General features: G+C 57.8%; 2 protein-coding genes across 9 annotated transcripts; one reads left to right on the top strand and one right to left on the bottom strand.

The window, feature by feature from the left end:
• The first annotated feature begins 1,407 nt into the window (after positions 1–1,407).
• FBXO25 (F-box protein 25) lies at positions 1,408–28,615 on the top strand. 8 transcript variants are annotated; one of them, XM_079779025.1, is made up of 13 exons: positions 1,431–1,496; positions 1,963–2,114; positions 6,502–6,666; positions 6,762–6,899; positions 10,342–10,445; positions 11,782–11,831; positions 14,532–14,678; positions 20,204–20,297; positions 21,536–21,720; positions 23,231–23,410; positions 25,271–25,414; positions 26,795–26,821; positions 27,441–28,615. In XM_079779025.1, exons 4-13 carry the CDS (start codon positions 6,766–6,768, stop codon positions 27,528–27,530), a joined length of 1,155 nt encoding a protein of 384 aa, XP_079635151.1. In that variant the 5' UTR covers positions 1,431–1,496; positions 1,963–2,114; positions 6,502–6,666; positions 6,762–6,765; the 3' UTR covers positions 27,531–28,615. The 8 variants fall into 8 exon arrangements, with proteins under 8 accessions (XP_079635154.1, XP_079635156.1, XP_079635153.1 ...); XM_079779024.1 differs by lacking the exon at positions 1,963–2,114 and having other exon boundaries at positions 1,411–1,496; XM_079779026.1 differs by lacking the exons at positions 1,431–1,496; positions 1,963–2,114 and adding an exon at positions 4,069–4,088.
• A 1,507-nt stretch (positions 28,616–30,122) lies between these two features.
• On the bottom strand, positions 30,123–48,113 carry TDRP (testis development related protein). The gene is made up of 3 exons (XM_079779032.1): positions 47,794–48,113; positions 32,774–32,871; positions 30,123–32,042 (listed from the first exon to the last, which is right to left on the bottom strand). Exons 1-3 carry the CDS (start codon positions 47,896–47,898, stop codon positions 31,700–31,702), a joined length of 546 nt encoding a protein of 181 aa, XP_079635158.1. The 5' UTR covers positions 47,899–48,113; the 3' UTR covers positions 30,123–31,699.
• Positions 48,114–55,775: the final 7,662 nt, after the last annotated feature.

Genomic DNA, 55,775 nt, shown 5'->3' with positions numbered 1-55,775 from the left:
GGAGCCAAACCAGCTCGGGCTGAGATTGTCCTTTTTAACCCCTTCCCTCCACCCGCATCTCTGAGCCCCGCCGGCCGGGCCGGAGGGCTGCTTTCACCCCGCTTCTCGGAGTTGATACAAGAGGCTCTCTCAGCCTCGGAAGCACAATCCCGAGTGTGCAGGAGCATGAGGTCCCCTCAGAACCCCTGAGCACAGCCGCCTCCCTCCCCACAGACATGGCCACGCCTGCAGTCGGTGCGGACCGGTCCGATCCAGCGGAAAAATACCACACGCTTGAACGAGAAAAAGATAGCTTTGTCCCACACTGGGTAAAAGAGTAAGAAATGCCAACAATGAGAAAACCCAACCCAGTCCCCTCACCGAGAATGCTGTGAACTCCTGGGGTGCAGGATATGAGTGAGCCAGTGACACAGTTCATCGACCTGTGAACCAGGAGGTCAGGGTTCAATTCCTGGTCAGGGCACATGCCCAGGTTTCGGGCTAGATCCCCAATAGGGGGTGTGCAGGAGGCAGCCGATCAATGATTCTCTCATCATTGATGTTTCTCTCTCCCTTCCTCTCTGAAATCAATAACAACATATTTAAAAAATGCTTCCTGCAGTATGTTCCAATTATAAAAACACATTTGATAAAGAAAAGTACTACGATCGGATACGTACCTACTGCTCGCCATGCACCAGGCACTGTTTTAAATATTTTGCATAGGTTAATTCATTTAATCCTAATAAAAATCCTGCTATCCCCATTTCATTGGTGAGGAAAATGAAGCAAGACGGGTTCAGGCAACCGTGAATTCACACAGCTCGTCAGCAGCCTTTCCTGGACCCAACCTCAGCAGTCCTGCTTACAGCTGGACTCTGACCCACGGTGACCTGCACCTGCAGCCTGATGGGGGGGGGGGGGGGTTCCTCTCTTTGGGGAAAAACCCGGAGATTGCAACCTTCTAGAAAGATCTGAACAATACTCTGAATTTCTTATAAATGCCCAGCACTTGAGCCTCAAACTACGTATGAAAGATAACCCGGTGCACAGGTCTGAAAGCGAATCTCGGTTGCCCTGGCTGTTTCTGGGTTTCAGTGCTTGGGCTGGAAACTCCACCAGGTCGGGGTCCGTCCGGCCGGTCCAGGCGGCCATCAGGTACAGGTGCTGTCGGCTGCGATCGCCCACGGGCCCTGCTCCGGTCCCACACCGCGCCCCGAGCTTGCAGGGCGGGGAGGAGGCAGGAGGGCCCGCTGCGCCCCACTGGATCCCCACTCCGTGCCAGGCGCCCACTGCGGGAGGGGGCGGGGAGGGATGCCCCACTGCGCATGCCCGCGCCACCAGCCTCCCGACCCGGGTAGCAACAAGGTCACGCGGGCTGCGTCGGCCAATCACGATTGAGGGCGGGGCTTTCCGCAGCGACTTCCGGCAATAAACCCGGACGCGCCGCCGCCGCCGTCAGGTGCGGGCCCGCGGTGGTCGGCGATCCCGGTGGGAAGGGGACCCTCGGCGCGCAGGTAGGGCCGGGGTGTGGCGCCCGGAGCCCGCCTCCTCTGGGGGCAGGGCCGCGGCTGTGCCGGGGGGACCTCTGCGGGGGCCCGGCCCGCCCTCCGCGCCCCGCCTCCCTCCGCCGGCGTCCCAGGGACCGAGTGTCCCGCGCCGGGGGCCCCGCACGGGGCACCGACCCAGGGCCCTCCCCTCGCCGCCCCGCCAGGGGGACCCTCGTCCCGGGCCGCCCCCGCCCCGCCGCCTCCGCCCCGCGGTCCGGGCCCCGCCCTCCTCGTCCCCGCAGCGAGCTCCGCTGGACGCTCCGTCCCGGCCCCACCGCCTCCCGGGGCCGCGCACACTCGCCCCAGAACTCGGGTTCCGAGCGCCGTTTCCCTCCGGCGGGGCCCGCTTTCCCTCCCAACCCCGGCCGGTCCGCCCCCGTCGGCAAACACATTTTCTTTCTTCTTCCATGCTCCATCCCTCCGCCTTCCCCAGCATCCGGGACTCTCAGGCCTCCGGGCCGCGAACCGGCTCTGGGCTTGGCCTCCGTGTCCTTCCTCCTGTTCTTTCACATTCCCGGTTGGCCCTGCATTACCGGGGATTCTGTAAGGAAAACAAAGCGGGAAGAAGGGCACATGGTTATCCAGGTGAGGACCAGTGACTCCCTTACAACAAGGAAAACTATGTTTCAAAATTAATGATGAGAAATGACAAATAAGGGGGCTCCTTTGCCAGTGTTTTGCTCTGAAAGTGCCTGAATACTGTCCTCAGCCCGTTATTTGTTCGCAGTGTGTTTACGGCGTAGCTCCTGTTCAGCACTCAGTTACTGTAGTGACTGCAGTGGAGCCGCTCCATCCCCTTCCCGCTAACTTAAAAACAAACAGCAAAACGTAGGTAGTCTTTTCTTGTCTTCTTTTTTTTTGTTGTTAATCCTCATCCGAGGATATTTTTATTTTTTCCATTGATTTTTCTTCTTCTTTGAGATAGTAGAAGGGAGGGAAGGGGCAGAGAGAGAGAGAGAGGGAGGGAGATGGAAGTGAGAGAGACACACCACTGGTTGCCTCCGGGGCCACAGATCAAACCTCAACCCAGGTCCGTGCCCTTGACCAGACGCTCTATCCACTGAGCCAAACCAGTTAGGGCTTGACCAGGAATTGAACCGGAGACACACGGGTCCGAGGGCCAACGCTCTAACCATTGAGCCACTGCCCAGGCCAGCCTTTGAAAGTGTACTGAGTTACATTTCCTGTCAGGTTTTCCTTGCCTTAGTGTTTTTATTTTTAAATTAGAGGCCCAGTGCACGACATTCGTGCGGGGGGGGGGGGGGGGGTCTCTCATGCCCGCCAGCTCCCGCTCGCAGGCTGGGACCCCCTTTCACAGGGACCCCCTTTCTCAGGGAGCAGGCCGAAGCTGTCAGTAAGACATCCCCCCTGGGGTCTTGAGCACTGTGGTGGCTGCGCTGGGTCAGCCATGAACCTGGCTTCTGGCTAAGCTGCACTCCCAGACCACCAGGGGGCAGCTCCTGCCTTGAGCGTCTGCCCCCTGGTGGTCAGTGCACATCATAGCGACCAGTCATTCTGGCCTTTGGTTGATTTGCATATTACCCTTTTATTACATAGGAAGGAATAGTGGTTACTTTAGATTATTTCTGGTATATGTGTAATAAATGATAAGAAAAATCTGCAGGTCTGTGACATCTGTTTCATAAGGTGTTCAGGCTATCTATACTAATAAAAGGGTAATATGCTAATTAGACCGGGAGACCTGGACATCCTTCCGGACAAAGCCATGGTGGTGGGGCCCAGGCAGAGGCGGTTGGGGGTGAGCAGGCCAGCAGAGGGGGCAGTTGGGGCAAGCATGCCGGCAGGAGGGGCAGTTGGGGGTGAGCAGTCTGGCGGGGGGCAGGCAGTTGAGGGCCATCATGCCAGCAGGTAGAATGGTTAGGGGCAGGCAGACAGGCAGGTGAGCGGTTAGGAGCCAGCAGTCCCAGATTGCAAGAGGTCTAGGGACCCTACCCATGTACGAATTTCGTGCACCAGGCCTCTAGTCAGAGAATAAGGTCCCAATACCTTTGAGTCAACATTCTCTGTGATGTGACTTCTAGTCACCTTTCTTGGTTTCTCTCTACCAGTCTTCCTGTAGATTTTTCTATTTCAGCCAGCCTCTTCTCGATATTCTCACACGAGTCACGTACATTCCATCTGCAGATTTTTCTCTCTGCCACTTCAGTTCAGTGATTGCTATTTTGTCTTTTCCTCTCCATTCACTGAAGGCCTCGCTGAGCTTTAAGGCCGAGCTCATGTCCTGTTCTCTTCCGAGGTTTCTCAGGAGGTTTGCTTTTTTCTCTGAATTTCTTTCAGTTATTCCCTCTCTGCTACTCATTCAGTGCCCACATAACAGAACTGCACATATGCATGTATTTTTACATGTTTTAAATATATCTGCATGTGTTATTATATTGTGTGTGTGGTGTTCTCTCTCTCTCTCTTTTTTTTTTTTTAGTTTCTCAGCTAGATGGTGCACACTTAGGGAAGGTGCACATTGAGGTGCGAGGCGTTATCCTGCCGAAACCGGTTTGGCTCAGTGGATAAAGCGTCGGCCTGCGGACTGAAGGGTTCCAGGTTCGATTCCGGTCAAGGGCATGTGCATTGGTTGCGGGCACATCCCCAGTGGGGGGTGTGCAGGAGGCAGCTGGTCGATGTTTCTCTCTCATCGATGTTTCTGGCTCTCTATCCCTCTCCCTTCCTCTCTGTAAAAAATCAATAAAATATATTTTTTAAAAAAAAGGGAAGGTGCACACAGCATAGTAATACATTGCTTCTGTGCTTACATGTTCGTCATTGGAGTAACCCTGTATTTAGTTGGTCTATTGAGCAATATTCTGCACAGTTGCCACTAGATTTTTCTTTTTTAATCACAGAATTCTGAATCCATGGAATGATATTGAGAGATATTTTGACTCTAGTCAAAGATGGTCCTAACGGACATTTTTCTTTGGTATGTTTCTTATGAGACTACATCACGGACTTGCCTTCCTTTGGAGAAGTGGTCTCTGGCCTGTATCTGAAACCTCATGAGAATAAAAAAGCAGATGCATGCTGTTGGGGGCAGTCCTAGATGACCCTGCAGATGGCTGGGCGTGGCTGTGGCTTTTGCGTATTAGTGGGGCTAGGTCGTAAAACAAGTCTGTAAGATGAGGCTTGTCAAGATAGTGTTACGACAAGGAATGATTTTTAAATATTTTCTAAAGCAAGAATTTAAATTAATATATGACTGAAAAAGATGTGTTCTGACTATAAACTAGGTTTTGGGATTCTCTTGGTACAGAGGAAAATTACTTCATCATGCATTTCGTATATCAGTTGAGGAACTGAGCACTGGTAGTTGACCAAGGAATATTGTTGAAGACTTACCATTTTCTTCTGAAGATTTTTGTCTTCTCTAAGCCATTATAAATGCCTATTTAATAACCTGTGTTAGTCAGACTGAATATAGTTGGGAAGTTGTATTTGAACATTTCCATCTCTCATGTACTCTGTAAATATCCCATATTAGTGAAATACATCAAGTCGACTTTGGGACATCAGATTAATACAGCACACTAGAGGCCTGGTGCACAAATTCGTGCACGGGTGGCGTCTGGCCAGCCCTCCCTGATTGGGGCTGGCTGGGGGGAGGGGCCGTGGGCAGTTGGCTGGCCAGTCCCACCCCCTGATCGAACTCCCAGTGGAGGAGACAATTTGCATGTTAGCCTTTTATTATATAGGATTATTCTGTTAACTATTTTTGGTTGAGTTATCAGCTACTGTTTTGTAGATTTAGTGTATAATTTTCAATTCTTACAATACTTGATACCATTTTCCTCTTTGGCATCATTTCTTGCTTACCATACGTTGTTCTCTGGACATCCTGCTCTGCCTACCTGGAAGTCTTCCTTTCCGGTTCCTCTCTGGGCTTGTCTCCCTCTGCGTGTCATCACCTGCAGTGTCCCTTAGAGCTCTCTCCTGGCTCTCTTCTCCCACGCTGTTCCTCTGATCGCGTCCCTGGGGCCCTGAGGGCCGCGTGTGCTTGCTTCCTGTGCTCGCCAGCCTGCCCTCTCCCGGGCCATGGGTCTGTGGTGCATGCTCACTCCGTGTTACGCAGCCCTGCGGTGTGCCGGGCACTGCTCACGGTAGTTGGCTCACAGGGTTGAACAAGACATTGCGTTTTCTTGGAGGAAGACAGACAGGAAATGCGTACGTGTTCCAGACAGCACCTGCTGCTGTGCCGTCACTCGTCACGGCGGAGAGACCTGGGGGGGGCCGCGGGCAGCACGGGAGCTGAGAGAGCTCCCCAGACGTCATGCCCAGCGAGGTCGGGGCAGGCAGCTGGCGCAGAGGAAGCGCTGGTGTTCCAGGTCCCATCTCATCGGTTCCTAAGCTTGATGCTTCATTTTAAGTCATCGTTGTATACCTGGAGTCTAGTCTGGTGGCTGTCACCCCAGGCCTAGCAGACCCGACAGGCATGGCCCAAACGGAAACTAGCCCTCTTCTCTGTTCCTCACTTCCCCATCCAGCCGGTGGGCACCTGGTCCTTTTCCTGGAAGCTCAGATCCTCGTCGCTGGCTTCCCTGGGAGTCGGGGAGCGCAGAGAGAAGCCCCCCTAACGGCCGGTTGCCTCGGCCCCCTCAGTGGTTCCTCCTGCTGTTCCTGCTGCAGCCATACCCCCTCACCGCTTACAGGCCAATATTCCGAAGCCTCCAGTCCTAACTATTTCCTCCAGGCGCACCCCCAGCCTGGTCTTCACAGTGTCACCCAGCTCCTATGTAAGCTCAGGTGTGGTCCATCACTCACCCGGAAGTTCCTTTGCGGGCCCTTGGCCTGACTGTCCCCAGCCACTTCTCAGCTGCCCTTTAAGCTTCAGCCAGATCAAGCTGCCTGCAGCGGGTGGGCATGAGTATGCTTCCTGTGTGTTGCTTCCAGTTTCCGGCGAAGAGAGCTCTGTTTGCGGTAACGCTCCCCGTTCTCCCTCTCCCCTCCCCCTGCCGGTCTCCAGCTGGGAGCCAGCCCTTGGACCTGACCTGAGCAGCACGGAGCCAGTAAACGCACCACTCCGCATCCCAGCCTGTCATTCTAGCGCTGCCGAGGCACGGTTACCCCCACCGCATGATCACGCGTGTGGAACCAGCGTTCAGTGCCGATGCAGACATTTGAGTGTTGAGTAAGAACTCACTTTTAAGTGAATGGGAAGTGACCTAAGTGGAAAGCAGCTTGCTGATTCACACGCATCTGACACGCGAATCCACTGTTTTCCAGAGCGATGCCGTTCCTGGGGCAGGACTGGCGATCCCCCGGATGGAGCTGGGTTAAAACGGAGGATGGCTGGAAGCGCTGCGAGCCCTGGAGGGAGGACCTGGACCCAGAGCGCGCCCAGCGCAGCGCCCCGCACAGCATGTACGCGCAGCCTGCCCAGCCCCTGGCACCCAGGGTTCATCTTCTTTCCCAGCCGCTGCAAAGCCTGGCACTGCGTCTGGCTGAGGGTGCCCTCGCACAGGCTGGTGCGAGGAAGGAAGTTGTGTAGCTCAGGTCTGAGCCAGGGCGTGGCCTGGTTCCATCCACAGATGCTGCTGTGTTCCCGAGCCATGGAAGCCAGTACGGCGAGGAAGACAAGGCCTGATTGTGAGCCAGCCGGCGAGGCTCCTGTCTGTCTCCGGGTCCGGGTCCGGGCCCGGGCCCAGGAGGGGTTAGGGGCCGCGGGGCACAGGCGCTGTGTGGATGGCTAGCGGGGCAGGTTCGGTTGGCATGTTTTTGGAATTCCACCGGAACGACCCTGCCGAGGCGTTGGCCTGGTTTTGGGGAAGGAGAGGCCTTGAGGCGCGGTGTCGGGCACTGTCTGGAGGCCGAGGTGTCCCGGCGGGGTCAGTGCTGGTCCCTGTGGGCTCCGGGAAGCTGAGACGGCACGGAGGCGCGAAGGCCACGTGCTGTACCCTGCGCTGCCCCAACAGGGCCTTCTAGGGTCTCCCCTTTGCATTTAGCTTATTGAATCTTCACTGCATTGTCTCTACTTGCATCTCATTGGACACTCAGTTTCCTGTCCGGATTTGGATATTTTAAGGTTTATTTTGGGTACTTGGTTCAGTGGGCATAGCAGTGGAGGGCATTGGACACCTGGGAGTCCATGAGGATTATCTCTAACTCTGGTCATACCCAAGGTATCCCAAGAGAGTGGGATTCTCCAAAAAGCACACGAACCTTTTTAAATTGTGGGTCTTTCAAGGAAAAAAGGGAAGACTGCATTTTTGGTTCCCTTACAAAAATGCACAAACAGTCTCTGATCAACACGAGGTCAGAGAATTCAGGGGCCTCAGGCCCTTGAAGGAAGAACTGTGCTCCGGAGGCCGCAGCCCGGGGAGGCGTTCCTGTCCCCCATTTCCTCACGCACGGGCCTCCGCTGGTATTCCCTGCGCTCCTGGGAGGATGTGCGGCTTTCGGTTAAACCTGATGGCCTGCCTCATGTTTTCTCCTCCGAGGACGAGAAAGGAAATGTGGTTAGGAAGTTGGCACCAAGTCAGACCGCACGCGCCCCGGGCACTTGTGTTCCTGCTGCTCAGGAGGGACGCCATCTGGGCTCGGAGGTCTCCTGACCGCCGTGTCAGTGACAAGCCAGCGGGCGCATCCGGGTCCTGACCGTGTGGCAGGAGAAGGGCAAGTTCCTTCCAGCAGAGACCCTGTTCTGCAGAGAAGAAACGTAGGTTATGTGGACTGTTTACAGGCACTTCGGGCAGGAAAGGGGGAAAGGAATAGCGTAGGTAAGAGTGAGTAAGCACCGTTTTACCAAAGGAAAGCCAGGAAAACGTTTGCTTCAAAGAAATCGCCTTGCAGCCGCTCAGGAGGACTGCCCTGAGGCGAGGGCGCTGGGAAGTCCAGGGAAAGGGAACCGGCCCTGGCCCGCGGGCCGAGGTCCCTGTGCTGGGAGAGAGCGGAGCACATCTGTACATGTTTGGGGTTTGCCAGGAGGCTTCTGGCCCTGGACTTGACCTTGTCAGGAGGTTGGTAGTCAGTCTGCTCAGATTTTGGTTTGTGGCTCAGAGGGGCGGGTGGTGGGGTTCTGGACCTCAGAGGGGCAGGTGGTGGGGTTCTGCCCCTCAGAGTGGCAGGTAGTGGGTTCTGCCCCTCAGTGTGGCAGGTGGTGGGGTTCTGGACCTCAGAGTGGCAGGTGGTGGGGGTCTGACCCTCAGAGTGGCAGGTGGTGGGGGTCTGGACCTCAGAGTGGCAGGTGGTGGGGGTCTGGACCTCAGTGTGGCAGGTAGTGGGGGTCTGACCCTCAGAGTGGCAGGTGGTGGGGGTCTGGACCTCAGAGTGGCAGGTGGTGGGGGTCTGACCCTCAGAGTGGCAGGTGGTGGGGGTCTGGACCTCAGAGTGGCAGGTGGTGGGGTTCTGGACCTGAGCTGTCTGTCCGAGGCTGTCCGGCCTGTCCACGCAGGTTCTTAGTGTCCTTTGCACTTGAGGAACTTGAGTTGTGACGTCTCCGCCTTCATTTCTGAAGTTATTTGAGTCTTTTTTCTTAGCTAAATGCTTGTCAGTTTTGTTTATGTTTTTTAAAAAACCAGCTCCTAGTTTCATTGATTTTTTTTTTATCTCTATTTTGTTTATTTTTGCTCCGTTCTTCTTTTTCTGGTTCCTTGGGGTGTAAAGTTAGGTGCTCATTTGAAAGCTTTCTTGTTTCTCGACGAGGCTTTTCTCACTGGACCCCTTTCTTAGAACTGCTCTGGCTGCATCCTGTCAGTTTTGGTGTATTTCCATTTTCATTTGTCTCAAGGTATTTTTAAAATTTCTCTTTTGATTTCCTGTTTGACTCACTGGTTGTTCAGTAGCATGTTGTGTAATCACATATTTGTGATGTTTCCTGTTTTATTCTTGAAATTGGTTTCTAGTTCATAAATCGTGGTCAGAAAAGGTACTTGATGTGATTTCTTCTTCTTTTTTTTAATCCTCAACCAAGGGTATTTTTTCCGTTGATCTTTAGAGAGAGTAGAAGGGAAGAAGGGGGACGGGTGGGGGGGGGGGGGGAGAGAGAGACAGAGAGACAGAGAGACAGAGACAGAGACAGGAACATCCCATGTGAGAGAGACACCTGGGTTGGTTGCCTCCCGCACTCACCCTGACTGGGGCTGAGATCACACCTGCAACCCAGGTATGTGTCCTTGCCTGGGAATCTAACCTGGGACTCTTCGATGCACGACTGACCTAACCACTGAACACACTGACCAGGGCGTTTGATATGATTGCAGTCTTAATTTCTTAAAGACTTGTTTTGTGGCTCAGCATATGATCTGTCCTGGAAATGGGCCATGAGTGCTTGAGCAGAATGTGTTTCTCTTGCTTTTGGGTGGGAAGTTCTGTACTAGTGTATGTAAAGTCCATCTGCGCTAACATGTCATTCAAGGCCAGTGTTTACATTGGACCAGGGATATGGCAAATCGTTAGTCAGTATCGGGTGTCATACCATCACATTAACTTCTTCCCAGAGCGTTTCCAGTTTTGTTTATAATGTCCCTGTTTTAATAAAGCATTTTGAAGGCTTAAACTGCATTGGTTGAGCACATCAAAACCCATGGGACACTGTAAAATGTGCCTAGCACTTCCTGGAATAGCATTCTCAAAAGAACCAAGGTAAGTCTTAGGTTTCTCAAAAGAAAAAAATATGTTAGACATTAGCTGTATAATGTCAAACTGTGATGTGTCGCTTTGAAAATTAACAGCTTGCTTTCAGAATTCAACAATGTTTTTATTTTGACCTAAATTGCAAGCCAGATACTTATTATCATTTTTTAAAAAGAAGCCAAATGAAGATCTCCCTGTAAATATATTTTAATAAACTCTATCTTTATTTCAGAATCCTAAATAGTGAAGATGAAGAAATATTTACTAATGGAGAGCATGGATATGCATCCAAGAAAAGGAAAAAGGACCATTTTAGAAATGACAGCAATACTCAGTGTAAGATCCTGTTTAAAATGTTATATTTTACTTGACTCTGTTGGCACACGAAGCCCTTTTCACATGCTCATAGGAAAGGCGGCCCGGAGGTCTTAACAGTCCTTCTCCCATGTTGCCACAGGACTAGTCATCAAACCTTTTGCAGCTCAACCATTTTTTGTGTGTGTTTTTTTAAAATATGTTTTTATTGGTTTCAGAGAGAGGAAGGGAGAGGGAGAGATAGAAACATCAATGATGAGAGAGAATCATTAATCGGCTGCCACCTGCACACCCCCTACTGGGGATCGAGCCTGAAACCTGGGCATGTGCCCTGACTGGGAATCAAACTATGACCTCCTGGATCATGGGTTGATGCTCAACCACTGAGCCATGCCAGCCGGGCTCAACCATTTTGTTAATAAGATTTGCAAAAACAAAACAAAGGATAGCAAAACCCACTACTGACCCGCACATCCGGGTGACTGAACAGGGGTCACCATCGGTTCGCTCCTAGGCACTGAGGCCCAGCCTGAGGCGTCTTGACTTTGGACTTTTGTGCGGGAGGCGCGGCTGTTGGGAGCAGGACACAGACGTGGGCAGAGCTGGTCCCGCCAGGCGCTCCCCTGTGCGGCCCCGCTCTGCACTGAGCGCCTCCGTGAGTCGTGAGGAGCGCCCCCGTGTAGTCGGTCTGCCGAGGAAGGTCGGGCCCTCGGGGGGAGGCATCATGACCCTTGAAGCTTTAGGATTCAGTTACACGAAACAATTTAATTAAATCAAATACAGTTTAAAGGCAATGAGAAGAATAGGACTTTTTATTAGTTACATAATAATTTACTAATTGTATTTTTATAATTATGTCTTCATATTATTTACAGTCATTAGTAAAACTAATTTTCTTCTAAGTTACTAAAAGTTGATACTGTCTGAAAACCATATTTCATGTAAAGATATGTTTCAGCACCTCTTAAACTGACGTTAAGAAACAAAGAATTTGCCCAGCCAGTGTGGTTCAGTGATTGAGCATTGACCTATGAACCAGGAAGTCATGGTTCGATTCCTAGTCTGGGCACATATCCGGGTTGCATGCTTGCCCCCAGTGGGGGCATGCAGGAGGCAGCCAATCCATGATTCTCTCTCATCATTGATGTTTCTTTCTCTCTCTCCCTCTCCCTTCCTCTCTGAAATCAATAAAATTAAATTTTAAAAAAAGAAAGAATTCTGTTCACATTTAACAAGTAAAGGCATCTCAATCTGTACATCAGATAACTTTGTTAAAATATGCAACTATTTTAAGTTTCTGAAAATCTTCATTTTGAAATTATTCCCCAGATTTTAAAAACAGTAATTTCTGTTCTAGGTTTTTTTCGTGAAAAATGGATCTATGTCCACAAAGAAAGCACAAGAGAAGTAAGTATCCTGTTCTGCGTGAGCGTGTGTGTTGTGTTGTTCCTGCGGAACATGTAACTTCACACTAAACAAATCACCTCTGCACCCTCAACCCCGTGGTTCCCACTCGACTGATGAAGAGTCGGGGGTCTTTGAAACAGTGACCCTCCTGTGAGTGCATTGTGAGTGTGTGTGGTCAGTGCCTCTGGCACAAACCTGAACAAGCAACAAGGGTGGGCCCGTCTCCCGGGAGCTGCTGCTGTGGAGCCCTGCTGCTGGCCGGGGCGGCATGGGCCTCCGGGGCGGGGTGGTGAGCGCTCGCACCCCCATCTCCCCCACCAGGCAGTTAAGTGACTGTTCCTAATGGACTGTGACCAGGAAAGAGCGGTTTGACCCTCCCCTCCTTGGTTTGGCCAGGCTGGAGAAGTGTTCTGTGAGCCAGGAAAGAGTCCGCTCACCTCAGCCCGGTTCCTTTTTCTCTGCGTACATCTGGGAAGCTCGCCTCTTTGCAGTCGGAGAAACTCGGCACTTGCCTTATTTTGCAGCGACTGGGGAGTACTTTAGGGAGTGATTGTTGAGTCACGTTCCGTTGGCGTAAGTTAGCTTTCCCAGGGGCGTTAATAGTGGATGACATGAAACTAGCCAGCTTCTGAGACAACGTATTTGCCTGCTTGGTGATGGCTAGCATGGTTAAGTGGGTACAGAAGGACTAATCCTTCGCGCACAGTCTAATGCACCGTGACACGAATGTTTGGCAGAACCTAACATAATTTGGGTTGATTTAAGACTATGTGATATTTCATTTGTCTGTGTTACCGCACTGATGACAGAAAAGAGAACCCACTTAGGCCAGTGCAAGCAGCTGACAGAACTTCCTGTGAGTCTGAGGGGTCAGTGGATCTTGGATCCCAGGAGCACAGTGTAACCAGCTCAGGGCGGGGCGGGGCTCGGCCCGAGAGCTGGCACCTCTCTCGCCAGCTGTCTCGGCATCACTAGGCTGGCGGTCTTCTCACACGGCTGGACCAGGGATCTCTGCTGCCCGTCTACATGGCCGACTATGGCCGCCCGCAGGCCCCACAGGGGGGCGAGCTCATGTCGTTCAAACATGCGAGTTGCTGTTCGCTCTGTGAATCAGATCTTATTCCCCAGAAGAGGCTGTGTGAGAGGGGGCTTCCTGGAGAGGAGTCTCCTGCACCCGCACGCAGAGTTCTGTTCATTGAGAAAGCATTGGAGTAGGAGTACCAGCTGGGACCGAGTGCAGGTTCTGTCTAGGCTTTGCTCCCCCGCAGCCCCCCAGAGGATACTTTGCATATAGTAGATACTCCCTAAAATATGTGTGAGTGTTGTGAGTGAATGCATCTTGTTGGTTTGTGCACCCCATAGGACTGTTCTTGGGACTCGCACAGACCACAAGCCCTTCCTGTGTGTCTTCGCTGCGCTAGGGCGACCCGCCTCTTCTAGACCCTCCCCGGCCACCCTGGGGGTTTCTGTGATTGGTCCCCAGTTTGTCTGCCCCACGACTCTGAATTGAAAATCTCTTTCTATACTCTTCGTATCTCAAATACCGACGGTAGAGTTTAAAGTGACCCCTAATGTACAAACCAATCGGAATGCATGTGCATCATGGAGAAAACCATCTAAACAGGAGAGTGATGTTTCCACTCTTTAAAAGACTGACTCAGTGGGAAGAGCATTGACCTGCAGGCTGAAGGGTCCCGGGTTCGGTCCCGGTCAGGGGCACATGCCCGGGTTGTGGGCTCAATCCCCAGTAGTGGGTGTGCAGGAGGTAGCCATTCAATGATTCTCTCTCATCATTGATGTTTCTCTCTCTCTCCCTTCCTCTCTGAAGACAATTATATGCATATATATTTATATATATTTATATATATATATATATATATATATATATATATATATATACTGAGTGGCCAGATAATTATGATCTCTGAACGCATAATTGACCACTCAGTGTGTGTGTGTGTCTCTGTGTGTGTGTGTGTGTATGTGTGTATATATGTGTACATATATATATACATACACACACACACACACGTATATGTATGTATATATATATTTATTTATTTATTAGAGGCCCAGTGCATGAATTCATGGGTGGGGTCCGGCCAGCCTGGCCAGGGGGAGGGGACAATTTGCATATTAGCCTTTTATTATATAGGATATACACTGAGTGGCCAGATTATTATGCGTTTAGAGATCATAATAATCTGGCTACTCGGTGTGCATATATATATTTTAAAAAGTAATAAAACTAAAAGACTGACTAGTGTTCCTTTTTTTTACTCTGGGACCTGGGTCTAATTCCAGTTTTGGGGTTTGGGTGCTGAGCAGGCCCCGTCCCGTGGTCACACGGCCCCACCTCCGCCTGCCCCTCTGCCTCGGGACTCCTGCGAGGGGTCCCGTTCTCAGCACGTGTGTTCATAGTGGACCTTCTCAGCAGCCGCCTGCTGGACGTGCTAGCAGTTCCGTAGCCGAGAATATTCCCACTTGTTTTATGATCTCAGGCTCAATCGGCCCTCCCCCAGATGTGTCCCAACAAAAGAAATCGGCGACATGCGTGATGGGTCTGTCTTTGTCGTCCTGTCCGCGGGGTGAGGGTGTCAGTGCTGCCTCAGGGAGGCATGATGCTAGGTCAGCGTCGGTGTGACTGACTTACTCCCCTGGTTTGTCTGTGTCATAGTAGACACTATCCTTTGCCGACAGTTAAAAACCATCTGGCGCAGACTCGCCCGCGCTGACTGTTGGCCTGTTTTCCAGCGGCACGGCTACTGCACTCTGGGGGAGGCCTTCACCCGCCTGGACTTCTCGAGCGCCGTGCAGGACGTGCGCAGGTTCAGCTACGTGGTCAGAGTGAGTATTGCCTTCCCGGAGACACTGCGGTGCTTGGCGGCTGCAGAGGGGGCGCTCCCTGGGGTGTAGGAGTAACCCCAGGAGGGGCTCAGGGGAAGGCGGCTCGGTGCCGCTCGGGCACGGGCTCTGTGGGCTCGGGTGGGACCGGGTCGGCCTCTGCACTTTCTAGGTTTCTCCAAACCACGCGTGCACAGGCGGCGCACTGTGGGAGCTGCCAGGGAAACAGATGTTTCCCCGCGGGTTTACCTGATTGTCCCCGCGTGTCCTACTTGACGTGTCACAGCTGAGCCTGGAATGGGGAATCCAGACACAGGGAGCTCAGGGCTGCTGTGCTGCTGGCCCCTGGCTGGAGGGGAGTGGTGTCTTAGCCTCATTCCGAGAGGGCTCTGAGCCAGCCCCGCGGCCTCATGTGTGTGAAGCTGCATGCGGCTTCTCCGCTCCCGCCGGGGCAGTGCGTGACGGCTCCCGCCGCGGCAGTGCGTGACGGCTCCCGCCGGGGCAGTGCGTGACGGCTCCCGCTGTGGCAGTGCGTGACGGCTCCCGCCGTGGCAGTGCGTGACGGCTCCCGCTGTGGCAGTGTGTGACGCTCCCGCCGTGGCAGTGCGTGACGGCTCCTGCAGCTGCGGTGTTTTGGGACGACTTCTCCTAATGGCGTTCAGGCATTCGGAAACAGCCTGACGGATGTCAGAGGGTGGGGTGGGAGGGCCCGGGTGAAAGGTGAGAGGCTAGCTGAAGAACGTGTCTGCGTGAAGGGCGGGGTGGGGGTGGGGGTGAGGGCAGGGTGGCGGTGGGCAGAGGGGAATCACAGTCTGGTTGTGCTCCTAAGGAGTTTTCAGTTTAGCAAACGGGGACACACTTCCCTCTCGTGGAACTGAAACTCCTCTTCCGAGGAGGGCGGTTTGGCCAAGCGGAACTGCTCTGGTGCTTGGCATGCTCCGTGTTGTGGCGATGGGTTATGAAACGCCTTGGCTGGGCGGGAGTCGTCCTGGTGGGCTTCTGATCTGCGTTGCTCCTCGGATGCTGTGAAATGACGTCACTGGCATGTAGGATCCGTTTTTCAGGGATAGCTGCCAGGCCGGTACATGGCATCTGTTCCTGGGGAGATAGGTGTGTCTTTGTGCTTAGGCTTAAGGTTTTAGTACCAGTTAGAGAACATTTACCGTGATTCAAGTTTCCTCTTGGCAGCTAAAAACCAATGTGATGGGAAGAAACTGTTGGGTAGTCGCTGGAAGCCTGGGGTAGTCGTGCCTGTCTGCTTGGTCCCCGCTGGTTTGCCGGGCACCTCATGGGACGGGGACGGGGGCTCCTTTGGCACCAGCAGGGGCTGCACGGAGGCCGCCCACCTGAGTTCTCCAGGGGTTTGCTGCCAACGTTACTTCGCTTGGAGATGATCCTCCCTGCGTTCCGAGTATTTCATGGATCCGTAAACAGCCACGCCATGAAAACAGTGGAAAGACGCAGTGACTAGGCTGAACGGTTATTTGGAGGTTTTGAAACTCCCTCCTAAGGACTGTTACGTCCGCAGCTTACTCCACGGTGCCGGTGAGGAGCTAGAAACAGACAGGATCAGGATGCCTGCGTGAGGCGGCGGGCGGGCGGGGCTGGGAGGTGCCCCTCTCTCGCTCTGATTTTTTTATTGAGGCTTAATTTGCCCTCCCAGCACATGTGTGCTTCTCCCGCAACCCGACACCTCGCCCTCTGCTAGGACAGGTGGCACGGGTGGAGTCCCGCGAGCAGGTGGAACGCACTGTGCTCTGTTCCCCGCCTGCGTGTGCCTGAGCTCTGGGCATGATGTGGACAAAGGTAGCAAACTGCAGACAGATGCGCCCACAGTCGACACACAGGCAGAGTGTTGGCGCGGGAGAAGCACGGTTGGCCTGACAGCGGACAAGTGCTTCCGTTCAGACCTTCGTGATTCTACAGACGTCTTCTCACGGAACCCCGTGACTTAAATGTGTCACGTGACTTTTAAAAGAGTAGCCTTTGAGTCCAGGGAGTCCTGACGGCTTCTGGTCCTTTGTGAATCAAGCTGCAGTTGGCTGTGCTGAGCTTTGTGAAGGGGCCCAGTCATTGGCCAGATTATTGTCACGTGCTCACCCCAGGCACCCTGTGCAGGACTGAACGAAAGGATGAATGAGACCTGTTTGCACACTTTGTTTTGTGAGTCACCCCACGTTTTAAAAAATTTATTTTTATTTTTATTGATTTCAGAAAGGAAAGGAGAGCGAGAGAGAGAAACGTCAATGATGAGAGAGAATCATCGATCGATTGCCTCCTTCACGCCTCCTACTGGGGATCGAGCCCGCCACCCAGGCATGTGCCCTTGACTGGAATCAAACCCGGGACCCTTCAGTCTGCAGGCCGACGCTCCATCCACTGAGCCAAACCAGCAGGGCAGTCACCCCACTTTTCACTGTCAAGTGTGCGCCACAGGTTGCCCTGGCAGCATGAACTGGCAAGCAGGGTCCTCGCACGTGGTCACGTTTTGCCAGTTGTTTACTAAACCTGCAGGCACCTCCTCTGTGTGGGGAAGCTTGGTCTCTGGGAATGAAGGAAGTCCCTTCTTCATTGTAAGACAGATCCTTCCAGAGTTCCTCCAGGGAAACTCCTGTTGCCATGCAGGCGTGGCTGTTGGCTACTGCTCCAGGCATTTCCTGTCATTTTCCCCTAAGGGTGTTGGGACCAAGTGCACGGGTGACATTACGTTAATGCCCCTGAAGATAAGATGAGGGGAGAGCGAGGAGCGACAGGGTGGGCCTGCGCTGTAGCTCTGCCTGTTTAGAGAAACCAGAAGCGATGGTTGCGGTGGGCGGCTGTGTCTGGCTGGGGTGAGACCGGGTGCTGGAGGCCTTTGTTCCGCCGATGGCATGCCAGCGAAAGTGAACATCCAGGTCACTTTCCAGAATTCTTTCAACGAAACTGGAAGTATAAAGGGCAATAATTCAATTTATATAAACGTTAGCAGTCTTTTTTATTGACTTGAGAGAGGGGGAGAGAGAGAAAAACATCAACTTGTTGTTCCACTTATTGATGCATTCATTGGTGCTTCTTGCATGAGCCCTGACCGAGGATTGAACCTGCAACCTTGGTGTATCGGAAAGATGCTCCAACCCACTGAGCTCCTGGCCAGGGCCTAAAGTAACATTCTTCCTTCTCACCAGCGCTGGAAGTCGGTGACTGAGACGAGGGCCCATGGGGAGTTATTCCCCAGGAAGGGGGAGCAAAGGGACAGTCCAGAGGGGTGGGGGCTCCCGTCTCACAGACCATCTGCTTCACCAGTTCCCAGGACGGGAAGGTCGCCTCTCAGGCAGCCTGCCTCCGGCTGTGGCGTCCTGGGGTCGAGCAGAGGCCCAGGTCCCGGACTGTGCAGAGTCGGGCCGCCGAGCTCCCAGAGAAGTCACGACTGCAGGGTTTGCCAACAAGGTTAGGGCAGGGGGTTCTGCTTGGCTTCAGGAACATGGACTTGAGAGCTCCTGCTTCTGTGGAGTTTAGGTCACTTTGTTTTACTAAATGCAGTAAAATTGAGAAAACTTTTTAAAGTGAGATCATGAAATTTCAGGTCATTGATGCTGTTAGAAGCTACTGACCAGGCCCTTTCCGGCACTCGATGGGTGGGAGGTGCCTGGGGGGTGGACGGTGCAGACCTGCCACCCCGTGTCCCCTCTCCGAGCTGTGACTTCCGGCTCATTTTCTTCCTCTCCCTGGGCCTCGGTCTTCTCATCTGTGGCCTGGGGTCATAGTACTGCCTCATCGGGGTGTTTTGAGAGTTAGGTTGACCACGTTGTGTTCTCCAAACCGGGCCTGTCCAGCAGCCCCTCCGTGTTTCTGTTGGTTGTAAATCTGAATCCAGCGGGAGCCCGGACAGTCTAACTGCCTCTGTCTGGTGTCGCTAGTGTCTCGGTGACACTGGAGAAGCAACTTTGACCTCGGGACCCCTTGGGGTTCCTGGGCAGCACTCTGAGAACCGCTGCATTACAGTAACTCCAGCTCTGCCCTCACTTCTCTCAGGGGGAGAGGAGAGCTGTGGACGTCTCCTTTTCCTCTTTCCGTGGAGGAGTAGGATGCAGTGCCCCTGCACGTCTGGTCTGTGTCCCTCCGGCTGCAGGGTGGTGAGTCTCGCGGGTCGGTTCCCCGAAGCCCCATGTGGCTACAGACTCCTCCGTCACATCTCAGTCCGGCCTGCACTAGCAGGAAAGCTGCTTCTTGATCTCTGGATTCCTTGTCTCTGATCGGCTCCTCACGCAGGTGGGGGCGGGTGTCACTCTGCATGGCGATGGCCAGCAGGAGGAACTGGAGCAGCACCGAGCTGCTGGGAACGGTGCGGCCGGGCGACTGGTAGGCTCTCACCTGGTCTGCCCGGTGCTGCAGTGTCGTCCGTGGTCACCGCAGTACGGGACACGCTACATAAATGTTAGAAGTGACAGAGGTGGTCTGTGGTGGTCACCAGCCAGTGCAGCTCTGAGCGTGTGGTTAGCAGTTTCTTTCCTCCTCTGGAAGGCAGCGGAGGCAGCGAGGAGGGAGGAGGGACAGAGTACCACTGGCAGAGGTACTTGTAGAGGCTGAAGTGCACGCGGGCTGGCCAGAAGCAGCCCAGGTTGGGCAGAGTCGGTCAGGATGGTGTGAGTGGATGTGTTCACAGACGCAGGGCAGATCAGGCAACATCAGCAGCCACACGTGTGGCCCAGGGAGAGGCTGGCAGGGATGGTGAAGTCACGGCGCTCAATTCCTCGCTCAGAGCACGTGGGAAATTGCCGAGAGGCAGGCAGTGGCATGAGCCCTGTGGGAGGGAACCGGCTCTCCCTGGAGAGGGAGAGCAGGAAGCACTGGGCGGAGGAGCCCGGAAAACCCCGCATTCCTCCTGGGCCTCGGGGCAGGAGCTCTGCCCACCCACCTGCCTCAGGAAGGGTGAGGCCAGAGGGACAGGGCGGTGAGGCACCAGAACCTGCACCAGTGGGCGGCAGACTTGTCAGGAGTTAGAGCCTGACCGGCTGGGGAAGCAGTTGGGGGTGGGGAGCTGGGAGCAGACAGACAGACAGACAGTGTGAGCCAAGGCGGACGGAGGAAACTGGCCGTGAGGACTGGAGCCGGGACAGGAACTGGAGGGAGCCTGGTCAGAGTGGGCACTTGGAAACGGTAAGAGTTTGAGGTGGCAGAATGAGAGGAACGGTGATTCTGAGTTTACAAGGGTCAGAAAGAGGGGGCGCTTTGGAGAAAGGGCAGCCGGGAGAAGGCCCTGCACACGTATAAGTGGAGCCTGCAAAGGAAGCAGACAGAGCACTGGGACTGAGCACAGGTCACGGGTCAGATGCCAGAGACCTGCCTGAGGGGCACAGGCTCGGGTCTGCACGCGGACCCGCACAGTCGGCATCACATCCTGGGATGACGTGACGAGCGCCTCTCACCGAGGAACCCTGAGGGGCACACGTCTGTCCTGTGCGTGTCGTCACTGTGCTGCTGTAGTCACTGTGGTTTATGTTTCCATGTGAAGTAGATTTATGCTTAGCTTTTTCCCTCTTTCTTTTAAGCTATTGCAGCTAATTGCAAAATCCCAGTTAACCTCATTGAGTGGTGTGGCACAAAAGAATTACTTCAACATTTTGGATAAAATCGTTCACAAGGGTAAGAGGATGACTGATATTTTTCATCGTCTGAATCTTAATGAGCTTTAGTGTGAGGAGAGGGGTTTTCTCTTACCCCCACCCCCGTGTGTGTGTCAAATGGTGACGTCCGGTGCGCGGCTGTGGCTGCACAGCCATGCCAGGGCCTCCAGCTCTCACGTCCATGTTCTGTTCACGTCTTTAAAGTTGCGTTTGCATAGGAAGGAGTATATTACATTAATATAAGAAATATATTATTGTGCTATTATAAGATAGAAAGATATTTTACCTCTTCGTGGTAGCCAATCACATTTCACTTTACTGTATAATGTTTCCATAATCATCAGGGTTGGGGCTTAGTTGCTTCAGCATCAAATAAACCTATACATTTCTTTTTAATTTAGTGATTGTATTGATTGATTAGTGGCTAATAGGTAGAATTTTAGATTTCACAATAGGGTTTATACATGTATAGGGTGTCCCCCAAAAATGTATACATTCTATAACAGCTGATAGCTCCATTTTGAAAATGAAATGTATTTGAGTAAACACTGCCTTTGTATTTTCATAGTGTGTGTACATTTTGGGCGACATCCTCTATCTGCGTTAATGGCTGAGTGCAGCCATTTTTAAACACCATTTCTCTTTATGGCAAATGTAAAGAACATGGAGACTGACAGTTTAAAGTAAAAATGTAGATGCGACCAGAAATACTCGGGCAGGAAACATTTTAAAGTTTGTCTAAGTCTCATCATATTTGCGATAGCTCAGAAATGCCAGTTTGGGCTTGCAGTGGAATTAGATCATTGTTCATTGTGACAAAACATGCACAGTGTAAGATTGACAGTTTCACTTAAGCTACAGTCGGTGCCATTCGGTGCTTTCACTCTGTTGTGCCACCATCACCACCATCACTCCCCAGAACATTCTCATGTTCCCTCACGGAGCCTCTGTCCCCACTAGACACTCTCCCACCGCCCTCCCCCCGGTCCACCGTCCACTTGTCTCGGGCTCCGACTCCTCCGCCCGCATACCAGGAGTCACAGCCTCTGTCCTGTCCGGCTTGTCTCCCTGAGCATCGTGTCTTTGAGGTCACCCACGTGGCAGCGTGTGGCGGGAGTGGAGTCTCTTCCTCCTCCGAGGCTGAGTGCAGTCGCTGTGTGCGTGCACCCCATTTCATCTGTAGGTTACACTCGGGGTGCAGCTCGGCCCTCTCACGGGGCAGCTGTCCATGCACGGCTGTGTTTGTGTTTGTTCCAGTGCTCGACGACCACCAGAACCCTCGGCTGATCAAAGACCTCCTCCAAGACCTGAGCTCCACCCTCTGCACCCTGGTCCGCGGCGTGGGCAAGTCTGTGCTGGTGGGCAACATCAACATCTGGGCGTGCCGGCTGGAGACGGTCCTCACCTGGCAGCAGCAGCTGCAGAACCTGCAGGTGACGCCGGTACGACACTAGCGCCAAGTCCAGCCCGCTTCTCCAGACTCACAGCTGGGAGCGTGATGTTCGTCTCCTCTTTGTGTTAATTAAGTGTTTTTAGATGGTTAGACCAGGGGTCCTCAAACTTTTTAAACAGGGGGCCAGTTCACTGTCCCTCAGACCGTTGGAGGGCCGGACTATAGTTTTTAAAAAAAACTATGAACAAATTCCTATGCACACTGCTAAGTCGGCTGCTAAGCAGGACAGGCAGCGGCGGCAAAAACACCCGGCGGGCCGGGTAAATGTCCTTGGCGGCCGCATGTGGCCCGCGGGCCGCAGTTTGAGGACCCCTGGGTTAGACCAAGGAGCCCTGTTACTGGGAAGGGCTGACTGCAGGTGACGAGGTGGTCAGCTCGCTCACTGTGAAAGGAAATTGGGGGCTTTGGGCTCAAATGACATCAGAAAATCATGGCTCCGTTTGTGCGCAATCGCCCTTCCCCTCGCGGTGGCTCGTGCAGGGCCTGTACTCCCCTCACTTGCTCGCTCTGCGTGGATGCAGATGCACACGTGTGTGGAGGCAGATGCACACGTGTGTGGACGCAGATGCACACGTGAGTGGCTTGTAAGTAAGGTGACACACGTGCCAGACATGCCATCACATCCAAACTGCCGCCATGTCCAAGGCCCGTGGTACTGCAGCTTAAGGCACTGGATGAGGCAGAAATGGCCTCGCGTCGCCCTGTGGTCGTGTCTGATGAGCTGAGGAAGGATTTCCAAGCGAGGACGGCGACAGCGCTCTGAGGGGACAGTGAGGGCGCCCCTCCACACCTCTCCCTGCACCCACCCTCCTGGGACCAAGCGAGGCACTCATGCCTCCACAGATGTCCTCGTCCAGGGCCCTGGGTCATGGAAGAGAAGAGACAGCAGGCGGGACCACTGTGCTCGGGGCTGAGGCTCTGACCGCTGGGGACACTTCCGCCTCGGCGGCGGGGCAGAGCTGGGTGGGGCCAAGCAGACACCTGCCGTCTGTCTGTCTGGGAGAGGCTCCTGCGGACAATGAGGCCCTGCACGGCACAGCCCCTGGCACAGGCCTCCGACAGCATCCCCGTGGTGCCAGCCCTCCTGAGGGACAAACCGGGTCACTCGCCGGCTTGTGTGAGGGAGGGGTGGCTTATGTGCTTGAAATCACGGAGAGGTGAGCTGGAAGGGCCTCCGTGATGGAGTCATCCACGCCCCTGGCCACTGAGCTGCCCGGGCTGAGAGCAGAGGCTCGGGCGCAGTGCAGCCTGACCACGTCTCTGGCCTGACGCGTCCCCAGCTCCTGCCCCTCCAGGCGCCCCTCTGAGTGTCGTCTAGTGGACAGGTCCCCGCGTGCTGGGCCATTCCGGCTCCACTTCGGGCGGCCCGGGCGGCCAGCAGAGGAGGCGTGGGGTCAGGGCCGCTGGTATCAGGCCCCGGGAGGGGGGGAGTCAGGGAGGGGAACGTGAGGTCGGTCTCCGTGGCCTGAGGGCGCCGTGGCCTGCTCCCTTTCTCACAGGAGAACCATGGCCTCACGCTCAGTGACCTGCCCCTGCACATGCTGAACAACATCCTGTACCGGCTCTCGGACGGCTGGGACATCGTGACGCTGGGCCAGGTGAGCCCCGCGCTGCGCACGCTCAGCGAGGACCGGCGGCTCTGGAAGAAGCTGTGCCAGTACCACTTCGCCGAGAAGCAGGTGAGCGGCGCCTCGGGACCCGCATTTAGGAAGGTCGCGTGCGGCTTCTCTCCGACGGCTTACGGTTTCCTGTTCCTCTTCAAAAAGAGCCAAGAGCTGAGAAACCCAAACCGAAACCGAACAGGACGGTGTCCCGCCCCCTGTGGACAGCACCGGGGGTCGCCATCTCCCCTAAAGGCTCAGGCTGCGTGTCCGCGCCAGCAGACACGGGGGTGGGGGGTGGGGGGTGAGGGAGCTGGTGGCGCCGCCGGGAGGTGGAGAATGGGTGTGCATGTGAGCACGTCCACTCTGCAGGCGACGGGAGAGGCTCCCTTGCGGAAATGCAGGTCCCGGGCGGTGGCAGCTGTGGGCGTGCTCCGCGGGGCAGGGCCCTACCTGAGGAGCGCATCCTGAGCCCTGTGGACCCTCCTCTTTGCCCGGCGCGTTCGGAACGGGAGCCAATGACAGGCTGCGCCAAGAAAGACGGGTGTGGACCGAAAGGCAGACGTGGCCATGGGCGAACCCCAGGGACTTGAGGCCCAGCGGCTGGGGCGGGCGCGGCAGTGCGCCTGGTCTCTGGGGGTGGGGAGTCCCAGGTGGAGACAGGGAGGGTTGAGATGCCTCCCAGGTGTCCGAATGCAGCTCATCGAGAGGCCCGGGTGTCTGGAGGACTCAAGAGAAGGAGGTGGGCCTCGGGCGGCTAGATGACGGGGCTCCTGAGGGTCTGAGAGGAGGGGCCAAGGCTCCCAGAGGACACCTGCTAGACTGAATCCTGTGGTGGGGGCGACCCAGGAAAACTTCCGGGTGGGCTTGGGGAGAAGCACAGGGTCAGGGTGACTTGACTGGGGAAGAAAGAGACTGAGTTCTGGAGTCGGCACAGGTGTGGGGGCGTGCGTGTTTGCAGGGAGGGTTTGCACCCAGGGAGCGAGCGGGTGAGGTGCGTCTGGATGGCGGCCCGGAGCTCCCGGGGGCCCCTCCCCAGGTGCCCTGGCTGTTCCCCAGCTCTAGGGTCAGAGCGCATGGCGGGCGTCTCGGGAACATCTGTTGACCATTTGTGAGGTCCTTGCATGCATTTCCATAAAGGGCCACTTTATTTTTGTTAACATGTTTTTATTGATCTCAGAGAGGAAGGGAGAGGAAGAGAGAGAGAAACAACAATGATGAGAGAGAATCGTTGATTGGCTGCCTTCTGGGGACCGAGCCCACAACCCGGGCATGTGCCCTTGACCAGAATCGAACCTGGGACCCGCCAGTCCGCAGGCTGACGCTCTCTCCACTGAGCCACACCAGCTCGGGCCTAAAGGGCCGCTGCAGAGGCTCTGTCCTCGCACAGCGTTTCCTGCCGGGGCCAGCATTGGCACCCACGGGTGCATCTTGTCTGCGTGCTGTGCCGGCCGGATGGAAAGCCCCGGTGCTGCCTGGCAGCGAGTCCCCCTCCCCGGCGGGGGTGACGGGTCTCCTTCCAGCTCCGCAGGCAGGTGCTGGCCTCTTTGGCCGTTTGTGCGTCTTCACGGAATGTCTTTTCAGGGCCTTTGCTCGTGTCGGCAGGTGATGTGTGTAGCTTACTGCCACGTTAATGTGGCTTTCCGAGTGCAGCCGAGATACAATATCACATCAGCTCGGCGTGCAGCTCGGGTGGGGCTTACTTTTACTGGATCAACATGTCATGGGCATCAGGCCAGACCTGAAGAGTGAAGCCTGCGTCACGGCTGCGGGGTCCCATAGTAGGGACACGCGGTGCCTTTGATGGGTCCCTTGGATTTAACCCGGCAGTTTAAGTCCAGTAACTCAGTGTTTCCCCGCGCCACCCGCCTCTTTAATGGCTTTGCACCTCATCACGCTCTGCACGCCACGCTGACTGAGCGGAGCGTGTGTGTCCAGTTCTGCAGACACCTGATCCTGTCGGAGAAGGGCCACGTGGAGTGGAAGCTGATGTACTTCGCGCTGCGGAAGTGCTACCCGCCGCGGGAGCAGTACGGGGACACGCTGCTCTTCTGCCGGCACTGCAGCACCCTCTTCTGGAAGGTGAGCTGTGGGTGGGCGGGCGGGCGGGGCGGCGTGTTCCTCTGCACGGAGGCAGACGTGAGCAGCAGGAAGCTGTCCGGCTCCTGAGCGCAGAGCGCCTGGGGTTCAGATCTGAGCAAGGGGGAGCCGACCTTTGGCCACGGCCTTCCCCGGACGGCAGCCCTTCCTGTGGTGACGTGCCGTGTGGGTCGCGTCCGAGGGGAGGCGGGCGCAGGTCGGCTGGCGCCCTCGGGCCTCCTGGGCAGAGGCTGCTCCTGGCTGGCGGCTCCCAAGCCCTCGGCCTGAGAAAGGACGGCCTCGCTTACCTGCTCCCCAGACGTGGCCTTCGTCCGGGCAGCCTACCCACATCCCTCCCAGCTTCTCTTCTCAGAGCTCCACACACCAGTACACCTGCATTTTCTCATTGTTTGGCCAAACTTCACAGACTCTGGTGCTTATCAAGGCGAGCCCTTCAGTGAAGAGCCCGTGCCAGGGCCTGGCACACCCTTCCCGAGCACCTTCGGGCCCTTCTCCCGAGACCCCTCCTGTCTACTCCCCCCCACCCCCACGTCTCAATGAACCCCCTTCCTGTCTACTCCCCCCCCCCCCACATCTCGATGATCAATGAACCCCCTTCCTGTCTACTCCCCCCCCCACCCCATCCCCCGGACGTCTCTGAGGACAGGCTCTCCCGCTCAGGGCTGAACTCCACGTGCCGCCTTCAGTACCTTTTATTTTCTTCGCACGTGAACTGTTTCACCTGCGGTGCTTTCCACGCTTTGCCCTGCGTTTGAATGTGTTTCCTGTGAGATTCACCGGTAAAAAGCGGTGAAACTAAAGGCTGCGTGAGCCCGCCCGGCGTCCTGCGGGCCCTGCCCCGCCCTGGGGGCCTGGCTTGTGCCTGTAAACACCATGCTTGTGCACCCAGTGGCGCGTCCCGCCCAGACTGCGAGGCCACGCCCAGCACCCGGGAGCGGGCGGAGAGAGGAGGCTCTGCGGGCGCCGTGCTGGGCCGCAGGCCCGGGACCAGGCGGAGCCAGGTGAGGGCGATGGTCCCCTTCAGTGCTGCCTGCGCTTGGTGCGGGAGCCGGTGGCACAAACAGGAGCCGCTCCCACGAGAGCCGATGGGACCCGGACAGCGACGGCACACACTCAGTGTCCCCTCCTGGGTCAGGGCGGCTCTGCTCCCATCTTCCGGGGACACCGAGGGCGGTGTCCCTGCGGCCCGGGGGCGGGCGAGAGGCTTCGGGGAATGAAAGGTGCGTCTGCGAGCTCGGGCTGCCTCAGTGACGGCGACAGCCCGTTACCTGCTGGTTTCTTTCAGTTGTCACTGCGCACCAGCCGCCCTTCTAATCTCTCCCTTTCCCTCCCGCTCTCCTCCGACCTGTCTTCAACCTCCAGGACTGCCGCCTCGCTTTACTGCTCCAGGTACTCACACCTCCGCCTGCTCGGGACTAACCCCGCGCCTGCCCCGCCCAGGGCACCCCACACCCCATCGCAGCCCGCCTGCCCGGGTGCACGGCCTGGCTTCCTTCAGCTGCCACGCGAGGGTTTGCAGGAAACGCCTGAGTCCTGCACTAGAGCGCAAGGCTCAGCCTTCAGGGAAGCTCGAGGGGCGTCCGCAGCGTTTCCTGCAGGTGGAGGCGCCGCTCAGCGCCGGGGGTGCTCAGCCCAGCGAAGGCGCTGGCCTGGACCTTGTAGGCAGCTTGTTCTCTCTAGTTCCCCAGTCTTTTCACACAAAACCCGCTTTCCCTGCTAAGTGCCATCTCCGGCCTTCGGTTGCTGTGGGGCGTGGGCGTGGGCAGGGTCCAGGGGAGCGTGGATGGAGGAGGGCAGAAACCTGGGGTCTCCTCTGAGCAGGGCCAGCTCAGGCCGGCTCGGGGCGCACTGTCCGTCCAGCACATGAGCAGGAGGTTTCTGCGCCGAGAGCACGTGTGCCGGCGTCCTGGCTCTCGGGGCGGCGTCCTGGCTCTCAGGGCGTAGAGACGGGTCTGGGATGCTTAGGCCGCTGGGAACCGACCTGTGGAACCCTCTCCTCCTCCCGCAGGACTCGGGACACCCCTGCACAGCCACCGACCCTGACCGCTGCTTCACGCCCGTGTCCCCGCAGCACTTCATCGACCTCTTCAAGTTCTGAGGCCCCTCCCCACGCCGTGCCAGCCTCCGAGCCGGCACCCAGGCCTCGCAGGAGCAGCCAGCATCCTCTGACCGCGTGCTGCAGGCCGAGCGGCTGCACCGGGCAGCTTCCTGCTCCGGGCGGGGACGCCGCGCTGTGTGCACCTTTGCAGGGTCAGGGACCCCGTGAAATCATGTCCGCCGCCTCCTCTAGGAAGTTCTTTTATTCCGGGCATTTGAAAACTTGCACCTTTGCCTACTTACAGTGCGGTCCGAAAGGCCTGGGTTTGAGCGCCACTGCCGTGCAGAGCTGACACTAACGCAGTGACGGCTGGCTGGTCACGTCTCCAGGTTTTGTGTAATTGGGGGGCGGGGGGTAGAACCAGCAGTCCGTGTAAATACATTGTGCAGAATATTTATTTTTCTTAAGACATATTTAACCACCCTGGTTGTGACCAAATGACCTAGGGCCGTGGTCGGCAAACTGCGGCTCGTGAGCCACATGTGGCTCTTTGGCCCCTTGAGTGTGGCTCTTCCACAAAATACCACGGCCTGGGCGAGTCTATTTTGAAGAAGTGGCGTTAGAAGAAGTTTAACCCTTTGCACTCGCTTGCTTTTTTCTCGATTCCTGCTACCGATGCTAATCGTGTCGAGTCACACTCGACATCCGAGTGCAAAAGGTTAAGTTTAAAAAATTTGGCTCTCCAAAGAAATTTCAATTGTTGTACTGTTGATATTTGGCTCTATTGACTAAGGAGTTTGCCGACCACTGGCCTGGGGGGATGTTTGTGTCCGTCCTGGTGTTGGCGATTGGGTTGTGACTTGTGCAGTGTCTGTGACCAGCAAAGGTGTGAGTGGTGTGGCCGCACACCGTGCTGCCTGTGCCCTCGGACAGACGCCGGCGTCTGGGTCCTCGGAACCTGGGAGGGACGACGACTACTGAGCATGCCCAGCGGCAGCGGGGCAGCCTGCCGTCTGTGGGAACTGCTTTCCGGACAATAAATCCTGTTTACTGACACTCCGCGGGTTGGCCTCTGACAAGACCGTAGTGAGTGATTTCGTACTTATCTGAGCCTCTGAAACCTTTAAAAGATTGTTTTATTTTCAAAACAATGCAAGTCATTTTAGAAAACGTATAGGTGTATGACATAGACTCACCTGTAACCTGGCCGCAGCGGCCAGGGTGAGGCATGCTGCGTGCTCGTCTGTGAGTCATGCGGGTCGGGGGCCCAGGCAGCACTGTCTCCCTCCCTCCTCCAAGCATACACCGACAGACAGTGAATGTCGGGCAGCGCGCTGCCCTCGTCCCGGGAGGCCATGTCTCCGTGGAACAGTGACTTGGACGGGACCCGCCTCCGGTTGCTGCACTCTGGCCCGCCTGGTCCCCTGGGTCTCGAGCTTCCGCGGCTGAGCTTTGAAGGCTCGGGAGCAGCATTCCTGGCTCCAGTGGCCACAGGCCAACGCAGCAGCGGGAGCCCTTTGAAGCCCTGGTCTCTAAAGGAACATCCTCCTCAAACCTCAGCGCAAATGCATCTCCTGTCACTCCCCTCCTGGTGGGTCAGCTTTCTTGAAAACAGTTAAATCATCTAAGCTGCACTGTTAAAACTGATTTCAGAGAGGAAGGGGAGGGGGAGAAATAGCAATGATGCGAATCATTGATCACTGCCTCCTGCACGCCCCACACGGGATCAAGCCCGCAGCGTGTGCCCTGACGGGGGATGGAGCCAGGACCTCCTGCTTCACAGGTCGACGCTCAACCACTGAGCCACTCCGGGTGGGCTAAAATAGTATTTATTTTTAAATGTTTTCTTATTAGGAAGAGAGAAATGGAAACATCAATGATGAGAGAGTCGTTGACCATTGCCTCTCGCAGGCTAACGGTATTTTTCATTGAAATGGTTGTCCCAGCCCCTCAGAGCCCCTGGGGGCGGAGGGTGGCGGGAAACCCCAAGACGCACGGCTTCCTCCTGTAAAATCAGAGCCCCTGCCCGTGCTCTGAGCGGGTGCCTGCCTGGAGCCGCAGGGGTCCCCCAGCTCTCCCTGCTGCAGGGACCAGGACGGTGACTCCAGGGGCAGCTTGGCCTGCAACCTGGGCAGCTGGCACAGGTGGGAAGTCAGTGCCCGGGAGGAGCCCTCTTCCTGTACCCGCCTGCACTGAGGCTGCTCAGGTAGGTGCCTGGTTAGCGCCTCCTGCAGCTTTCCCAGCTCCCACTCCTTTCACAGGGCACAGACCAGCTTCCTAGAGATGTCACTATTGTCATGGAAGCGGCTCCACAACTCTCCCATCCCTGCAGTGCGCCCCACAGCCCCAGCCCTGCCCTGGCCTCTGCTGTGACAGGACACCCCACTGGCACGTTCCTTGTTTCTCAGCCGAGCTGGGAGGCAGCTCAAGTCTCCAACTCACGGAACAAGTGACTCAAAAACCAGCAGCCGGCACAGACGCGCCGCACAGACAGCAGTGCGGCCGCTCACACCCGAGAGCTCAGGTCGATGTCGGTCATTTATTTATGAAACATCTACATGTAGTCTGCATTTTAAATCAGGGTTTAAGTGTGGAGAGGCTTGCCCGTCGGCCCTGGGACTGAGGTGAGTGGGCAGTGACCTTGAGGGCGCCAATGACAGGCCAACAATGAGGGACGGTAGAAACGATACTTTTATTTCTTAAAACCTCAGCATTAAGGGTGGATTTGACCTCTGCAGCCATCGCTTTTGTATTAAAAATACTAAAACATTAGTAGAAGGAGCAGACACCTCATTCTTCGCACAGTTGTCTGTACACAGAACTCAAACAAGACCCCCCAAACCAAACCGAATTTCTCTCGACCTGTGCACAAACAATCGCTTTGGTAGATTATTTTTCTCCTGAAGCACACCAATAAATACCTATATTAAGACCCACAGAGCCATTTCCACGGGACCCTGTACAACAGAACATCTCATTTGCATAAATGTTTGCAGATACACGTGTGGTTTACAGTCCCCACCCGACCCACGCCTGGCTCAGCCCCAGCACCACTGAAAGCACATCGGTGCCCAGGCTCCGTCAAGTAGACTTCTTGTTCTCCTGAAAAACACAGACGGGGGAACAGACAGATGCTTGGCAGACAACAGACAGACAGACAGACGCTCTGACCCACCAGGCATGGGGCGTGCGGCCGGTCCCAGGAGTGACCGAGCCCCTCGCATGGAGCAGCACCGTGAGCCCTGAGCAGCCGGGATGTTCCTCCCGAGGATGCGGTGCAGCCAGAGGTTCTCGTGACAAAAACCAGCCCCGGCTGGATGCGCGGGCCGCACGCGGGACGGCTGTCCGGGCCCTGACCCACGGACGCACGGCACCAACGCAGCCCTTAGGCGTCCCACGGCATCTCGTTTTTAAACAACACCGAGGGCATTCTAGAAGGAGGCACTTCCAGTGTTTATACGTTGCAGCCCTGTCAAGAGCAAGTGAACAGCTTCCAAGCAAAAGTACAGTATCAAGTGACTAACAGTGACCCACACTTGGTTTTCTGTAATCTGGAATCAAAAAGCACGACAGGTTTTTAGAAGAAAATACAGATCGATATTTAAAAGCCCAGCAGCAGAAATAAAACCTCAACACACGCAGCGCCGTCTCCACCCACCGCAGGGGAGGGGTGGGGCGGGTCTCTGCCGCGGCAGGCAGCGTTCGCTTCTCTAGAATTTGATTTGCTGACAGATTTTTAATTTGAGAAGAAGTTTGATTTTCCAGGATAAACACGACCTGACGCGGCCTTGGCCAGGCTCGCTGCACCCTGGCTGGCGCGTGTCCGTCAGGCGGCGACGTTCGGTGTCACCGTCGGCTCCCACGTTCTTTGCAGGAGTCACCGCGTCGTGCGGCAAACGGGTGCAGCTGAGGACGGCGGGGAGTGCTATTTGGTACCTGTGGGGCGGCATCCGAAACTGCACCCCCAGGTCAGAAACACGCAGACACACCGGCGTGGCGTGGCCTGGCGTGGCCTGGCGTGCCTGCCGGAGGTGGTCACAGTGTCTGGAAACTCCTAGCCAGCGTGGGAGATGAAATGTGGGCAGAGTGGGCTCCGCTCTCTCTAACCTGGAAAGACTAACAACTCGATAGGCTACGGAAACACCTGATACAGCAAACAGACTGAACGGAGGGAGCCAGAGCCGCAGCGGGAGGCCCATGCTGCTGGGACAGCGCTGGCGGCCGGCCGGTCACTCGAGCTCCTCCCAGTTGTCGGTCAGGTGGCCGCGGCTCTGGCGCCGGATGCTGACCAGCTTCCCGGCCGAGCGCAGGCTCCAGCGCGAGCTGCCCCCCGGGCCGGCCAGGCTGGTGTACTTGCCCGAGCCCTTGGCCCCCTCCTCCCAGCCCGGCCGGGACGCCTGGTCGCTCAGGGCGCCCGACTCAGCCGCCACGTCTTCGAGAGCAAGCTTCGGGGGCTCCCAGCCCTCGATCTCGTCTGGCTTCTTGGACTGTATGTTCGGCTTTAAAACCAGATTGTCCCAAAACCCAGACTTCTTCTCCGTCTTCAGCTCTTCTTTCAACCGTAAGCTGGTTCTGCGGGAGACAAAGGAGGTGGGTTTGGGCGGTGAGGGGCCTCAGATTCGGTCCATTTTGTACATAAAGTTTCTTTTTCTAAATCCATCTAAGCTGTGTGGGAAGCTAACGCCAATCAATATGTAAAACTTGAAGCAGCGAAGTCAGCGAGGGAGAATCCGTCCCCACGTGTTGTTGCTGACACGCGTGAGGCCGCGTCTCAGACCCACACGTGGACGTGCACACGGGCCGGTTCTCAGGAGACACGACTGGTGCTCACGTGCCTGCCAGTCGGCGGCAGGGACCCAGGCCCAGACTCCCATCGGGGAGAACTGCTTTTGACCTGCGGGGTCCCGAGGACCCAGCCAGCACACTGGGCCCTGGGAGACAGTGCCCAGGGCACTGCCGTGCGGGACCCGCCGCCCGGGAAGAAGGTGGTCACAGCGACACCCGCCCGTGAAGCGAGGCAGCTCGGGGCTCGGGGCTCAGGTGGGCGCTGGTCTGCAGCTCCCGCGCTCCTCCGCCTGCCGGCTCAGCTGCCTCCTGGCCTTCCCGCAGCGCCCGGTCTTCACCAGACATCCAGGGAGCCCTCCGCACCTTCCTCACTAGGGCAGGAGCACTCGATGTCACCCGACTGGCCCTGCTGTCCCACGTGACAGGGAGGGAGGGGTGCGGGGGCCGCGATGAGGGGGCACCCACTGGGGCCTGGCCTGGCCTCCAGACCACGTCCCCCCTCCCCCGCAGGGACTTACCCCCTGGACTTGGGAGATTTGCATCTTCCCAGCAGGTGCTGCTCGTCGTCGTCATTAAACAGCGAAGTCACTTCCTTCCAACCTTGGAAACCTGCTCCCTGCACCAACAAAGGTCAGGAAGAGGTCAGGCCTGGCAGCAAGTACACAGATCGGGTTTTGTAACAAATCTGTGGAGCTGGGCCTGGGAGAGAAGCTGGGCCTGGATAGAAGCTGGGCCCTGGGAGAGAAGCTGGCCCTGGGAGAGAAGCTGGGCCTAGGAGAGAAGCTGGGCCCTGGGAGAGAAGCTGGGCCCGGGAGAGAAGCTGGGCCTGGGAGAGAAGCTGGGCCTAGGAGAGAAGCTGGGCCCTGGGAGAGAAGCTGGGCCTGGGAGAGAAGGCCTGGGAGAGAAGCTGGGCCCTGGGAGAGAAGCTGGGCCTGGGAGAGAAGCTGGGCCTAGGAGAGAAGCTGGGCCTGGGAGAGAAGGCCTGGGAGAGAAGCTGGGCCCTGGGAGAGAAGCTGGGCCTGGGAGAGAAGCTGGGCCTGGGAGAGAAGCTGGGCCTGGGAGAGAAGCTGGGCCTGGGAGAGAAGGCCTGGGAGAGAAGCTGGGCCTGGGAGAGAAGCTGGGCCCTGGGAGAGAAGCTGGACCCTGGGAGAGAAGCTGGGCCTGGGAGAGAAGCTGGGCCTGGGAGAGAAGCTGGACCCTGGGAGAGAAGCTGGGCCTGGGAGAGAAGCTGGGCCTGGGAGAGAAGCTGGGACCTAGAAGAGAAGCTGGGACCTAGGAGAGAAGCTGGGCCTGGGAGAGAAGCTGGGCCTGGGAGAGAAGCTGGGCCTGGGAGAGAAGCTGGGCCTGGGAGAGAAGGCCTGGGAGAGAAGCTGGGCCCTGGGAGAGAAGCTGGGCCTGGGAGAGAAGCTGGGCCTGGGAGAGAAGCTGGGCCTGGGAGAGAAGGCCTGGGAGAGAAGCTGGGCCCTGGGAGAGAAGCTGGGCCTGGGAGAGAAGCTGGGCCCTGGGAGAGAAGCTGGGCCTGGGAGAGAAGCTGGACCCTGGGAGAGAAGCTGGGCCTGGGAGAGAAGCTGGACCCTGGGAGAGAAGCTGGGCCTGGGAGAGAAGCTGGACCCTGGGAGAGAAGCTGGGCCTGGAGAGAAGCTGGGCCTGGAGAGAAGCTGGGCCTGGGAGAGAAGCTGGGACCTAGAAGAGAAGCTGGGACCTAGGAGAGAAGCTGGGCCTGGGAGAGAAGCTGGGCCTGGGAGAGAAGCTGGGCCTGGGAGAGAAGCTGGGACCTAGAAGAGAAGCTGGGACCTAGGAGAGAAGCTGGGCCTGGGAGAGAAGCTGGGCCTGGGAGAGAAGCTGGGCCTGTGAGAGAAGCTGGGCCTGTGAGAGAAGCTGGGCCTGGGAGAGAAGGCCTGGGAGAGAAGCTGGGCCCTGGGAGAGAAGCTGGGCCTGGGAGAGAAGCTGGGCCTGGGAGAGAAGCTGGGCCCGGGAGAGAAGCTGGGCCTGGGAGAGAAGCTGGGCCCCGTCCGTCCCCTGGGGTCGCGGCTCCTCCTCCCTCAGCGGCAGGCGACCTCCGTCCCGCTGTGAGGACAGCCACTGCGGTGACCATCCATCTGCCCATCCTCGCCCTGCCCTCACCCAGGCGGGGCGGCCGAGCTGTGACCCCAGGATGGGTCCCCGCAGGTCAGAGGCCCCGCCATCCCACGGTGGCTGCAGAGGAGGGAAGGCCTATTGCTCACCCTGGGGCCACGGTTCTGCAGTCGGGGTGCGTCCTGTGCCTACGCCCGGCCTCTCGGACCCAGAGGCACGCGCTGTCAGAGCAGGGCCGGGAAAGGAGAGACTCCCCCCATCCCGCACCCCGGGGTCCCACTCCCTCTGTGGGTGGTCTCTCTCTCATCAGGGGAGCGGAGGGGAGCAGAGGGGAGGGGAGCAGAGGGCGGCTCCCGGGGGCAGACCTCGCTTTACAGAACTCTGGAATGTTCCTGTTGCAACATGAAAGGAAAGGGAACTGAGGGCTGTGTGCCAGGCCCCTGCGGCCGCCCAGGGCCACCCAGCGCCAGGGAGCGAGAGCTCCACGTCGTCCCCAAAAACCAACCCGGAGGCCTTCCCTGGGGCCAGGCTCGCGACAGCGGGGTCCCGGATGGACGAGGACCTGGCAGACGGTGTGTGCCCGTCCCGTGCCCCGCGCCCCGCGCCCCGCGAGGACCCACCAGCCCTCCGTCTGAGCAGCCCCAGGGCCATGCCGACGGCCCCCGCAGCCGGAAGCCGTGTTGACGCCCGTGCCCGTGACAGAGCTCCCGCCTGTGTCCCGGCTGCCGGTGCCCCTGCTCCGACAACCATCAAAACAGCCTTTACCGGAGCGAGGGCAGCCGAGTGACCCTGAGGCGACAAATGGCAACAGGATGCCAGGGCCTGTGAAGCAGAGGGATCGCGCGCCTGGCTCCTGGCCGTCCCTGTGCCCACACCCTCCCGTCCAGACCCCACGGATCACCAGCGCTTACACAGGCTGCTTACGCGGGTACCCTCTTCACCCCTCCGCAGGGTCGGCCGTGTCCGAGGCCGGCACCTGGGACTCCGGAGTGTCTGAGAGGCGTGAGGGACTGAGACCCTCAACCGAGAGCACGGCCGGTGCCCTGGGGGGATGCGGTGACACCCAGGGCCGAGGGCAGAGGGCCGGGTGCCTGTCCCTGGGCCTGGAGCCTGGGGATGGGGTTCTCGCAGGCCGAGGAGGGAGCGGTGAGCCAGGCCGGAGGCTGCCGTGCCAGGACCCCGCACAGCCCGGCGCTCTGCCCGCCCACTCTGAGGTGGGAGCTCCCCCGGCTGCCGGGCACGCTGCTGGGCACGCTGCTGGGCACGCTGAGTCTAGAGCGGACCCAGCCGTGCAGGAGGCCGTCACCTGCGGAACCCGATCCCAGCTGTGTCAGGTGAGAGCTGCCGGCCGTGGCCAGCCCCGCGGGGAGTGGAGGCCCCTGACCCAGAGCCCAAGGGGGACCTCCCGGCAGGAGGGAGCGCCTGGGAGGGAGGGCACCCGCCGCCCGGGCCCAGCCGTCCGTCTGCTCAGGGGCCACAGCCACACGCCAGGCACACACGCTGCAGAGGCCACGTGAGGGGGCAGCCCTCCTTCCCCCGCGGAAAGCACGACCCATCGGAGAGCACGCTGATGACATCCAGCACAGGACCAACAGGGTCACCATCAGAGACCAGAGCCGGGAGGGAGGGCGGGCTCCGCAGGCCCCTGGGGGGGGGGGGGGCGGCGTCCCGTCTGTCCGCAGGCAGCCAGGCTGCGCCTCCGTGGGGACAGGCCGCTGAGGCCATGCCGTGCATCCCACACGCGCAGCACGGACCGCACGCCCCGACGGACCCCGCTTGGTACTGGCTAACCACGTGCGCGGTGCTGACCCGCCGCCACCGACACGCTGGCCACGTGTTCTCTGGCCACCGGCTCCGCAAGGTTCCCATCTTCTCTAACCCAGAACCACCCTCAGCCACCCTCAGCCATTCCTCTAGCGGGAGGAGAGGCCCCGGGAAACTTCCGAGCAGAATCTCGGGGGGGCAGGGGGTGCTGCTTCTTTCAATCACAAACACTATGGCTCCTTGTGAATTTGAAAAAGCAACAGCCAAATATGACAATGAAAACCCCATCTCCTCAACATGGAAAGTTGTACGAAACCACAGAAAAGGCCAAGCAGACGAGTGAGCAAAACGTGAGGGAACAGGAGCCTCTGATGTGGAAAGTGTCCCCGTGTTTGTGGGGGGGACGCCGACACGGAGCGGCTCAGCTCCCGGCTCGGGTGCCTCTGCAATTTTAATGTGTCAGCAGCCGCGGCTCGGCCTGACCGGTCCCCGCGGGCAGCGGCCTCAGGAGCACAAAGGGCTCTTTGCCGAGGCCCGGCCATCGGCTGTTTGAACAGGTTCCAGGCCGGGGGAGCGAGGCCGGGGCAGTGCCCGGCTGCCTCCTCCGCTGCCAGGTGCCCGCGGGCTGCGAGCCCGTGGCGGCCTCAGGGAGCGGACTGGCCTGGCACGCCCTCGGCTCCCCGGGGTCCCTCCACCTGCTGCAGCGCTGAGTCCCTTTTCTCTCTGGTTTTCTTTCCCCTAGTTTTAAAAAATACACATTTTTAGTGATTTTAGAGAGAGAGAGAAAGAGAGAGAAACATCAGTGATGAGGGAGAATCATGGATCGTCTGCCTCCCGCACACCCTACACTGGGGATCAAGCCCTGTCACAACCTGGGCCTGTGCCCTGACCAGGAATCGAACCTGGGACCCTTCAGGCCGCAGGCCAACGCTCTAACCACTGAGCGACACCGGCCGGGCTCTTTCCCCTGTTGCGCCCTGGAGGCAGCAATGAAGTGTTTATGGAGTCCTGAGCCCGAGCAGGGTGGGAGGGGGAGTCCCGGTGGACGTCCCACCCCCTCCCCTGACCTCGTAGGCACAGGGCCGGGTTCCCACCCACACCCTGTCGGGGGGAGGAGGTCAGGTGAGCCTCACAGGCCTGTCATTCCCAGGCATCTCCCCGGGACCTGCGTTAACCTTTCTCCATCCTGCGCCCTTATCTCTGGGCGCCCCGGTGCCCTCTGCCCTCGAACAGCAGGAGCCGCGCTCAGAGCCGACAGCCAGGGAGCCGCTCCCGCGCGGCCCCGTCTCCCAGGCGGACTGAACAGCCGTCGGAGCCTGGACGCGGCCTCTTCCACCGTCTCCCCGGAGAGCTTCTGCCTCGTGTCCTTTCCAAACACCCACCGGAAGCTAAGGACAAGCGGTAGACGGACCGCGGTGGTTCCTCACTCTCGGCAGGACGGGCAGGTAGGTAACGGAGTCTTTACCTCCACAGCGCATGCTCCAGCCAACACGAACATTAAGCTCTTCAGTGACGACCTCATCTTCAACTGATGTGCCAACGTAAGCGACAGCCTTCCTGTAACCGGGCACGCCCGACAGAAACACGCATCGACACGTGTGGGTAACTGCACGGACCCGAAATAAAATCCACAGCCCTGGCCGGGCTTCCCAGTGGTTAGAGCGCCGGCCTGTGCACCGAAGGGTCAAGGGTTCGATTCCCCGTCAACAGTGTACACCTGGGCTGCAGGTTCAACCCTGGCCCTGGCTGGGCACGTGTGGGAGGCAACCACTTGATGTCGATGTCTCTCTCTCTCTCTCTCTCTCTCTCTCTCTCTCTCCTCCTTCCTCTTCGTCCGTCCTCCTCCCCCTCCCCCTTCCACTCTCTCAAAATCAATGGGAAAAATATCCCCGAGTGAGGATTCACAGAACAAGCAAACAAACAAAAACAACCCACAAGCACGCCCACGTGGCAATGGGGCGGCGCAGCCGCCGCCTCCCGGGGCCGTGCTCCTATGCCGCACTGGCTCGCAGGCACGAACAGCCCTGCTCCGTGAGTGCTCACTGGCCTGCACAGCCCCCGCGTGCGGTCCGCATTGGCGGCTTCCACAACGGGTTCCTCATGCCAGCCCTCCCGCAAAACTCCGAGAAACCTTGCTCTGTCTTCACGGTCTACAAGGCTGCCGTGGGGCGTCTGTGTCCCCCCAAATCCACCTGTTTACACCCTGCCCCCCAAGGGGATGCAGGAGGAGGCCGGGCTGTGGAGGTGAGAAGGTCATGAGGTGGAGCCCTCCTGAGGGCGATTAGCACCTTCTGGCCCAGCCCGTGTCCCAGGGGGCCCAGCCCGTGTCCCAGGGGGGCCCAGCCCGTGTCCTGGGGGGGCCCAGCCCGTGTCCCAGCCCATGTCCCAGGGGGGCCCAGCCCATGTCCCAGGGGGGCCCAGCCCGTGTCCCGGGGGGCCCAGCCCATGTCCCAGGGGGGCCCAGCCCGTGTCCCAGGGGGGCCCAGCCCGTGTCCCAGGGGGGCCGTGAGGAGCCCGCAGCGGGAGAGGCCCCCACAGCTGGGGTGAGCTCTGTGGCCGGGCACCCAGTCTGGGCACCTCCCAGCAGCCAGATGGACCAAGATGCTTAAAATGTCGGTCTCTAAGAACCTGAAAAATCCCAATCAAGAGACACAATCCATTCCTTTGTCAACTAGACTCCAAAACACAGGAACTTTTTTTGCTAGAAATATTCCAGACAGAGACACGTCACCTACTGCAGAAGCCCATGGAAGGTTCCATCTGCGCCTCGTGTCCCGGGAGAGTCCCTTCCGCACACAGCACCTCCTTTGTCCGAGCGGCTCCTAGAGTCCAGGTGAAGGGAGGCGGGGGGCAGGTGCACGCTCACACATCACCGCCTGATCCCGGGAACGCCCGCCCCCCCCTCCCCGGGCAGCTCCCCCTGCACACGCCCCATCCGGCGCTTAAGCTCCAGGGGAAGCAAACGGGGCAGCTGCTGTACTGGAGTCTGAGCCGAAACACAGTTTCGTCGGTGCGTTCCTCAGGCACTGACCGTGGGGCCGGGATTTTTGTAAGACAAAATGTCAGTATTTGAAAAATAGAGAAAAACGGTGTTGCAAATTCATGACCTGTGGCGTTAGAGAAACAGAGTCCCAAAAGTTTAAACTCAGAGAAACGTGGATTCCAACTGTCGGCGGCCCATGACGTCAGGAAGCCCCTCTACCTCCCGCAGCCCCTCCCTGTCAGTGGGGCGAATCCCCTGGAGGAGGCCGCGCTGTGGGAGCCACGGGGACACGGAATTAACAACAAGTCCCGAATCGCTGCTCTCACGGGAAACACAGGGCAGGGACTGTGAGCCCCGGTCACACGTGTTCATCAGTCAATCCTAACCTGTGTCACGCGTGTTTATGCACAGGCCCCGTATTGCTGCTCAGCCCGCCCAGCGCGCTTTCTCCGCCGGACACACCGGCCTCCACCGGGGAGCCAGGCGTGGGCACTAAGCCCGGATCGTTCGAAACAGCAGCGTCAGCACCGAAAAGCACTAAACTCGAACCACACAGAGCCGGACCGCAAACAAGACGCGGCACGTGTGACGGCTGACACCGTGGGCCAGGCACACGCACCCTCGGCCGGACGTGGGCCTCACGGCTGCGAAGACAGGACGGCTCCCCAGCCCTGGACTGGGGTGAATTCCCAAACACGGAGCCCACGGAGAATCATGGAGAACCACGGAGCCCACGGAGAACCACGGAGCCCACGGAGAACCACGGAGCCCACGGAGAATCACAAAGCCCACGGAGAACCACGGAGCCCACGGAGAATCACGGAGCCCAGGGAGAACCACGGAGCCCAGGGAGAACCACGGAGCCCAGGGAGAACCACGGAGAACCACGGTGCGGGTGTCCGTCCCGGGCCACCGTGAGGCTGTGCCATGGCCCGCGGCGGCGGCGGCGGGTACAGGGTCTGCTGTGAGCCGCCAGCTCTCGGAATCGGACTCGGGCGCCTCCAGCGGCCAGGACCGGGCACTGCCTCCGCGTCGCCCACAAGACGCCTGTACACAACGCTGTGCTCCCTCCACGCGCGATGAGCTGAACCACGGGTTTCTTTCTTTTCTTTTAAAAAATATATTTTTATTAATTTCAGAGAGAAAGGAAGAGGGAGAGAGAGAAACATCAATGATGAGGCGGAATCACTGATGGGACTGAAGGGTCACCGGTGTGATTCAGGTCAAGAGCACGTACCCCGGTTGCAGAGTCCCAGCCCCGGGGGGCGTGAGCGGAAGGCAACCAATAGATGTGTCTCTCTCACGGATGTTCCTCTCTCCCTTCCTCCCCCCTCCCCGCTCCCTCCCTTCCAGTAGCTCTGAGTCGGGAAGACATCCCTGGTGGGGATTTTAAAGCACGTGCTCTCTAAACGCTGACTTCGCTGGACTCCAGTTGTCCGGATGCTCAGAACCACGTCACCCCCTGGCCGAGTCACGGGGAGCCAAGGCCGCCCTCAGGGCCGCACGGGGAGACTGGCCAGGCCCGGAGCGCGTGCGTCACGGCCGCCGTCTGCGCCTGTCCCCGCATCCGGGACGTGGTGACCCCACGTCAGCGCTGCTGCGATGCCCAGCACCACGGACGACAGGCATCGTGCTGGCGCCTCCCTCCCAGGCTCGCGTGGAGGCTGGGCCGTCCCGCTCGCACAGGGTCAGGCGCGCAGGGCCACAGGCCCACCCTCCACGCCCGACTCGCAGCTGCGCTTCCTGGGAGCGATGCCAGGGCGCATCTCTTTCTTTTTGTTTTTTACTCCTCACGGAGGACATTTTCCCATTGGTTCTTAGGGAGCGTGGGAGAGAGAGGGAGAGACGGAGAGAAGCATCGATGTGAGAGAAACACATGGATGGGTTGCCTCCTGCACACGCCCCCCCCCCCCCCCCCAGGCCCAGGGGCGGGGAGAAGCCTGCAACCAAGGTACATGCCCTTGACCAGAATCGAATCGAACCCGGGACCCTGTGGTCTGCAGGCCGGCGCTCTACCCACTGAGCACACTGGCCAGGCGATGCATGGCTGTGGTGCAGTGCCATCCACCTGAGGGGGACACCGGCTGGTGGGGGCTCCCGGGCTTCATCAGGACTGTGAACACGTGAAAAGTTACCCACGTGCAATGCCCGTCCATCACACCTACGGTGCCGCAGGGACCGGCGTCCGTGTGGGCAGCCGGCTGGGAGGTGTCCGTCCGGCCGCAGGGTCACTGAGACGGCGACCAGGTACCCAGGGACACGCCGCTGACCGCGGCTCCACCTCCGGAAACGTCTGCTCAGGGTGGGCAATGGCTTCCGCGCAGGTTGTAAGGAGACCAGACCTGCCTGCTCACGTCCCCACCGGGGGTTTCCCAAGTCTGTGTGTCCATGCGAGGGGGCGCTACACGGCGCGCGCGTGCGCACACACACACACACACACACACACACACGCACACACTTGCATGTACACACACACATGCAAACACACACGCACATGAACACACGTGTGCACACAAACACAAACACACATATGCACATGCACACACACACGCACTCACGTGCACATGCACGCACACACGCACACACACGCACGTGCAAGCTCTTCGCCGAACGCTAAGGCCGCCCACGGCTCAGTGGGAAGCAGCCAGCGGTGAGTGTTGCTCGAGCCCTCAGTCTCCTGCCCAAGCCCACACCCCACCCCCCACCCCAAGATGCAGGCCTCCGAGTGCTGGTTCTCTGAGCTCAGGTGGAGCGTCCACCAACCAGCTGAGCCCATGCCTCCCCCAACCCCGACCCCCACTCCCCACCTGCACCTGCACCCCTCGCGAACCTCAGCCGCACGCACTCCGAGCCCCCCGAGGCTGAGCCTGTCACCACACGAAGGTTCCCCATCCGGGCCCTTCCGATCCCCAAAGCAGGATGAGGAGCACATGACTCCCTGGCGTTTTCGGGGAAATGCCTAGGAGGACCTCCAAGCCTTTAAAATGGTGGCATGAACCTGCGCCCAGGGTTCTCCGAGGCTGGTTTCCGGGGCATTAGTGTGGCTGCTGGCTAAGTCCCCACGCACGCCCCGGGCCCTGCAGCCCATCGGCCCCCACAGCCCATCGGCCCCCACAGCCCATCGGCTCCCACAGCCCATCGGCCCGCACAGCCCATCGGCCCCCACAGCCCATCGGCCCCCACAGCCCATCGGCCCCCACAGCCCATCGGCCCCCACAGCCCATCGGCTCCCACAGCCCATCGGCCCCCACAGCCCATCGGCCCCCACAGCCCATCGGCCCCCACAGCCCATCGGCCCCCACAGCCCATCGGCCCGCACAGCCCATCGGCCCCCACAGCCCATCGGCCCCCACAGCCCATCGGCCCCCACAGCCCATCGGCCCACGGGCAAACCGCCTGGCACCTCATCCAGCCCGGCCCCCATGGCCCATCGGCCCCCACAGCCCATCGGCCCCCACAGCCCATCGGCCCCCACAGCCCATCGGCCCCCACAGCCCATCGGCCCACGGGCAAACCGCCTGGCACCTCATCCAGCCCGGCCCCCACAGCCCATCGGCCCCCACAGCCCATCGGCCCCCACAGCCCATCGGCCCGCACAGCCCATCGGCCCGCACAGCCCATCGGCCCGCACAGCCCATCGGCCCGCACAGCCCATCGGCCCCCACAGCCCATCGGCCCCCACAGCCCATCGGCCCCCACAGCCCATCGGCCCCCACAGCCCATCGGCCCGCACAGCCCATCGGCCCGCACAGCCCATCGGCCCGCACAGCCCATCGGCCCCCACAGCCCATCGGCCCCCACAGCCCATCGGCCCCCACAGCCCATCGGCCCGCACAGCCCATCGGCCCCCACAGCCCATCGGCCCCCACAGCCCATCGGCCCGCACAGCCCATCGGCCCCCACAGCCCATCGGCCCGCACAGCCCATCGGCCCCCACAGCCCATCGGCCCCCACAGCCCATCGGCCCCCACAGCCCATCGGCCCCCACAGCCCATCGGCCCCCACAGCCCATCGGCCCGCACAGCCCATCGGCCCGCACAGCCCATCGGCCCGCACAGCCCATCGGCCCCCACAGCCCATCGGCCCCCACAGCCCATCGGCCCCCACAGCCCATCGGCCCACGGGCAAACCGCCTGGCATCTCATGGTCCTGCCGAGGCCCCACAGACCCTGTGGCAGAGGCGAGGCCCGGGGGAGGCCCCAGGAGACAGCTGGCACTGCCCGCCACCGGGGCTGAAGTGAGGGCTCGTTGAACCCTGTTAGTCTTTCCTTATTATAAACCACTAGAAGCCCAGCACGCAAAATCACACAGCCCCGCCCACCCGCTCGCACCTCGCCGAGCTCCCAGCCCCGCCCACCCACGTGGGCCTCACCGAGCCCAGCCACCCGCCACCCTGCCTGCCCGCCCGCCCGCCGGCTGCCCGCCTTGCTATGATCAGAATCTGTGGGCCACGCCGCGTGAGCCCTGAGCCCTGCCTTGCTGCCAAGAGCGGCTCGCGGGCTGGGGTTGGGGGTAGGGGTGGGGTGAGGGGAGGGACGGAGAGATGCTCCATGCATCTCCTGGTGACCGGTCTTTGGTCACTATGGCGTCACGGCGTTACGGCCAGTTGCTTTTTATAATATAGATTGCAGTGAATGTTTCACCTTCTAACCTCACTGTTTTACTATAATAAAAATAGATGTGTGTTCATGACAAAGGAAAAGCTCAACAGCCCTGGCTGGTGTGGCTCAGTGGATAGAGCGTCGCCCCGTGGACTAAAGGGTCCCGGGTTCGATTCCAGTCAAGGGCACATGCCCGGGTTGCAGGCTCGATCCCCAGTAGGGGGTGTGCAGGAGGCACCAGATCAATGATTTTCTCTCATCATTGATGTTTCTCTCTCTCCCTCTCCCTTCCTCTCTGAAATCAATTTTATATATATTGATTTAGTACTTTACTAAAATATATATATATATATATATAGTGCAAATTCACTTTAAAAAAAGTTCAAGGAGAAGCCCAGAGAAATTTATTTTCAGTGTGGAAACTATTTTTGGAACAATGCAGTGTTCCTTAATCCAAATAATGATTCCACATGCCTTGCATTTCTAACGTATTAGAACCTCACACTAAGCTACTTTTTCTTTTTAAAAACAGCCGATTACCGCTGTGTGAAGCTCAACGTGCACATCTGAGTGCAAACTCTACCCCTTTCCAGAACAAGGCGAAGTGGCTCCGCGGCCCAGCTGACCGCCTGGGCGCGGGGCCGCGAGGTGCGGACGGAGAAACACGCATCGGTGCATCCTTCCCACACTGCTTCCTACTCCTTCCAGCTTTAAAACAAAAATGTCTAGGCAGAAGTTTTATGGCAGACTTGCCATGAATTCTCTAATTTAATTCTAACAGAAACTGGCTTTGGGATAAAGACCAATCCTCCAGAAGGAATGAAATTTAGCATAAAAATAAAATCTGTTTTTCTATAGCAAAGTTTCTTCAACACATTAAACTATAGACACCCGTAACGAAGTGATGTAAAGCCACCCGCGGAGTCTCACTCCTGGAAGACAACGGGAAAATCCTCCTGGCTTCGGTGGTGGCAGTTTCTCGGGCACAGACACAATCCATGAAGGGAGTCACTGACACCCTGTACTTCACTAAATTACACACTTCTGCTCTGACAGTGGCTGTCAGGAGATGGAAAAGAGCCACAGGAGCGACTATTGGGAAAGACACGGCCGATAAGACTGCTGTTCAAACACACCAAGAACCCTTAAACCTCAACAACAAAAAAACAGAAGTCAGTGGTTTTATTAAAAATGGGCCACAGCCCTGACCGGTTTGGCTCAGTGGATAGAGTGTCGGCCTGCGGACTCAAGGGTCCCAGGTTCGATTCCGGTCAAGGGCATGTACCTTGGTTGCGGGCACATCCCCAGTAGGAGGTGTGCAGAGGCAGCTGATCCATGTTTCTCTCTCATCGATGTTTCTAGCTCTCTATCCCTCTCCCTTCCTCTCTGTAAAAAGTCAATTAAAAAAATAAAATAAAATAAAAATGGGCCACCGACCGTCACAGACACGCCACCAAGGAGGAGGGAAGCGCGTGGGAAGATGCTCCACGCCCCACGGCCTCAGGACATGCAACCGAGAGCCCCGGAGCCCTGCGCACCGGGGAGACCACAGGCCAGTCCGCGGGAGGACGCGGGACGCGGGCGGCAGGAACCGCACGCACTGCTGGCGGGGATGCAGGGGGCGCAGCCGAGGAGGAAGACAGCGTGGGGGTCCCACAACACGAAACCCACTCTCACCACGCGACCCAGCAATCACGCTCCTCGGTATGGATCCATCCGAGTTAAACACTTAGGTCCGCACAAAGCCTGCGTAAGGATGCTTCTAGCAGCTTCACGCCAAACTGAACGTGAAAGCAACCGCGACGTCCGTCCGCAGGGGATGGATGACCTGTGGTCCCCCCAGGCCAGGGGGTGGGATAGTATTCAGCTAAAAAGGCATGAGCGCTCAAACCCCGAAAAGGGGGGGCGGAAACTCAGTGCCTGTGACGAGTGAAAAGGCCACCCTCTGCAGGATCCCCAGCCGAAGGCATTTGGGAAAAGGCAAAACCAGGGAGCCGGTCATTGATGGGGTACCAGGATGGGAGAGGGAGCGTGAGTAAGCGGAATGAGGAGGCTCCGGGCCGCGGGGCTAGGTGACCCTATGACCTCGGACACACTTCCTGTTACATTTGTTGCAGAATCTGTAGGACAGGTCGGAGGGCCCTGTGCTGAGGGCTGCAGCTCCCCTGAATGGGGTGCTGGGAGAGGGGGGCTGTGCATGTGGGGACGTAACACAGACGGGAAGTCAGTCTTTTCCACTCAGTGTTGCTGGGTACCTAACAACATAACTTCTTTCTTTCTTTTTTTTTAAATATATTGTATTGATTTTTTACAGAGAGGAAGGGAGAGAAATAGAGAGTTAGAAACATCGATGAGAGAGAAATATCGATCAGCTGCCTCCTGCACACCCCCCACTGGGGATGTGCCCGCAACCAAGGTACATGCCCTTGACCGGAATCGAACCTGGGACCCTTCAGTCCGCAGGCCAACGCTCTATCCACTGAGCCAAACCGGTTTCGGCCAACATAACTTCTTAATTAAGCCCAGCCAGTGTGGTTCAGTGGTTGAGCTTGACCTATGAACCAGGAGGTCAGGGTTCAATTCCCAGCCAGGGGACATGCCCAGGTTGTGAGCTTGATCCCCAGTAGGGGGCGTGCAGGAGGCAGCTGATCAATGATTCTCATCACTGATGTGTCTCTCTCCCCTCTCCCTTCCTCTCTAAGATCAATAAAAGCATATAAAAGTAATAACCGATTAAAACCCACACAAAAATACACAGTTAACAGAAGGATGCGGACACCAAGTTGTAAACTAGAAAATCAGAAAAACAACAACGTTCCTAAGGGTTGAATCCGTGTTGCTGTTCAAGCTCCCATTCTTCCAACGTTTTCTTATGTGAGAAAATGTCCAGAATAAAACCAGAGGAAAGCACACAGGTTGTAGGATTCGTCAGGAGAAATGGAGGCGGAACACAGGATCAATTTAAAATGTTAAAGTTCATCCAAAAAAAAAAAAGATCCCGCTCATCTTTAATCCACAAGAGTTACTTGGAGTGTAACTCCGTCGCCGCAAATACATTCTCATCGTTCTACCTGAGAGAGCTGCTGTTTAGAGGAACCCTGCGGTTTTGAGATTAAAAAAATAAAAACAGCTGTCAAAAAGCAACTTCGGAAAGCAGCTCAGACAGAACCCTCACCAGATTCAGGGACTCACGGAAACTATCCCAGACCAAGTCCTGAGAGAGAGAGAGAGAAAGAGAGAGGGAGAGAGAGAGAGAGAGAGAGAGAGAGAGAGAGAGAGAGAGAGAGAGAGAGAGACTTCCAACAGCTGTAACAGCCGTCCCCAGACACTGAACAAAAGGGACTTTCTGGCCACCTTCACGGGAGAGCGAGGGAGCCCTTGCTTTCCGACCTCATTCCCCGGCCACGGACGCACAGCCAACGCGCGTCGGAAAAAGAAGCGGGGAGGGCGCGCACGCACCGCCCGCAGGCTCCACCGGGGACCCTTTCGAATGAAGGAATTCTGCGCATTCCGAGCGTGTCTGGTACCTGCAGGGCCGGTGCCTGCACTTTCCGCAGAAAGGTCATCCGCCGCCTCCCTCCAGGCATCAGAGGTTTACGGACAGGAAGCGGCTGCGGATCCAAACAAGTGTTTCGCCCACTTGGCACGTAGCTGGGGTCGTGGAGCGCTTTCTGGTCTCCGCCGGCGGCGGGCACCGCCCCCGGGGACCAGGACCTGCCCGCGATCCGTCCCGCGTGGGGGACTGGCTAAGGTCCGGGGTGGCCTCCACCTCCGCGGGGAGGCCACGGCCACGCGCCGCAGGTGCCCTGTCCCCTGGATCGCGTTCCCGACCCCGCGTGGGGTGCTCCACACAGACGATGGCGGCGACCCGGGACACGCCTGGGGATCCTAACGGGCCGCGGGCCCAGGCCGCACCTGCGCACCGCTACCTGTGCGCCCCGGTTCCCGCGCGCCGCCCTCCTCTCCGGCGCAACCTCGCTTGCGCGCCCCCGTCTACGCAGCCCGGGCCCCACCTGCGCGCCCCCCACCTGCGCGCCCCCCACCTGCGCGCCCCCACCTGCGCGCCCCCACCTGCGCGCCCCCACCTGCGCGCCCCCACCTGCGCGCCCCCCACCTGCGCGCCGCTGGCGTCCACGTTGGGCGGCGGCTCCCCCCGCAGTCCGTCCTCGTCCTCGGGCGGCTCGTCCAGCAGCACCCGGCTGCGGCTCAGCTTCCACATGCTCGGTCCGGCCCGGCGTCCGCGGGTCTGCGCGCCCCTCCGGCCGGCCCGCGGCGCTCGGAAGCTCGGGCGGCGGCTCCAGCGAGGCCCGGACGCGGCGAGGGGGCGGGGACGGCCGGGCGGGGCCACATCTCCCTCCGGGACCCGGACCCGCCCTGCGCCCCCTCCTCCATCGGGCACCCGACCCACCTCCGGTCCCCACCTCCACTCGGGACGGGGTCCCCGCGCCCTGCCCCGGCCCCGGCCCCCGCGCCCCAAGGACCATCCCGGACCCGAACCCAACCCGGCAGATCCCCGGCCAGGCCGCCCCCGCCCCCACCCCCACTCGGGGACCCCGCCCCCGGCCAGGCCCCGCCCCTACCGGGCCACCCAGGACGAGGCCCCGCCCCCTCCGCCGCCCCGCCCCCACCCAGGTCGACCCCTCACCCTGGCGTGGGGCGCGGCCAAGTCCACCGGGCGCTGGCGCGGGGGGCGGGGCACTCGTGTTCCGGTCTCCATGGCAACGGCCGCGGGCCGCGGGGCGGGCCAGTGCGCATGCCCACAGCCGGCTCGGGGCGGGGGCTCCAGGGGCCGGGGAAGCGGTCGCTGGGACGTCCGGAGCCTCGCGGGCCGGTGACCCCGTGTCCTTGGCGCGGAGTCCACCCGCGCGCAGGGCCTGGTGCATCCGCGGTGCCCGCGCCCCGACAGGCACCGTCCCGCCCCCGGGGGCTGGGGCTGCGGTCCCCGCGCGCAGCGCCTCCCGCCGGACCGGGGGCTTCTCGGGCCGGGAGGTGGGACGTGGGGACGGGCACCTGCAGGGGCGGGCGAGCCCCGAAAGTCAGGCCGGCAGGTGCGCCCCAGGCTCGGCCCTCCGAGCGGGGTGGCCTGTGTCCGGACCGAGGGGACACGGGGGGGCTTTGTCCGAGTCCACGGTCCCCCCCGGGCCAGGCCTGGCGACACCAGCCACCTGGGGACCCAGCAGCGCTCGGGGCCGCCTCCGGGGAGGGAAGGAAGTGACCGGTTCTGAGGGGTTTTATCCGCACGTGGCGCCGGGAACCGGGAACCTGAGAGCCTGTCGCTGGTGCTTTTCCAGCTACGGTTACACTCCTGTCAGCGAGCTGGGGGACCCCAGCCTGCACCCCACCTGGAGCAGTGCGTCCCCTTCCTGCTCACCCAGCCTCGGAGCAGGAGACGCCCCTCAGGCTCCCTGAAAGCACAAAATGACTTATTTCCTGTCTCAGGAAAGAGCTGAACAATACAACGCAAAAGGACATTCACCTCCATTATAATCAGAAAAATGCAAATTAACACGAAATGCCCCCTCCCCACCTGCCAAAGCTGCAAAGATGTCTAAAGGTGGACCCAGTGTCGGGGCCAGAGCCTGGCTGGGGGCTCAGCTGGTTGGGGTCGCCCTGTGGGTGGCTGCGGTGTGATTCCTGGTCAGGGCACGCGCATGGGTTGCAGGCTCCATCCCCAGGAGGCAGCTGATTGGTGTTTCGCTCTCACATCGATATTTCTCTCCTTCTCCCTCCCTCTTCCCTACCCTCTCCCCGCAAAAAAAAAAAAAACCCACAACAATAAAAAATCTTAAAAAAAAGAAACTGTTGGAGGCAAATTGGGTCCATTTCTGAGTATCTATCAAATTTTAATATGCATACCCTCCCGCCAAGCAAACTAACTTCTACAGAGAAGCTTTTTACCTGACATACTTCAGTATTGCTTATAGTTTCACACTAACTCTATATTCATGTGTTTACTTGAGTCATTTAAAAATTTATAGAGAGATCCCAGAACTGGACAGCTCTGTGCACATTTTTCTTAAGTATTATAACTTCACTACTACTATAAAAATAAAAAATCAGCCCTGACCGGTGTGGCTCAGTGGATAGAGCGTTGGCCTGCGGACTGAAGGGTCCCAGGTTCGATTCCGGTCAAGGGCATGTACCTTGGTTGCGGGCACATCCCCAGTAGGGAGTGTGCAGGAGGCAGCTGATCGGTGTTTCTCTCTCATCAATGTTTCTGACTCTATCCCTCTCCCTTCCTCTCTGTAAAAAATCAATAAAATATATTTTTAAAAAATCAAATGTACCTTTTGGGTTTTACTCCAAAGTGATCAGCAATGAAACTTTTAAACTGAAAAGAGGCTCTGAGTTTGTCTGTGGGAGGGAGAGGCCTGCAGAAGCCCAGCGCAGACCAGCGGTGACAGGCACCGGGCCGCAGGGCGAGTGGGTAGGGTCTGGAAGGGCCCCGGAGCCGGGTGGGATTAGCCCAGCTTTATCCAGTGGGCACGTGGGCAGCCAGGCATCTGACCTTCTCCGCCAGGCACGAGGATCCTGAGATAAAACAGCTCTGGACCCCCAGCTCTGGACCCCCCAGGCACAAACAGGACAAACTCCTGGAATCCACAGAGCACACCGAGGAAAAACACCCCACCCGGCGGAAAGTGAGTGTAAGAGCGCCTCCTTCGTGGCCACGTGTGAGGATGTTAGAAATGTGCGGAGACACCACTTCAAACCAGGTCATACCAGCTTCGTTTCTGGCCTTCCACGGCTCATGGACCGGATACATAGACGGGCAGTGGTTACCGTACACGCTACCCACACACGACGGGTTTCATGAGCTGGTACCCGGGGTCCACTGTCAAACACACGCTCTGCTGCACAACACGGATGCAGTAAAAACCCCTGAAACAGGTTACAAAACTCAGCCAGGAGGGAAACACACGGCCTCAGGCACAAGGTCTCAGGCACGCGGCAGACAGCCAGGGAAAGCAAGGCCGACGCTCCCGCTTAGGCCTCGCCATTCCCGCGGACGGACAGGGCGCGGGCCCGGGCCCCGGCTTCCCTTCCGTGGGGCACGGCCACCTTGCTGGGCTTTTACATTTTCTGTCGTAAATGAAACTGTAACCTCCTGCAAATCCAGGACTCTGGAAGGAGAAAGCCAGGCTTACTGTGTCAAAAAGCTAAATTTAAAACAACATTTTGCTTTATTTCTGGGGGCTGGGGGGTGTCTTCAGGCATTCTGGAATTCTGAGAAGCACTTCTCATGATTTCTAGAAATTTGACCATTGTTCATTCACGTATGAATTTTGTAAAATAAGTGATGCTTGTTGAAGTTTGAAAGAGATGCTACAACGCTTACTCACAGTTTGTTTCTGGATGTGGTTAGGAACTACTGCTTACTGAACCTTTGTAGGAAGAAGCTACGAATTTTAGCCTGACTTGCCCTTATTGGCTAATAGAGCCCCTGAAAACTCACTGGTATAGAAACTCAAACTTTTGAAAAAAATGGTTTTCATTGATTTTAGAGGGAGAGGAAGAAGGAGGGAGAGATAGAAGAAACATCAATGAGACAGAGAATCATTGACCTGCCGCCTCCTGCACGCCCCCTACTGGGGATCGAACCAGAAACCCGGGCATGTGCCCTGACGGGGAGTCAACCAGTGACCTCTTGGTGCATGGGGCAATGCTCAACCACTGAGCCACACTGGCTGCACAAGAAACTCTAGCTTTTTTAACAACAATCAACTGTGCCATTTGTAACTGGAGCTAACCTTAGTGAGACTTTACTCTGGCATAGTTCATCTTAAATGCAAGTACAGTCTGGGTGCCACATAGAACTTTCCGGAAACGCAAGCTGTGTGAGGACTGAATGAACAGCCTCAGGACACAGCGAGTAGCAAGCTCCCTGTCCCGGACGTGGGGGAGTAGAGGCTGACCCGGATCGGGAACACGGGTGTGTGGGCCAGGTCACCCCCCACATACCGTGAGCCACGTGGGCAGGCGTGCCTGACAGATGGAACACTCATTATTACTGTGTAGGATTGAGGTAACGCGTGAACTTGAAGATCAATATGTCCTTGAAGATCAAGGTTCATATCCTGATATATTAAAATTTACACCTAATATCCTCCCAATCACGGTTTTCTCTGCACCACCCTTAACGGTGGGTGTATAGTAAAATAACATTCTATGCCCTTCAGTCCTCAAACCCCCGGCAAACTCATTAGTCAACAAAGCCAAATATCAACAGTACAACGAATGAAATTTCTTTTGAGAGCCAAATTTTTTAAACTTAAACTTCTTCTAATGCCACTTCTTCAAAATAGACTCGCCCAGGCCGTGGTATTTTGTGGAAGAGCCACACTCAAGGGGCCAAAGAGCCACACGTGGTTCGCGAGCCGAAGTTTGCCGACCACTGCCCTATACATTCTATACTTAGTGTAGTGCTGATAACAAAATATTGGTGAAATAATATTCACTAATTCATCAACTAATTCTCTTTATTAATAACTAGAAATAAAACTGAAAACTACAGCTAGTATTTATTGAGTGTTAATTACACATCAGACATTAGTATTATATATATATATGTATATATATGTATATATGTGTATATATATATATATATATATATATATATATATATATATATATATTTTTTAATGGAAAGAACAGAATTCTGAGCACATTGACCTGAACTACAATGTTAGCTCTACTTAAAAAAACACCCCCTGAAAGGATTTGCACACATTGTAATGCCGAGTACCTGTGGCAAGGACGCTCGGAGGGAAATTCCACTTTTGTTTATGTAGTTATATAAATGAATCACTACATATAGGTCTGTCTATTACATACAATAGATATAAGCCTTTTATCTCTCTAGTATGTATTATGTAGGCAAGGTGTTAAAAAAGTATTTGCTGTTTTGAATGTTGAAGGAATTTGCTACTCTGTAAAATATGAGGAATTTGCTCATTGCAATAGATAGGGAATTTACAACAGATATAAATGAGACTGATTTGTTCTTATTTAGTTCTTATGTTTTTATTCCTCACCCAAGGATATGTTTTTATTGATGAGAGAGAGAGAGAGAGAGGAGAGAGAAACATTGATTGGTTCCCTCCGGTCCATGCCCCCCCCCCCCCCCCAGGGATTGAACGTGCCACCTTTTGGTGTATGGGACCACCTTCCAACCAACTGAGCCACCCAGCAGGGTTCTCTTATTTTTTATGTAAAACCCCTGCCGTAACCCCACTGACTGTATCCAATCTACACATAATGATGGTGAATGAATAAAGCTCACATTCCTGACATTAAACATGGTGTGCGCTGTGAATATGACCATCACATGTATGATCATTGAAATGTGTTTTCTGGCCCTTCACCTTCCTGCATTTTCCAAATTAGAAAGTTCCTGGGCACATGCAGCCGAGCCTTCGATGTGCAGCTGTGACTTGGCCTTGCTCACCCTGTCATCTGGGAAGGGGGACCCTCGCCCTGTCTGGGCTGGCCGAGGGGGAGAGGGGGAGGCTGCCTCCACAGAGCATGCTGGGAAGCTCTGGGGGCGTGGCTGACCCACTCTGCGTGTCGGTTTCCATGGTGACCTCCAAGCAGGAAGCTGGAGGTCTCTCAGAGGTACCACCTGCAAGCTGTGCTCTGGGTCAGAACTCACTACTGGGTAAGGAGCAGGCCTGTGTGAGGAGAGCCAGCCCGGCCCCCTCCTCCGGGCGGCCCTCAGGCCTGGCCCCAGGGCTGCCTTTCTCTGCTCCTGTCTGGCCCGGGCCTGCAGGAACCCTGAGTCAGCCCCCCTGCTGTGCACCTGCCTGGTGAGCCTGACCTGGGCTGCCTTCGGCAGGAAACCCGTCTGGTCAGCTTGGGCAACAGCCTCTGGCCCCAGAGGCTTCCTGTTAGAGTTTCCATCCAGGCCCCTCTGCTCCTGGGCCCTAACCCCTCCCCCACCCACCCCGGAGCTCAGGGAACCCCTGCGGCCCGCACAGGTCCCTCTGAGAGAGGCCTTGGTCTTGGGCCGAGGTGCCCACAGCCTCGCTTCCTGGTGAGGGCAGCATTCACCCCTCACGTCCGAAACTGGGCGGAAAGGGTGATCCCCCCTCCCCGCCCCGCCCCGCCCCCCCCCCCCCCCCCCAGAAGGGCCCTCCCGGGTGTCCACCAGGACACGCACTCTTCCGGGACTGGTGGTCCCCTCCATCGCCAGCTACTGGCCATTCATTAGTCCATCCTCATTGTCCCAGACCAAAGGTCGGCGCCTTATTGTTCATTCCTGCGGGGGGGGGGGGGTGTCCCGGACTGAGAGGAGCATAATTCTATATAATAAAAGGCTAATTTGCAAATAGACCGAATGGTGGACAACCGAACAACTGGTCGCTATGACGTCCGCTGACCACCAGAGGGCGTGTGTGGAACATGGGGGGCGTTGGTCGTGGCGGGATGGTGGAGCAGGTGAGCGGGGACACCAGACCAAGACGGGGTGCAGGTCACTGTCATCAGGGCGAGCCTCTGGTGGTTACTGAAAATTCTTTGCTCCCGCACGCCGCGGTCCTGCCTCATGCTCGCACCCGCTGCTGGCGCCGCCGGCCCCAATTGCTCTGCAGCATCGGTGGGTGCGAGCAGGGCCGGCGCCGTCAGCACGTGGGAGCCAGAGGATGGGTGGAGACCTGGCCCTGTGCCCACCGCAGCCTGGCGGCCCACAGTTCCTTTCAAGGTGCATGAATTCGTGCATGGGGCCCCTAGTAACAGAATAAAATACCCAGAACTGGCTCAATGGCCGTCATGGCTCAGTGGTTGAGCGCCGACCTATGAACCAGGAGGTCACAGTTCAATTCCCGGTCAGGGCACATGCCCGGGTTGTGGGCTCGATCCCCAGTGTGGGGTGTGCAGGAGGCAGCCGATCGTTGATTCTCTCTCATCACTGATGTTTCTCTCTCTCTCCCTCTCCTTTCCTCTCTGAAATCAATGAAAACATATTTTCTTAAAAAATACCCCGATGGCCCTCCCACAGCTTCTCAGGATCTTAGTGGCTGGACTGTGCCCAGTCCGGGGCTGGTTTCCGGGAGGGAGGCTGATGCCAGCAAACTGAGCGTCCTGTTTCTGGAGCTGAGGGTAACATGCCTGAACCCCAGTGCGTTCTCTGGTTAACAAACGTATGTGAGAGGGGCTGAAGAGGAATTCTCCAGGTAGGAAATGTCCACATTCACCGCATGTCACCATGAGCCGCGGGGAGCTGAGCGCTGCTGGCCGCCGGGCACTTCGGAGGCATCGCTAACTGAAACTCGAGTCTGTCCCTGGAAACAGGTCACGTTGCTTCCAAACCGGCACAATCAGAAGCCGGTTAGAGAAGCGGGCAGGAGGGCGTGTTCACAGGCTCAGCCGGCACGGCGGGCAGGACGCACAGAACCCTGAGAAACGCCGGCCGCAGCCACGCGGGGCACCAGCTCCCCCCTGACCGCCACCAGCTCCCCCCCCCCCGCCCCCCGGCGGCGGCGTGCTGCCCAGCTTCTGAACTCAGTGGACGTCCGGCCGCCCCGAGTCCATTGTGCCTGGCCACTCGGACTTTTCCTTCCTTCCTGCCTCAGGGAGGGGATGTTTTGGTCTGGGGAGGGGAGACGGTTTCCAGTTGAGAGGAGTGCAGTTACTGCTAAAACCTCTGCCGCCAGAGAGTTCATTTAGTTCAGACAGAAACCCGCCGGGAATAGCAGCATTCCGATCGCACTGCACAGGCCGCAGGCAGGGGTCCGCTCGGGCCTCCGTCTCCTTATCGGCAGGGGTCCGTGTCTCCCCCTCCCTCTCCGTTCCTGAATGAATGCCTGGAAGCCTTTCCCAGGGTCTGTGGAAAGTGGCTGAACTCTAGCAATTTGAAGACAAGGACAGATTTAGGGAAAGGGGTTCGGTAAGACTCAGCTGAGGCCCGGCCCTTCTCTCGGGCACTCTTGCTCCTGGAGGGCCACCGGCCGGTCAGCACTGGGCCTGCTGCCCCAGGCCTCGGGCAGGCGGGCTCCCGCTGCCCCTCCCCCTTCCCCTCCCCCTCCCCCACTGCCCCTGCCACAGCCTAGTCCTTGGCACCTGGGAGCTGCCCGCTGGGACCTCAAGGGGCTACTGGGG

The sequence above is a fragment of the Cnephaeus nilssonii genome (genome assembly GCF_951640355.1).
Source record: "Cnephaeus nilssonii genome assembly, chromosome: 8".
Lineage (NCBI taxonomy): Eukaryota > Metazoa > Chordata > Mammalia > Chiroptera > Vespertilionidae > Cnephaeus > Cnephaeus nilssonii.
This window is presented reverse-complemented; position numbering and strand designations above follow the sequence as displayed.

Coding starts and splice junctions, on each gene's coding strand:
- FBXO25 (XM_079779024.1), top strand. CDS start 6,766: ATGCCGTTCCTGGGGCAGGACTGGCGATCCCCCGGATGGAGCTGGGTT. Junction 6,900..10,341: donor CGCAGCGCCCCGCACAGCAT/GTACGCGCAGCC, acceptor TCTTTATTTCAG/AATCCTAAATAGTGAAGATG. Junction 25,415..26,794: donor GCAGCACCCTCTTCTGGAAG/GTGAGCTGTGGG, acceptor TTCAACCTCCAG/GACTGCCGCCTCGCTTTACT.
- TDRP (XM_079779032.1), bottom strand. CDS start 47,898: ATGTGGAAGCTGAGCCGCAGCCGGGTGCTGCTGGACGAGCCGCCCGAG. Junction 32,872..47,793: donor TGGACGCCAGCGGCGCGCAG/GTGGGGGGCGCG, acceptor TTGTTGGTGCAG/GGAGCAGGTTTCCAAGGTTG. Junction 32,043..32,773: donor AAATCTCCCAAGTCCAGGGG/GTAAGTCCCTGC, acceptor TGTCTCCCGCAG/AACCAGCTTACGGTTGAAAG.